General features: G+C 43.1%; 3 protein-coding genes across 4 annotated transcripts; 2 read left to right on the top strand and 1 right to left on the bottom strand.

Annotated features, from left to right (window-relative positions):
- The first annotated feature begins 22,440 nt into the window (after nt 1-22,440).
- On the top strand, nt 22,441-24,748 carry LOC145806805 (uncharacterized). Its single transcript, XM_082904622.1, has 2 exons — nt 22,441-22,903; nt 24,693-24,748. The coding sequence occupies exons 1-2, from the start codon at nt 22,441-22,443 to the stop codon at nt 24,746-24,748; spliced, it is 519 nt and encodes a 172-aa protein (XP_082760748.1).
- A 24,576-nt stretch (nt 24,749-49,324) lies between these two features.
- Nucleotides 49,325-51,968, top strand: LOC145807756 (uncharacterized). Its single transcript, XM_082906547.1, has 2 exons — nt 49,325-49,616; nt 51,211-51,968. Exons 1-2 carry the CDS (start codon nt 49,538-49,540, stop codon nt 51,849-51,851), a joined length of 720 nt encoding a protein of 239 aa, XP_082762673.1. The 5' UTR covers nt 49,325-49,537; the 3' UTR covers nt 51,852-51,968.
- Nucleotides 51,969-52,493: 525 nt separating this feature from the next.
- Nucleotides 52,494-59,064, bottom strand: LOC114314611 (5-methyltetrahydropteroyltriglutamate--homocysteine methyltransferase 1). 2 transcript variants are annotated; one of them, XM_028261085.2, is made up of 12 exons: nt 58,811-59,064; nt 57,151-57,504; nt 56,964-57,051; nt 56,357-56,484; nt 55,862-56,253; nt 55,496-55,659; nt 54,836-54,916; nt 54,583-54,749; nt 54,375-54,480; nt 54,015-54,265; nt 53,718-53,919; nt 52,494-53,220 (listed from the first exon to the last, which is right to left on the bottom strand). In XM_028261085.2, exons 1-12 carry the CDS (start codon nt 58,957-58,959, stop codon nt 52,852-52,854), a joined length of 2,451 nt encoding a protein of 816 aa, XP_028116886.2. In that variant the 5' UTR covers nt 58,960-59,064; the 3' UTR covers nt 52,494-52,851. The 2 variants fall into 2 exon arrangements, with proteins under 2 accessions (XP_028116886.2, XP_082762672.1); XM_082906546.1 differs by having other exon boundaries at nt 58,789-58,957.
- Nucleotides 59,065-60,948: the final 1,884 nt, after the last annotated feature.

The raw sequence follows: 60,948 nt of genomic DNA, 5'->3' as shown, positions 1-60,948 counted from the left end.
TAAGAACACATAGCGTTTTCAAAATCGGATATCACGGTTAGTAGAGGCCGGTCTTCGGACCGGGCGAAAGGGGGTGCTCATAGCTGACCTTCCCCGATCGTACCCAAGCTCCCGAGCCGAGACAACTCCGGTGATGACGGACATGTGGCCTTCGGCACCGAGTCAGGGTTTCCTAAATTTCCCCATTTGAAAATATTTAGGTGGCGACTCTGTATCTGTCAAAGCAGTCCATGTTTGGCACTACTTTTTCAAAAATTTGTTTCTCAAAACGATTTGCCAGATTTGGACTCTTTGGTTCAGATTAAGAACCGTGACACAAATCGAGAGTCCGAACTGTAGCGAGGTCCCCCCCCGCGGGCTTGTTACACTCCTTTCCTCCTCCTTCTTCGCTTTCCTCTGCACCTCTAACTCCTCCCTTTCTGGACCCCCTCCCAATGGCTGCGGTCCCAAGTTTAAGGCAAACAGAACCGACGGTAGGACAAGCTCGTCCCACCTTACTCCTTTCTCCTCCCTCCAATCCCTCACCCTCTTCACTCGGTCCTCAGTCGCCTTGTCCAGCTTGGGCTCGACCGATTTGGTGGGCACCTTCCAAGTTGTACGAACTCCCGCCCTGCCGTTTGCCGTCACAAAGAACCACCTTGGCCTCCAGCCTTTTACCGAAGATGGCAGACCTGCCACCAGACCTCGTCCAGCCACCGCCTGCAGTGTAACCCAAGTGTCCTGCTGGCCGGAGGCCTTGTAGCACAAGAAGAACTCATCTACCGTCAAGGCCAACCCTCCCGTTGCTTGTAGCCAGGAACTCGCGCACGCCATCAAGTTTACTCAACACATCAACCACAACTCGAGGCAGCGGTAGCCTCACACCTCCCCGCAATGCCTCCTCCTACAAGCTAAATTCCCCCGGCCGTACATCCGATGCCCTCTCGGTAGATGTCGGCAGCCTCAACCCTATTTCCAAAGGAACCTGGTACTTCCCCTTTATTCCCTCCAACTCCGCCGATGTAAGAGTGGACCTCTCTGCCTTTGTATGCCAGTGATTTGGTTCTGCCTGGCTGATTGTCCTTGGAGCTGCTATCATAGTGGAACCATGGGATCGTACCACCAACTCCCCCACCCTCTCCGTCCTGTACTGCTGCGCTAACTCCACTACATCATCATCACCAAGTGGATCCACCCTGACATTCCCAGCTTCTTCTTGGGCCATTTCTATGGTATGTCTACGAATCGCTTCCGATGCAGGTGCAAGGAAATTGAAAAAGTGTTGCAGAGGCGTATCGCGAGCAACAAAGGAATTCACACTTGGGATATTTTGATTTTTCGTAAACAAGTAGGTGAATCGAATAATGCCAAAAGCACATGGTTTGCCCGTATTCCAAGAATCCCAATTAATTTTCGCCAGTTTGAAAACTTTTCAAATCATCCGCCAAAACTATCTTTTCAACACCCATAATGACCTATCGTTTCACTTCTGATCTAACGCCTAATCTCTCCCCCCGGGATGTTGCTATGTGTACGACCATGATCCACTGTCTCCTCCCCTTACCCTGTCTTTTCCACTTCAAATCACCACGTGACACGCCTCATCTCGAGCCCCACGCCCCTCCACCTCACCCTTCGCGGTCAACCCTCCTCGTGGTCGACCCTCCCACTCGGTCACCCTTCGTGGTCGACCCTCCTCGCGGACGGCCCTCCTCGTGGTCAGCCCTTCCACTCGGTCACCCTGCACGGTCGGACCACCTCCCAGTCGGTTCACCCTCTCGGTCACCCCTGCCGGTCGACCTCCATCCTGCCAATCCCTAACACCCTCATCTTCTTCATTTGTATTCCCTTCATTGGACTAAAGCTGCACTCGGGAATGGGGGACTACTGACGTGTATAAACCCATAAAGGTTATGAATCACTATGAACAACCCAAGCCCATCACTTGGAGCCTAATACATAACCCAGCTGGTGAGGTCCAGGACAGCTGGAATCCAACATGGCATAAAGAGCCAATGACATTCAGACACATAACAGGTGAAGGACGAGCCACATCAGCAGACAAAGATCTACAAAGTTATTGCCACTGCGCATCACTATTAATGCAGCCCATCACAGCATTTATTACGACAACACCTCTCCGTTGGAACAGGACCCCCTTACCCTGAACAAGGTAAGCTACAACATAGACTTTCGGCGAGGAGGTCAGGTCGGAAGGGACAGCGAAATGATTACCAAAGGATATAAGCAAACGTTGAAGACAAGAAGAATGTTAAGCTTTTCTATCTCTAATCTCTCCCTCTAAACTCTACTTCTCTTCCTGACTTGCTCGTCAGAGGGTTCACTGGGGGACTACCCCGTTCCCCGTTAAATTTGTTTGCAGGTTATCAGGTGGGCTTGATCATTTGGACGTGGGTTTGAGGAGCTTGGATCAGTCCGATCCATTCACTGGAACAGACTGTATCAACATTAATCTATCTTCAATAATTTATCATCTTATAATTTTCTAAATTCAAATTCATTTATTGGAAATCTACTCATACAAAATATGTCTCTCGTGGAAACAAATGCCACTGCATAGCAAACAGTTGACGAGTTATATGTTTTATGTAATGATTTAAATTTAAGTTTTTGATACATCAAAAATGGGTATGGCTTTTTTTATTTTTATATAATTTTATATTTTTCTTCTTACTCTCCTATCCTTGAGGATGAGACGATGTGACTTTCTTAGCCAATTTTTCATCCTCTACTCTCTTCCCACATGCTTGGAACCTACTCCATTCACTCGCACACAAATTATCAAGACAAATAACTCCAAATTAGGCTAGGAAACCTGAAAATTTTCTTGTTTATAGGTATTTTTATTAAGGGTGAATTATACTAACGGTCTCTATAATTTAAGATTTATATTATTTTGGTCATTGACTTTTCAATTGTGACACATTTGACTCTGAATTTTAAATCTTATTTCAAATAAGGACAATTGAATAGATCATTGGATTTTTCAAGGGCAAAATTATCAATTTAATAAAATATAAATTAATTTGACAAAAATAAATGTCAAAAAAATATTTTTGAATTTAAAAAAATTATTTCTACTCACTAAAGATAAAATTATGTAAAATTGGTAAATTTTTTAGACATTAATTAATTAATTTATTTTATCAAATTAATTTTTATTATGTGTTTGGATGTTAATCATGTAATGGGTGGTTGTTTTTGTTTTTATTAAATTAGTTTATACTTTTTTTCAAAAGTCAAATATGACAACAATTTTGATATCATGATTAAACCAATCCATTAAATCAAAAAATTCAAAACTTAAAACATTTCATATGTTAAATGTATCGATTACACATTAAAAGCTTAATAACTATCCATTCCATGATCACCATCTAAACATATAATAAAAATTAATTTGGTAAAATAAATAAATGCCTAAAAGATTTATTAATTTTACATAATTTTATCTTTGGAGGGTAGAAATACTTTTTAAAAATTAAAAAATATTTTTTTGACATTTATTTTTGTTAAATTAGTTTATATTTTATCAAATTGACGATTTTACCCTTGAAATTAAGGAATGGTATATTCAATTGTCCTTATTTGAAACAAGATTCAAAATTCAGTATCAAATATGTCACAATTAAAAAGTTAAGAATCAAAGTAACATGTGTCCCAAACTATAGAGACTATTAATGTAATTCACACTTTTATTAAAATGTTAAAACACAATTTGTCAAGCTTGCCTCGAGAGAGAAATATATTAAATATATTATAATTTAAACGGCACAATATCACAATATAGATTCATCATCTACCAACTATGTTAATAAATAAAGTGAGATTAATTTATTGATAAATTAATGTGTAATTATTTAATAGTCCTCAACTACCGTAAGGTGTTGTCCACACAATGATCACGACTAATGACATAACAAAAAATTTGCATAGATGAGATGATATTACTCTATCAGTGCTGTTATATACACTAATTAGTATATCAATTAGTGTATTAATATATATTATGATATTATTATTGACTCCATCAATTATATAAATTATAAATATTTATAATTTTTAAAATTATATCATATCATCTGTTAGTATATATTAATATATCAATTCGTCCACACACACTTAATTTATTTTTGTTAGACAATTGAGAAACAATGAATGCTCACGTAATTGAAGCATAAGTTCAATGGAACTTACTGAGCATTTGGTGGTAGTGGTTTAAGGAGAAGGGTGGTGGTGTGTAAAGTGTTTTTTTTTTTTTTTGGCTTTGAAATAAATTTTGTCTTTCTATGTAATTTTGTTAAAGAGCATAATAGAAATATAAAAGAAAAAAGAAATGTCACAATTTAATGGGTCTAAAGAGTTTAAAATGTAGTGTAAATAAAAGCTCTTAGAAAATAAACTTTGTAATTTTTTAGACAAATTTGCCCTTTCTTCACTTTCTACATTTTCTTCTCCAACTTTCTCTTTTACATCTCATCCACCACCATAGAGAATAGTTGCAATAGGTTAGAAGAAGGGTGTGATTGCACTGCAGGAAATTACACTTTTGACGACTAAATTTTTAGTCGTTAAAAGTTATTTTTTAATCATTAAAAGTCAATAACGACTAAAGTTCTTTGTCGCCTGTTGGTCACCAAAGCCTTATCGGCAATAGTCAATGGCGACTAAATTGATGTTGGTCGCTAATTATCTTATCTTCGACTATTAAAACAGACTTAGTGGTTGTTTGGCATGTGCTAGCACATTATCCTATTTAGGTTACAATCATTTTATTTAAGTCACATCACCTCTCTACCGCATCACTTCAAACCCAACCCATATTTCACATTTTTTCGTAAAAATTCAAAAAGTATACTAATCTAGCACTTCCCAAACAACCCTTTAGTTGCCAAACATAACGTTTTGCCAATGAAATATTTAGTCTCCAAAAGTAATCAAATCAAAATGAAATTCTTTCAGCTATTAAAATATTTAGTCGCTAATAATAATACATTTACTGATTAAAAATTTTAGTCACTAATAATAATACATTTAGCGACCAAATAGTTTAGTCGTTATTAGTTTTCACGACTAAACATTTTAGTCGCCAAAAGATTGGATATTTTCATTTCATGGTATTTTACGATCAAACATTTCAGTTGCCGAAGGATGCCATGTTCTTTCGTGACTAAAATATTTAGTTGGCAATAGTTTCTTCCCTCATCTTGATTTATTTTGGCTACTAATTATTTGGTTGTCGTGAAAAACCTTTGCTTGCATTTTTTGCTACAAAAATATTTAGTCACCAAAAATTTTATAATTTTTTTTAATTAATTTCTCGACCACCTGTATTTATTTCATTATTATGTACCCTGTATATAAATAAAATAATACATATACTAATGAAATTAGTAACCATTCCACAACGTGCACACATTTCACTTTCAACCATTCAAGAAATTCACATTTAACGTCAAATTATAAATGTAATAGAAATTTCATACAAACCAAATATAATCCAACCTCAAAAATATAATTCTATACATAACAGATGATTAAACAAAATAAATATCCAAAAGTTAATCTGTACCATCAAAAACTAATTTGTACCACACAAAAGGTAATTTCTATCATGCCAAAAAAGTAATTTGTACCACGTCAAAAGGTAATTTGTACGACCAATACTAATCCGTAGACCATAAATAATGTTTTTCGTACTTGTCAAAAAAAGTTGTATCCACAATTTCATGCCAAAAACCATCTGTACAAATAAAATTAATCATTAGTATTGATCAAATATGGGCATATTTAAAATTATAAATATATATATATATATATATATAAAACTCGAATATATTTAATAGTTTCAAATAAATCATTAGTTTTGCATACTCGAATTTATATAAAAGAAAAATATGTAAAACTTGAATACATATATCAGGCAACTAGTAATATTTTACAAGTAATCATTGTACATAATTAATAATTATTTTGCATTTTTGGGCCCCGAACGCCGTTTTCGACTAAGTTAAAGGTGTTTCGCCTTTAACTCCCAGCCTACGTATCCAATTTGCATATCGTCTGTTCCTACATGTCATATTTGGCACGGGAAAGCTGGCTGTTACATCCCAACAGTGGTTGGGGGGCTATTTTGCATTTTTGCCCCCGAACGCCTTATTTCGACTAAGTTTAAAGCATTTTTAACTCTAACTCCCAACCTACGTGTCCTATTTACGTACCATCTATCACTACAGGTCATATTTGGCATAGGGAAGCTGCTGGTTACATCATAACATTGGTTGGGGGGCTGTTTTACATTTTTGCCCTCTGAACACCTTTTTCGACTAAGTTTAAGGCATTTTTGACTCTAACTCCCAACCTACGTGTTCTATTTACGTACTGTCACAACCCAAACCCGTCCCAGTAGGTTTAGTGTCATAATCGGCTAGTAATCCGTGATTACTAAAGGCCTGCATAACAGTAATACAGTTAATGGGGCTGGCAAAAGCCAATAAAGAATATAATATAGCGATTCTGGTATTCCCTATTGTTGTTTAACTGTAATCCGGACTCGGTTCCGTAGATTTGCTGTTGTCTTATCCTCATTTCTATCCCTTACTCTTTGTTTTAGAGTTTTGGGTTGTGTTGGGCAAGTTGGGAATAAGTTGGTTGTGTTTTAAAACTTAGAATTTTGCCCAGGTTTTGGTCTCTCCGCTCGAGCGGCTCTTTGACGCTCGAGCGGGCATTTGTTGTTGCCTCTCCGCTTGAGCGGTAGTTTGGACGCTCGAGCGTGAATTTCCTTCTCTCAGCATTTTGGTCGTCTGCAGAAAATTCTAGAAGGGTGCATCTGGCGCTCGAGCGGATCTTTGGACGCTCGAGCGTGAACCTGTGTCTGACGCTCGAGCGGGGTGTTGTACGCTCGAGCGGACATGTTTTATATCAGTCCGTGAAATCACGTTTTGAATCACTTTTCATTTTTCTTTTCTCTCTCTTACTTTCTTGAAACCAATTTTTGAGAGCTCCTCACTCTAAAACCTAACTTCTCTCTAGGGTTTGATCTAGTAGGAGTATTTTCCTCACCTTGGGCCTTTGTAAAAAGTGTGTTGATCGTCGAGGGCTTCGTTTTGATCCAAGAAATGTAGGATTTGGAGCACTTCTGAGTTTTGCTCTTCTTCTCCTTGGGGTCTACATTTGAGGTAGGGATTTCCTTGTTCTTTTTCAATACTTCGTCTATAGATAGACATGTGGTAGTTTTGTATTGCATGAAAACCATATCCACGTTGGATTTGTTTGAAATCATGAGAAGGAACCTAGGGTTGGTGGTTTGAAAATGGTTATTTTATCATTGATGGTTGTTTTGGGCTAATTGGAGTGTAAATTAACATGTTATAGTTGAAAGAAGAAAAAACCCTAAATTATATTTTGATTTGGTAAATTAAAATGGAGGGTAGTTAACCTATGTTGTAAATCTCTATTGTTAATGTGAGTTATGGCTTTATTATCACCGGAATTGGTTTTGTGGAAACAAAAGGGATGGAGTTGGTTTTGTGAAAACAAAAGGAAATGGAATTTGTTTTGTGAAATGAGAAAAGTATCTTTGATATAAGTATGAAAATTGGATTGTTGTTTCTTGAGTGTTAAATACACACACGTGGGGGTTGTATCTTTAACTATCGTGTTAGTGTTGTTGTTGGGTTTGTGGTCTCATAGTAATTGAGTCTTTAATAGATGTACTAAATACTTGCATCTAGAGGTTTTGTCCTTGGTCATCGGTGGAGGATGACAGGGTTGTGTTGAATTGTCGTGTATGCATTATACCATTGTTGATTGAACATTGTATGTGAGGAAGTACTGAGATACATTATATATGTATACTTGCTCGGGGGGACTTAATTATGTGTTCATATACTTTAACACATTGCTTGTATCTTGATGGTTTATGTATATGTGCTATGCATGTTAGTTATGCCCTGTCGTATTTTGGTTGGTGGTGTTATACCTTGCACTAAAAATCAGAGGTACCGTGACCTTCCAGCTAGCGCCTGGACAACTGACTGTGCTGAAAATCTAAGGTACTACACCCTTCCAGCTAGCGCCTGGTAAACTGGTATGTTGTTGTGAGAGGTGTATCTTTGGCTTACTACGCACATAGCTAGTAGAGCAAAATTTTGTTGTTGTTGTTCCATTGTATCTGAGGATATCATGAATTTGGTTGGTTACAGTTTCGGAGGGCCAAGTTACCTCATTGGTTGATTATATACATGTTAGTGAGTTGTTATCTCCCTTTTTATAAAGGTATGCATGTATAGTTATGATTATATTGGGAACGAACCAAAATGTCAATTTGTCATTTGGAAAATGGAAGCGAGTAATGGGCTTAGTGAGATTATTTCCTAAGTAATTGTTAATGTTATGAAGGATTGGAGTTAATGAAAGAAAAAGGAAAGATGAATCGCTTATAGCGTTGAATGAAATGGCTGTTTTCGAGAAAGTTCATACTTATGTATATTTTGTATAAACTGTCACATTACTATTCTAGTATGAGATTGGGCATTCATGATCATAGTTATCTGTAAGTTGTTATTGTTAAGGGCCATGTTGAGATCCTTACTGGACTATATGTTCATCCCACGTTGTTGAATCTTTTTCAGGTGTTGAGCTGAATGTACTGCAAGATTTGGATCTTCTTATTTGTTGGCCACGGGGCCTCTCTTGTATTGGCGGAATGCCATATGTGAAAAAAGGTTGCACCCTTCTTCTTGATTTGTTAATGATGTAAGCCCAAGGGCAATTTATTTATTATACTCATGTTGTATTTACTTGCATACGAATGAGAGCAATGTTATTCACTTCTACGAGTTGAATATACGAGTTTATTTCCGCATGCTATCTCTGAAATGGAATTAAGTAAATGAAATTGGTAATACTTCGAGTAATAAAAAGTGGGGCGTGACATATAATGTATCGTCCAATGAGCTGGGAGGACTTAAATGAACAAAATAAACCCTGATATTAAGTCCATTACAAAACATATGTACAAAACATGCCACAACTTAGGGGATTAAATCCCATTATCAAAAGTCATAAAAATAAAAACTTCATAGCATTAGTATACATATACAGATGGGAGAATTTGAACCACCCAAAAGCCTTAATACATAATAGTTTGGAACCTCGCAGTGAGGCACAATAATTGGCTTGAAAAATGGGGTTCACGTCGACGCTGATAAGACTGATCCGGTGCTTGATCACCTACATACATATAATAAACAACGAACTAGAGCGCAGTGAATAACAATTATGTAAAGGGGTTCTGAATGATGTCCTTACAGTAATTGAAACAGTCAATTTCATCAGTAAATCATTATCTCAATCAGTATTTCATAACATATTAGTCATTCTAAATCATAGCAGTTATACGCGGTACATCCAATAACAGAACAATACAGTAGGTCTTAATGACCGAAACAATCATGCATGATGGCTATCAATTCAGTAAATAGTAGTGCCAAGGATTGGAACTGATAAAGATCTTTGTAACATTAGTAGTAGTAGTAACAGTAACAATAACAGTAACCATAACAGTAACAGTAACAATAACAGATGTTATAGATGCCACGAGTACAGTTCATATAATAAGACAATCATTCATTCAGTAAACCGTATCATTTTAGAAAACAGTGCGATTTATCGATCAGAAAATAATTATAAATTGAATATAGCTTTACAATGTTGTTACTCATAGTGGGCTACCTGAATTACGTGCTTAAGATGCGAAGTCCGACCTAAACAAACAAATTCAAGCACAACTCAGTTACATTCATGTCATTCAATCATTTCTATTCAATTCGGTGCTTATACTTATTCGATTTCTTCATTACTTGTTTGTTCAGTTATTCATATTCATTTTTTCTTTTATTCTCTTCTCCATGAAATGCAAATGCATATGAAAAACATTTGAAAACCTTGCAAACGGAGGCCCGGAAGTCAGAAAAATAGAAGGAAAATAAAATCGAGCCTGCACTGTTAGCCGCATGTGTGGTGGCCTGGCCGCACTAGCGAGCAGAATGCATGTTGCAAAGGAGGGCTGGCTGCTCCTGCGGTGGCCCAGGCCGTTCAAGCGGTCTGGCTGAAATGCAGTCTGAAATATTCTGCTATGTTTTGAGCTCAAGTTTTGTAACTTAATCTTCAATCTCATACATTACAAGAACAAAAACGTGTCAAAAACATGTTGAATGAACAATTTCTCAATTCAATTAAAAACCATGACTTCAATTCAAACTCAATTTTCCATGTAAAAGTTTCTATTCTTGAATTGACTTGTAAATTTATAAAACTTGTATTCTTGAGTTTCAAGTCCTCAAATCCCATAGAATTTCCCTTTAATTTTGAAAACTCATGCAAGAAATGATGTGTATGAACAAGAATAAAACCATGCTTGTCCATAATTTAAGCTAATTCTTCAAATTTAGTTGATCAAAGACTCCAAAGAAAGTATAAAAGCATGAACCATGTGTTTAAAAATTCCAATTCCAAAGTTTATGAGAAAATTCCTTCAAAACTTTAGAATTATGAAGATTATACAAGAAAATATATGTATAAACAAGGATGTCATGAATTCATGCGATGCATATTGAATTTGAGACCAAATTCCTTCAATTCTTTTCTAAACTAGCTTGCATGTTCTAACTTGTCAATTACAATAACATAACTCCCAATTAACCATGAATTCATCATAATTAACCTTATATCTTAGAAGATGATGAGTGTAGGAGTTTTAATTTCAAGAAATTTGAATGAAAGTCTTACCTTAAATTGATGAATTGTATAGAGCTAAATTTTCTTTCAACTTCTTCGTTTCCTAGAGCTCTCTAGGTTTTCACTCTTCCCCTCAAATCTTTGACTCTAACAACATGCACTACTTCTCTCTCTTGCTCCTCTCTTTCTTTTGTTCAAGTTGATAAGTAGGAAATGTAATTAACTACTAATTACTCTTAGGCCTTTACTAAAGTGGAAATTGAAATTAAATTATATCAAATTCACTTAACTTAAATTAATTCTCGTCATAATCTAATTAAACTAGACTAAACTTAATTATACCTATACGGATTAGGCTCTAATTCCCTATCCAATTATTTAATTCTAACTTGTAGAAATTACTGAAGTAGACAGGTTCATTTCACATCTATCCATATCTGTTCACAATAACACAATGCATATAACACGTGGCACATAATCAACACATAACCTCATAATCAACATAATTCATATAAGTAGCTTAATTAATTAAGGAGGTGGTTGTCACACGTATCGTCTGTCCCCACAGGTCATATTTGTCACGGGGAAGCTACTGATTACATCACAACATTGGTTGAGGGTCTGTTTTGCATTTTCGCCCCCCGAACACCTTTTTTCGACTAAGTTTAAGGCATTTTTTACTCTAACTCCCAACCTATGTGTCCTATTTTGGCACGGGGAATGTGCCTGTTATATCACAACATTGGTTGGGGGGTTGTTTCATATTTTCACCCCCCGAACGCCTTTTTTTGACTAAGTTTAAGGCATTTTTAACTCTAATTCCCATCCTACGTGTCCTATTTACATACCATCTGTCTCCATAGGTCATATTTGGCACGGGCAAGCCGCCGGTTACATCACAACATTGGTTGGGGGTCTGTTTCGCATTTTAGCCCCCCCAAACGCCTTTTTTTGACTAAGTTTAAGATATTTTTGACTCTAACTCCCAACCTACGTGTCCTATGTACGTACCGTTTGTCCTTATAGGTCATATTTGGTACAGGGAATGTGCCTATTACATCACAACATTGGTTGGGGGGCTGTTTCGCATTTCGCCTCTGAATGCCTTCTTTCGACTAAGTTTAAGGCATTTTCGACTCTAACTCCCAACCTGCGTATCCTATTTACATATCCTCTATCCCTATAGGTCATATTTGGCACGGGGAAGCTACCAGTTATATCACAACATTGGTTGGAGGGCTATTTCGCATTTTTAGCCTCCAAACACATTTTTTTGACTAAGTTGAAGGCATTTTCGATTCTAACCCCCAACCTACGTGTCCTATTTGTGTACCATCTATCCCTACAGGTCATATTTAGCATGGGGAAGCTTCCGGTTACATCACAACGTTGGTTGGGGGTCTGTTTCACATTTTCGCCCTCCGAATGCATTTTTTCGACTAAGTTTAAGGCATTTTCGACTCTAATTCCCAACCTACGTGTCCTATTTACGTATCGTCTATCCCTACATGTCATATGTGGCATAGGAAAGCTAGCCGTTACATCCCAACAATGGTTGGGGGCCTGTTTTGCATTTTTGTCCCCTAACTCCTTTTTTCGACTAAGTTTAAGGCATTTTTAACTTTAACTCCCAACTTACATGTCCTATTTACGTACCGTCTGTCCCTACTGGTCATATTTAGCACGGGAAAGCTACCCATTATATCACAACATTAGTTGGGGGGCTGTTTTGCATTTTCGCCCCCTGAACGTCATATTTGGCACTCTAATTTTTACCGTCCAATTTTTTAGTCGCCAAAGATAAAAAGTAAAAATTATACTATTTAAGTGGCAACTAAATTTTTTTAGTAGGCAAAAATTACTATACCATGACTAAAAGTATTTTAGTCACCAAAAATGAATATTTGCTGATCAAAATTTTCGTCGCCCAAAATTTTCATCGCAAAAGGTTCATAACAAACATTATGCTAGTTATTTGGCTACTAAATTTATTTTAGTCGGCAAAAATTAGTATACCACGACTAAAATAAATTTTAGTAGCCTAAAACCTAAATCAATGCCGACCGATTTTTTTTTAGTCGCCTATTGTGGCATATTTAGCGGCCAAGTTTCTTTTTAGTCACCAATAATTAATATATAGTTACTAAAAAAGATTAGTAGCCAAAACCTTAAACAATGCCAACCAATGTAATTTTTAGTCGCTTATTGTACAACTTTTGGCGACTAAATTCTTTTTAGTTGCCAAATTTGGTTGCCAAAAGTGTAATTTCCTGTAGTGGTCGTTACTGCCCTACCGCCACCACTACCACCACCACGTCTACACTGCTTCGCGACCCCCCAATTAATACAGCTATTAATACATTAGTTTCAAAGACACAAACAAACATAAGAAAAAAATATTTTCTGATTTTTTTTTTTGTATAATTTATTTTATGCCAAAACAATAAGGGCTATCAATTCGCTTGGTCCAACAAAAGAGGTGAGGGTGATTTTATATCTTCAAAACTTGATAGAGTTTTGATTAATGAGAAGTGGCTTGAGGCTCATCCTAATTCTTTTACTAACTTCTTGCCCCCTGGAGTGTCTGATCAGTCCCTAGCTTTTGTTAATCTTGACCCTAATTTACCCAGTTCCAAAAAGCCTTCAATTTTTTTGACTTTTGGGCAGATCATAAGGATTTTCTCCCAATTGTTAACGGGGTTTGGTGTAAAAATGTTAAGGGTTCCCCTATGTTTAGGGTCTGTCAGAAACTAAAAATGTTGAAACCCATCTTGAGAGGTCAAAATAAAAAAGATTTCAGCAAGATATCCACTAGAGTCAATCATGCTAAGTCTCACTTGGAGAGCTCCCAAATCAAACTGGATAGCGATCCTTTAAACTTTGGTCTTCAGGAAGAGGAGAGAATTGCCTATGCTAGGCATGTGGAACTTAGCAAAGTGGAGGAGAGTTTGACCCATCAGAAGTCTAGAATCTAATGGCTTGGGTTGGGTGATAGGAACTCTAAATTCTTTTTTAGGGCCATAAAGGATAATATCAATAAGGGGAGAATCAGCAGTGTGGTGCTTTGTAATGGGGACAAGGTTACCAAGAGTGAGGATGTGTACAATACCTTTGTTGACTCTTTTACCAATCTCTTTGGCAAACCTTTTTCTGACTGCTACAATGGCTATGAGAGAATTAATGATCTTGTTTCTCAAAGGGTTACCTCTGACCAATATAATGACCTAGTTAAAGAAGTTACTGATAAGCAAATCCAGGATGCTTTTTGGTCGTTAAAAGCTAATAAAGCTCCTGGCCCTGATAGTTATTCTTCTGGTTTTTTCAAAAAATCTTGGGGGGTTGTGGGTAAAGAGGTTGTTGCTACTATTAAATCTTTTTTCAAATCTGGTAAGCTCCTTCAAGAGCTTAATAGCACCACTATTGCTCTTATTCTTGAGATTCCAAATGCTAAGAGAGTTGGTGAGTATAGGCCCATTTCTTGTTGTAATACACTGCATAAGTGCATTTCCAAGATTATTGCTGATAGAATCAAAGTTGTTTTGCCTAACTTGGTCGACCCTGTGCAGCCAGCTTTTGTCCATGGTAGGAGAATCTCTAACAATATCTTCTTGTCACAAGAGATTATGAGAGGTTATCACAAAAGTTCACCTACTCCTAGATGTACTATGAAAGTGGATATCATGAAAGCATATGATAATGTGAGATGGGATTTTGTTCTTGATGTTCTGAGAGCTATGGGGTTTTCCCCCAATCTTGTCCAATGGGTTAAGGCTTGTATGACTAGTCCATCCTTTTCAATTTGTATCAACGGGAGCCTTCATGGGTACTTTAAAGGGGCTAAAGGGCTTAGGCAAGGTGACCCCATGTCACCCTACCTTTTGTGCTTGTTATGGAGATTTTGGCAAGAATTTTGGCTACAAAATCTACTCACCCAGACTTTAAATTCCACTAGAGATATGAGAAAACAAAGATTACCCAGACTTTAAATTCCACTAGAGATGTGAGAAAACAAAGATTGTCAATCTTTGTTTTATAGATGACCTGATGATCTTTTGTAGAGGTGATACTTTCACTGTTGGGGTTATTAAGGAGAGCCTTGATGAATTCCAGTCTCTATCTGGGCTGTCTCCTAGCCCTAGTAAAAGCCACATTTTCTTTTCTGGTTGTGAGAAAAAGCTTAGGGATAAGATTACTCAAATTGTTAACTCCAAGGAGAGATTCTTACCTGCTAGATATTTGGGGGCTCCTTTGATTTCCATTAAGTTGAAGGCTAATGACTGTAACCAGCTTGTTGAAAGAATCACTAAGAGAATTAAGAGCTGGACCAATAAATGTCTCACATATGTTGGCAGAGCTCAATTAATACAATTTGTCCTGTTCTCTATGCAAGTATACTAGTCATCTTTATTCATTCTTCCCAAGAAGATTATTAGAGCCATTGAAACCCTTCTTAGGTCTTTCTTTTGGTCTGGTTGTGAGCTTAGAACTCGTGGGGCTAAGGTTTCTTGGGAGAATATTTGTTACTCTAAAAATAAGTGGGGTTTGGGGTTTAAATATTTAGAAATCTGGAATAAAGCTGTCATTGCCAAGTGACACGGGCAGGCCCACGAGGCACACGGCCCACGGCAAACCACCCCGAACCCATTGCTTAGGACCAATAGCATAACCCGATTGGCAAAGCCCAGGACAGCTGGAGACCATCTAGACATGGGGGGCCAATGGCATTTGGACACATGGCAGGTGGGACACGGGCCACATCAGCAGACAAAGATCTGCAGAGTTATCACCACAACACATCACCATTAATGCATCTCATCACAGCATTTATTACGACAACACCTCCCCGTCGGAACAGAGCCCCCTCACCCTGAACAAGGTAAGCTACGGCACAGGCTTTCGGCGGAAGGGGGGCACGTCACAAGGGGCAGTGAAATAATTACCAAAGGATATAAGCAAGGATAGAAAGACAAGAAGAAGGTTAAGCTTTTTATCTCCCCATCTCTTTCTCTACATTTTCTGCTTCCTCTACTAATTCTCACGCCGGAGGGTTCACTGGGGGACTACCCAGTTCCCCTTTGGACTTGCATGCAGGTCATTTGACGGAATCATCACCCTAGACCGGAACCTGAAGAGCCTGGACCAGCCCGACCCATCCACCCGGGACGGACAGCATCATCAGTTGGCGCCGTCTGTGGGAAGCTTGTGGTTTATCCGTGCGCTAGTTGTGTTCGCTATCGGCGGAGCCCTCCTTTCTCACTATTACCTTTTTTCCTCTCACCCGTCCAGGTGTATGGTCACGACTAGGTCCATGGCCTCCCACCACAATACCACCGATCATCAAACAGACCCTTCCCATCCAAATAACCCACCACAGTACATCATCGAACTTACCAACAGTATTAACCGCATGGCCGAGCAAAACCAGGCCCTGATCAATGCTTTGCTCCAAAGAAACCTCCCTGCCCCACCCCCAGACATTCCACCCAACCAAGAAAGAACCCCGGACCACATTGCTCCACCACCCTTTCCCCCCAACCCAGAAGGTTTACAACCCCTTCCTCCTCCACATATGAGCCTACCACCTCCGTCTCCACGCCCGCCAATCATGCCATCAGCCCGTGAGGGGGAAGCCAGCAGTGTCCAGCCCCCATTGACCGACCATGGCGACAACATTCCCCTCTGGGACGCGGAAATCCGAGCTATGAAACTCCAACTACAAGGGGTCATGCAGAACATCCAATACAAGCCCTCGGCCACCGCCAACTCGCCTTTTGTTGCCTCCATCCGCGACAAACCGTTGCCCGCCAAGTTCAAAATGCCTACCATTGACTCCTTCGATGGCACGACAGACCCAGTCGACCATCTGGAAACCTACCGCACCCTCATGATCCTCCATGCTTTCCCTGACGAGATCATGTGTCGAGCCTTTCCAGTGACACTAAAGGGATCAGCTCGATTGTGGTTTAGCCAGTTACCGGCGGACTCCGTCTCCACCTTCCAACACCTTAGTGACTCTTTCCTGAGCCACTTCATCGGGGCCCAGCGTCAGAGGCGCCCGACCACCCAACTCCTAAACATTCGTCAGACCGAGGGGGAGTCGCTCCGCAGCTTCGTCACCCGCTTCAACACCGAGGCTCTTCAAGTAGCGGAGAATGACGACAAGGTCATCCTCACCGCCTTCATGGCCGGCCTGTGTCACGACCCAAACCCGGCCCTATGGGTTTAGCACCGTAATCGGCCAGTAATCCGAGATTACCGAAGGCCTGCAGAACAGTAGCACAGTAAAACAGAGTACAGGGCCTGGCGGAAGCCAATACAGTAAATGAATAATGTCCATTGAGCTGTGTCAGTCTGTATGCCAAAAAGATTTTTCATGCATTCACATATACCAACAGTACAGTCTATACAAAATTTACAGTCACACAGTACAGGGACCTAATCCCTTGATAACAGTACGGTTAGCAGTTAACAGTCTATACAGTAATCCAAACAGTATGGAGACAGACGGGGGAAAAACAAGACACCCCAAAGCCATAGCATGGCAACTCGGAACCTCTCAGTGAGGCACAAAGGCTGGCTTGACAAAACTGGAGTCTAACCCACGCTCCTAGCTCCGGTCTGGCGGCTGAGCACCTGCATATATATATAAACAGTGAGCTAAAGCCCAGTGAATAACATAATGCGTAAAGGGGTTATGAATGAAATGTCCTTACAGTAATGAAATCAGTTCATTAAACAATACTTCAGTCTTTCAGTCAGAACAGTTATTCAGTCATATGTGGTACATCCATTAGCATAGCAGTAAACAGTAGGTCTTAAAGACCGAACAGTAATGATGGCCATCAATCAGTAAACAGTAGTGGTCCCACGAGGGAACCGACAGAGATCTCTGTAACAGTAACAGTAAACAGTAGGTGCCAAGGATGCCACAATACAGTTCAGAAGATAGGACATACATTCATTCAGTAAACAATATCAGTTCAGTAAACAGTTCAGTTCAGTATTCAGAAGATAATCATTTGAACATATCTTTACACAATTGTTACTCACAGAGTTTGGGCTACAGTATGCTAGAGCGTGTCTCCCCAGTCGCCAGCCCTACACAGTTCACAGGTTGAACACACACTAAGCTACAGAGTTGGGAAAGATAACAACTTAATCCCTAATTTGCCTCGGTGTGTTCTACATCTATACCCTCAATAAGATGCCTTAAACTAGGTCTAAAAATGCCTAGAATGGGATGAGGATGCGAAGATGTGATCAGAAAACAGTCTCGAAATTTTCAGAAAAACAGATTCCCGTTCGAGCGCAAGTTTCCCCGCTCGAGCGGACATGCAACAAAGGTACACGCTCGAGCGTAAACTTTCCCGCTCGAGCGTACTGTAAAAGTACTGGATGGGTGAAATCTCCGCTCGACGCCCGCTCGAGCTTGAGACATGAATCCGCTCGAGCGCCCAATCCTCCGCTCGAGCGGACTGTAAAACAGTGCAGAGAGATGCTGGATGCTCGGATTTCACGCTCGAGCGTTACTTTCCCCGCTCGAGCGGAAGTGCAAAATCTGGAAAACCCAGATTGCACCTCCAAGCCAAAACCAAGTTTAAATGCATCAAAACCAATCCTCTTGGGCCCATTTTCTGGAAAACATTTATAAACACATAGAATAACATGGTTCAAAGCTCAATTTGAGAAATCAAAGCCCAAGGGTGTTTAATTCACACTCAATTTCAAACCAATAACATAAACATGGAGGACATGCAATCATGCATGAATTCAAATCATTTTGAAGCTCCAATTTGATGCTCTAAGGAGCCAATTCTTTTCAAAACATGGTGAAATCATGGACTTAAACATAATTATGAACATGCATGTAACCTTTTGCCATGAAAACAACTCAAACATCTACAATTCAAACATGCATGCATGAATTATGCTCTATATCAACATGTATGAACTAAAACATGACTTAGCTCTACAATTTAACATGGACCATGCAAGAATTAGTTCAAACACAAGAATGAGAAGATGAAATCCTTACCTAGGTTCCTTGAATGCAAGTCTAGAGGTCCAATTTAGCAATCTACACTTCAATTACCAAGCAATTCTTCAAGTTTCCGAGCAATTCAAGGTGAAAAACCAATTTCTCTCCCTCTCTACTCTCTAGGTCGGCAAGGCTCAAGAAAGGGCTGAGGAAATGTTTGTTTCAAGTGTATACAAGGCTCACATGTTATATTAAGTGGGCCACTAAGGGTGGCAATTTGGTAATTACGGCAAACTTCGCAATTAACTCGTTTTAATCTAATTTAATCATACCTAATCAGCTTTCAGATAAATACACTATAAAATCACATTAATTATGAGGATCATAAAACACCAATCAATTCCCGATTCGGCCGCCGATAAGGCCTTCAATTAGCAGTTTAAACACAAAACACAAACAGATCAAATGATCAATCAACAGATAAAAATGCAATTCAAACAGATGTACTCATTCAATCCAGTTCCAGTTTTCAGTTAGTCAGTTCAGTACTTTAATCAGTTCAATTATCAGTCACAATCAGTTCAGTTTAACGGTAATCAATGTTTAACGGTAAACAGTGGTGAGGGTTATTACAGACTGCGGCCGTCGGACTTCCTCTTCTCCCTCTCCAAAAACCCTCAAACCACCATGGCAGCCCTACTATCCAAAGCCCAGAAGTACATGAATGCTGAAGATTCCCTGGCCGCTCGACAAGAGCCCACCCCTAAAAATCAGATCCCTAGAGACAAGAGGAAAGACTCCGAACCCAGAGCCGCCCAGTATAATAGCCAAACACCCCACTATAATGACCGACCCCCCCGTGCCGACCGGTCGACTCCAACCAGACCGCCCGGTCGGTTTGAGCGTTACACACCTCTCAACTCCCCTATGGAGCACGTCCTCAATCAGATCCAACGGAACTACCTCCTCAAGTGGCCCCTACCTTCACGAAACCCTTCCACTCGGAAAGATCAGTCCAAATACTGCCGTTTCCACCAAGACCATGGTCATACCACCGACGAGTGTATCAACCTCAAAGATCAGATCGAGACCTTCATACGCCAGGGCCGGCTCAGCCGATTCACAGACACCCGCCCTCCACAGACGCAAAGAACCGACCTCACCAGGAACAATCGCCGACAAACACCACCCCGCAATCAAGCCCCACCTAACCAAGGTCACGATCACCCACCACCACAGCCTTGGCCTCCTGGCAATCCCCCTCCACCAGTCGGAGAGATCCAAGTTATTTCAGGCGGTCTTGCTTGCGGGGGACCATCCCGCTCGGCTCAGAAGGCGGAACTCAGAAAAATCAGGCAGGGCTCAGACAAAGCCGTGGCAACGGTGGACCAACCTCCCAAACAGTCAAAACAATGGATCGAACCCATCACCTTCACCGACACTGACTGTGCAGGAGTCCGCTACCCACATGATGACCCCCTTGTCATTTCCGCCATCCTCTCCAACTACAAAGTCAGACGAGTCCTCATAGACAACGGCAGCTCTTCAGACATTATCTTCCTCAATTGCTTCCGCTCGCTCAAGATTGGGGAAGAAAGCTTGTCTCCTCTACAAACCCCTCTGGTCGGCTTCACCGGCGACCGTGTGACCTCCATCGGCTCCATCGATCTCCCTATCACCATTGGCGAGCACCCGCGGCAGACCACTAAGTTGCTCAACTTTCTTGTGGTCGACTGCCCCTCTGCTTACAACATCATCCTTGGCCGCACAGCCCTCAACGCCTTCCAAGCCATCACATCTACATATTATCTTGCCATCAAATTTCCTACCGATCTTGGTGTCGGAGCTGTCAAAGGAGAACAGACCGTGGCCAGGGAGTGCTATGTCGCCTCACTCAAAGAAGTCAAGCTAAAAGAGGCCATGATCATTGAAGGGCTTGACGTCCGAGACGAGGACGAGCTCGTCAGAGGTGAACCTGTAGAGGAACTTGTTGAAGTTAACATTGATCCCACCGACCCAATCAAAACCGCCAAGATTGGCAGCCAATTACCTTCCCAAGCCAAGGCCAACCTTACTGCTCTCCTGACCGAGCACAGAGATGTATTCGCCTGGACCCATTCTGACATGCCAGGCATCGACCCCTCCTTCATAACCCATCGCCTCAGCATCAAACCCCACTTTCGACCCCATCGCCAGAAGCAACGCATTTTCCATCCAGAGCGCAACACCCTTATAGCCGCCGAAGTTGACAAACTCCTCGAGGCCCAATTCATCAAAAATGTGGACTATCCTAGGTGGTTGTCCAACGTGGTCCTCGTCCGCAAACACAATGGCAAATGGCGGCTCTGTGTCGACTACTCTGACCTGAACCGAGCTTGCCCCAAAGATAGCTACCCCCTTCCCCGCATAGATCTGCTGGTCGACGCCACGGTCGGTCATCAAATGCTCAGCTTCATGGATGCCTTCTCTGGGTACAACCAAATCCTGATGCACACATCTGATCGGGAGCACACATCATTTATTACCGACCGAGGTACCTACCACTACTGTGTAATGCCATTCGGATTGAAGAATGCTGGGGCCACTTATCAGCGGCTGGTTAACGCCGTTTTCCATCACCAAATAGGTCGGAATATGGAAGTCTACGTCGACGACATGCTAGTCAAAAGCAAATACTCCTCCGATCACCTTACTGACTTACGTGAGACCTTCGCCACCTTGCGCAAGTACCAGATGAAGCTCAACCCAGAAAAGTGCGCCTTCGGCGTAGGGTCTGGAAAATTTTTGGGCTTTATGGTAAGTCAGTGAGGCATCGAAGCTAACCCTGAGAAGATCAAGGCCTTGGTTGATATGCAGTCGCCTAGGACGGTCAAAGAGGTTCAGCGACTCACGGGCCGAGTGGCAGCACTCAACCGCTTCATCTGCCGTGCGACAGATAAGTGCTTGCCCTTCTTCAAAGTTCTTCGGCAGACTTTTGAATGGACAGCTGAATCCGAAGAGGCCTTCCAACAGTTAAAACAATGCATGGCCAACCCCCCCTTCTCTCTCAAGCAATCACGGGCGAACCCCTCTTCCTCTACCTAGCAGTATCGGAAACCGCAGTCAATGTAGCTCTCCTCAGAGAAGATGGCTCAATCCAACGGCCGGTCTATTACATCAGTCGGGCTCTCAGGGGCGCGGAGCAAAACTACCCCTTGCTGGAAAAACTGTCCCTGGCCTTGGTCATTGCCTCCAGACGACTCCGCCCATACTTCCAAGCCCACTCCATAGTAGTCCTCACCGACCAGCCCCTGAAGAAGGTCATGCAGCAACCAGAACTCTCAGGTAGACTGATGCAATGGTCCGTAGAACTCAGCCAGTTCGACATCTCTTACCGCCCTCGGACAGCAATCAAGGGGCAGGCTGTAGCTGACTTCATCATGGAGTTCACCAAGCCGACCCCGACCACTATACTTCCGCCCCAACCAACTCCAGCAGAGCCAGAAGATCCTCATTCTTGGACTCTTAATGTCGACGGTTCGTCCCGAAGAGAAGGAAGTGGTGCCGGCTTCATCCTCACTTCCCCTGAGGGCGGCTACTTCAAATGTGCCCTCCGTTTCTTGTTTGAAGCAAGCAACAATGAAGCCGAGTACGAGGCATTAATAGCAGGACTCCAGCTTGCCAAGGACATAGGGGTCAGCCACCTTCGAGTATTCAGCGACTCCCAACTCGTCGTCGGTCAGATGACGGGGGACTTTGATGCCAAGGAAGACACGATGCGAGCTTACAAGGACCTGGCACTCCCCCTTGCTTGCCTCTTCAATACCTTTCACATCAGGCACATTCCTCGGGCGGAAAACTCCAAAGCAGATGAGATGGCTCAGTTGGCCTCTGCTGACCATCCTACTCTCAGCCATGATGCCCGCGTCGAATATCTACACCACCCAGCCATTTCACCCGATCTGCAAGCCGTACAATACATCCAAAACGACCCCATCCCTTGGGCATCCGACATTCTCCTATTCTTGACCACAGGAGCACTCCCAGATGACCAGCAGCAGGCTGCCAAAGTCCGATCCCGAGCGTCCAATTACGTCATTGTCGACGGTATACTGTACAAGCGCGGTTTCTCCCGGCCGTATCTACGGTGCCTCAATCCAGCGCAAGCAACTTATGTAATACAGGAGATCCATGATGGAATTTGTGGTAATCACTCAGGTGGCAGGTCCCTTGCCCAGAAGATACTCCGTACTGGGTATTTTTGGCCAACTCTTAATCAGGATGCGATCGACTTCGTGCTCAAATGCGATAAATGTCAACATTTTGCCAACATCCCTCATGCTCCTCCTACAGAGTTAGTCACACTCTGCAGCCCTTATCCGTTTGCCAAGTGGGGGATCGACCTGGTTGGTCCACTTCCCACCGGTCGGGGCCAGACCCAGTTCGCGATTGTTGCCATTAATTACTTCACCAAGTGGGTCGAGGCTGAACCCCTTGCCACAATCACCGAGCGGAACACCACCAGGTTTATCTGGCAATCGATCATTTGCCGGTTTGGCATCCCTCAAGCCATCATCTCTGACAATGGCAAACAGTTCGATAACGCGAAGTACAGAAAATTTTGTGCAGATCTCCAGATTCAACCATGTTTTTCCTCCCCCGGTCACCCCCAAGCAAACGGCCAAGTTGAGGTCACCAACCGTTCCCTCCTGAAAATCATCAAAACCAAGCTCGAAGCTGCTAAAGGCCTCTAGGCTGAGGAACTACCAAATGTACTCTGGGCTTACCGAACCACTGCTTGCACTCCCATTGGTGAAACCCCTTTTCGCTTAACATATGGCGCTGAGGCGGTCATTCCGGTTGAAGTCGGTTTGCCCACTCCCAGGGTTCTACATCCGGATCTGGCCGCAGCCGAAGAACTCCATCGAACAGACTTGGACCTCGTCGAAGAGCTCAGAGAGACCGCTGCTGTCAGATTGGCTTCGTACCAACAGAAAATGAGAACGCACTACAACCGCCGAGTTCGACCGTGAAAGTTCTCCGTAGGGGACCTTGTCTTACGAGAAGTGACTCTTGCCACAAAGAATCCAACCGAGGGCAAACTGGCAGCCAAATGGGAGGGGCCCTACGTTGTGAAAGCCCGACCGCGACCAGGCACTTACCGACTTCAAGACATGGAAGGCCCAGACCTTCCCCATCCCTGGAATGCCGAACATTTGAAGCGTTACTATCAATAAGTTCATACTTTTGTATTGTCAATATTGTTGTATTTCCCCTTTTTTGATACATAATGCAAACTCCAACTGGTGACCTCGGCTTTCATAATTCAACTGTCTTTATGTCGCTCCCATAACTTTTTCACTTGCAGCATTTCAAAGCCTCGGTCAGACCGAGCACTTTAAATCCTCAGCCAGACAGAGCACCTCAAAAGCCTCGGCCAGACCGAGCACTTCAAAAGCCTCAGCCAGACTGAGCACTCAAAAGCCTCGGCCAGACCGAGCACTTCAAAAGCCTCAGCCAGACTGAGCACTCAAAAGCCTCGGCCAGACTGAGCACTTCAAAAGCCTCGGCCAGACCGAGCACTTCAAAAGCCTCGGCCAGACCGAGCACTTCAAAAGCCTCAGCCAGACTGAGCACTCAAAAGCCTCAGCCAGACCGAGCACTTCAAAAACCTCAGCCAGACTGAGCACTCAAAAGCCTCGGCCAGACCGAGCACTTCAAAAGCCTCAGCCAGCCTGAGCACTTCAAAGCCTCGGCCAGACCGAGCACTTCAAAAGCCTCAGCCAGCCTGAGCACCTCAAAGCCTCAGCCAGACTGAGCACTTCAAAGCCTCGACCAGGCTGAGCACTTCAAAGCCAAGCAGAACCACATTTTTAACACTTAGTCACATTTTGAAGCTTCTTCACAGTTCCAAGACCACGTTTTTACCTAGTTAAATTCCCAACACACTCTCACGTTTTTCATTCACTAATCAGATTATTTGCCAACTGTTTAGTTACAATTTGCAACCTGCCTCTTGCCCTCATTCGCGGATTCTTCATCCGTGCTTAATATTATGTTCTAACAATTTCTTACCCAGTTTTTCAATTATCCTTTCGATTTTTCAATCACACACTATTATCCTTTCGATTTTCATACAACTCCAATTGCACTCCGTGGGGAGGAACTTTTAACTCTCACTTTACACGATATTTTTATTGACCCAATCTTTATGACCAATCTTTATAGCCACACTTCATTCATTTCGGCAACATAAACAAAATAAACAAAATTCAACTGGCAGCGTAAACACAGTAAACTTTGTACACAAATTCATTACAATTAAATTCTTCATACATTCATCCATTCACTCATTCCTTTACAATGTGTTCACAAGTTCATTACAAAAAAAAAAAAAAAAAAGAAACAAGGGGTCTGGGCCTCCTTGGCTACTCCTCCTCGCTAGACGCCAGATCTTCTTCTTCAATGCCTTCGTCCAGGGGGGTCTGAGCCATATCGTCTTCACCTATCGTCACACTACTAAGGTCCAAGTGTGGGAACATCTCTTCAGCTCTGCGCTTGAACATCTTCCAACCGCTGTCCCAGAACTCGGCCATTTCGTGCTTGTAGAAGTCTGACTGCTGGAAGCTTTCAATCACCTCTGCCTCTGTCCTACCTCCAGCAGTCTTCCTTGACGGGCCCACCCCCCCAGACTCTTGCCCAGCCAGACTCCTGGCGATAGCGACGTCTACCACCATCTGAAATTCGGGGGACCCTTTATATTGCTCCACTGCTGCGACGCACAGATCAGGGTAGGCCACCTTTTCAGACGCCACCTTCGCCCTCTCCTCGTCCAGCTCTCTTTGCAGGGCCCCCCTTTCAGCAGCCGCCGTCGCCTTCTCCTCTTCCACCCCCTTCTTCAGACTCTCCAGCTCTGCCACCGCCTTCGCCTTCTCTACCTCCCACTCCCTCAGAAGCCTCCCCTTCTCCTCCTCTGCTCTGGCGCGTTCCTCCCCCAACTCCTTCAACAGATCTCCAATTCTGGAGTCTGCTTCATCCTTTTGCCTGACCAGCTCTTCATTGCTGGTCATGGCCTCCTCATGCCGCTCGACTGCCACGGCGCAGGCCCTCTCAGACTCTTCCAACTTTTTCTGTTCACCAGCCAATTGGAACTCGAGCGACACGACCCTACGACGCGTGTCCTCCAGCTCCAACTTGACTGCTGGCAGCTCGTCATTGGCAGTTTTCCAGTCGGCACTGTCCTTCTTCAATTTGGCCAACTAGGCCCTGGCCTCTTCAGCCTTCAACTTGGCAGCCCCTGCCTTCCTAAGGAGGGCCCCTGCCAAGGTAGTTACCTCCATTTGGGCGGAGCATAACCCCCTCAGCAGGTCAGCCTCATTATACCCTGATGCCGCGCGCAGAGCCGTCTCCTCCACGATCTTCACCAGCCGGTCTGCCCCCGCCCTGGCTGGGCCTTCTTCTCCCTCCAACCTTCCAGCTACCGCGTGCGCATGATAGATCGCCGTAGCTAGACGAACCCCTCCTTCCTGGGGGTCAGGCCTCTTCTGGACCTGTTCCTTTCCGCTCGGCAGTGCCTCAGTCGGCCCAGCCTCCACTTGCACTGATGGAGCAATCTCCACAACCTCCACCGTTGGGATGATCTCCACCACCTCTGGGGCGTCCTTGGCCACAGGGACCTCCACCTCAGTTGGGGCCACCTTAGCCCTCTTGGCTCCAGACTCATCTGCGGCTTCCTCTGGGGCACTCCTCTTCTTCTTCTTCTTTTTCAGAGCCCCCCCCCTTTCTGGCCCTTTCTTTTACAGGGTCTACAGGCGGCGGCCGCGGCTCAAAACTACTTAAGTCTTTTTCCCCCAACGGCCTTGGGCGCGGTCGGATCCTCTCCCGCGCGATCGGTTGAGGCGGTCGGTCCCTTTGCGCCTCCGCGAACTTCGCGGCCTTGGCCAGAACGGCCCGATCCTCTATCTTCTGAGCTTTTCTCCTCGCCTCCAATTCCGCCCGGCCGAGGTCTCTGCCTTTCGGCTGCGGTCCCAGCCCCGCCTCAAACAACGCAGACGGTTGGACAAGCTCGTCCCATCTGGCCTTTTCCCTCTCTCTCCACTCCTTCACTCTCTTCACCATCTCTTCCGCCATCGCCCCCAGTCTCGACTCCATCGACCTGGTTGGCACCTTCCAGATAGTGCGCACCCCCATCCCCCCATTAACAGACACGTAGAACCACCGTGGCCGCCACCCCTTGATCGACGTAGGCAGCTGTAGACACCCCATTTTTGACCGTCCTCAAGACTTGGACGTCACCGTTTGAACACACGGTGATCCTCCATGTTTGTGTTCGTTTGGAGTTCCCGGCGGTCTCGGCTCTCGCGCCTTGCCTCAGGATCCCCGAACTCGACCGTTTAGTGTCTGGTTTTGCACCAAACACTTGCATCTTGCCTTTGAGAGGCAGGGTGGGGCTTGTAGACCATCCCCACCCATCACCGGCAGTGGCTAGATGCCACCGGCTGGTTTTTGCTGCCACCGGCAATATAGTTTGCCGGCCGGCACTATTTGTTGCCGGTCAGCACTTTTTGTTGCCGACCGGCACTCTTTTTGGCCAAGATGGCATTTTTTGCCGGCCGATTGCTGTTCATCTGCTTTTGCAGATATTTTTAGACAGCTGTATTGCTTTTGCTCCCCTCCATACACGTGTATGGAGGGATCTCCCTCTTGCAAGGCTTGTCCTGTAAGCTTTACAAGAGGGATATAGAGGGAGGCTCTCTCTAAGGCAAAAAGAGAGCTTTTAGACATTTTTGAGGGAGGAAAATACAGAGAGAAGCTCTGGTTTTCTAGGGTTAGGATTAGATACACACATCTATCTCTCTTTCCCTCTCATTTTGTTCACTAGGTGTTTTGTGCCTTACTATTGCACACAAACACCTAGTGTTTCACCTTCCTCTTGGAGCTGAGGTTCTAAAGAGTGTGTTTTGAAGTTTTGGTGTTGGATTCAAGCTCAAGGAGGCCATTGGAGCACCATTGTTGAAGAGGACTACAAGGGTGAGAAACTAGTCCCTTTTTCCCCCATTTTTGCATTGATTTTCTACTAGTCTTAGAGCTGTTTTTGTGATTATTGTATAACATAAAAAAGTTCTGTTTTTAAGCCCTCTTTGTTGTTTATTAAGAGTGTTTTGTTGTTTGAGGGTTGTTGACCACCCTTAGGCCTCAAAAGGCCTCATTTTGAGCCATTTTGTGCTAGCTCCGGGATTTTGGTGTTGAGGTCTCTTCGCCACTGAAATCTTGAGGGATTTCAGTGGTGAAGATGATGCTTTGAAGTCCTAAGAAGGAGAGGGCCACCCCCTCTCCTTGTTGTCCTTGAAAAGGACATATTTTGGCCTCTTAAGGAAGCCTATGCTTGAGTGTGTGTTGAGCATATTTGGTTTGTTTTTCATGCTTATATATCCATGATATAACATGATTTCAAGTTGGTTTTGGAACTTCATGCATGTTTAGCATAGTTGCCATGTAATGCCTTATTTGTGCCTTAACATGTTCTAGGTTGTTAGCCTTTGTTGGAGCATGTTTTAGGCTTGCATTTGTGAAGATTATGTGCTTATTTTGCCATGTTTTAGCTCTGTCCATAATCGTTTGGGTTGATCATTGCATGCATTATATAGCTCCTTTGTATTTAGGCTTGTTGGCCTTGAATATGTGCATGTGTAGCATGCAATCTTTGCATTGTTTTGATGATTTGGAATCATCCTACATGCCATTTCAGTCCCATTCCCATGCTCGTTGGATTGCCTCGCATGTCTCTTTAATGCTTTGAAAGCATGTGTTGCAATGCTCCATGTTTTGGCCATGGTGTACGTCTTTGTATTTGGGCCATTTAGATGCCATCTAAAGAGTCCTTTAGCCTTGTTTTAACATGCTAAACCTCTGATTTTGGTCCTTCTTTGCATGCCTTGTTTGGTCTTGTTAAGTGTAGTTCAATGCCTCATTGATTTGCTTTGAACACTTAGGCCATTTGGTGCATGCTTGGCTTGATTTGTTGCTTGGTTTGGCACCATGTATTAGCATGATTTTAGAGCTTATAATGCATGCTAATTGCTCTTGTTCATCCCTTTCAAGTGTGCTTGATTGTTGCTTGATTTGTGCCCAAGTGTAGGCCTTCCATCATGTGTATATGTGTACATGTGTTTTGGCTTCTTGTTTTGGTCATTATGGCCACTGTTTTAGGCCTTATTAGAGCTGCCTAATTCATGTATAAGTCCATCTTTCCATTTATTTGCATTGCCATATGTATGCTTGTATGCTTGCATAAGTGCCTTGCCATGCCATGTTGCATTCCTAGCTTGTATGCCTAGGTTGCATTGCATCTTGCATGCATTCCTTGTCCCTTGACTTGGGTGATAGGGATTGGGAGTTTTGTTTGATTGGTTTGCATTGCATTTGAGACCAAAGTTGCATACTCGGTTCTTTGGGCCATCATGCATGGAAATGCGTGATTGGTGGTCCGAGAACCGAGGCACATGTCCCTTTGAGTCATTACAATGATAAGAGACATGGTTGGTGCATACATGCTTTGAATTGTGCTGCCATGCCTTGTTTTGCCCTCTGTTGCTGTGAGTTGCAGGTCCAGCAGACTTTCTTTGCCGACCGGCAGTGTAATGTGCCGACCGGCACCATTTTCTCTGCCGACAGCTTCAATTTTGTGCCGATGGCCAGACCACACTGCCGGTGGAAATCTCAATCAGCCGGTGGTGATCCTCTCTGTCCAAGGGATTAGTCCTGAGGCTTTGACAGTCTCCAGAGGAGGAAAGGAAGGAAAACAGAGGCAGCTTGCGCATGGCGGCACGCTTCTCGAGGCGTTTTCCTGCTTTAATTAATTTATTTAATTTGTTAATTAAATTAGTTAATTTGTAATATTAATTAGCTTGCGTAGTTAATTAATTTGTAATATTTATTCAGTCCCTCCGAGCGAGGGCAAACCTGTAATAAGTGTGCGTGAGTGTGTGTATGTCTTCCAACCTCACGTCTTTCTTCCCTTTTATTTACCGCTTATGATGGTAGATTAGGACACGTTTAATTTAGCATACCTTATGCTATGCATGCGTGCATCCATGCATTCGTATTACATGCATTAGGCTCGGTACATCACGCTAACTGCATCAGTACTTCAATTCCGAACTGAATACGTGATAATTGTGCATTTTCACATGACATGTTTAGGATAGCCAAGCCTATTCTAGCAATACTTTGTATGCGATGCATTAGGCACTTAACATGGACTTGGATCATGCATGTTTGCTAACAAGTTCTTTGTTTTGGCACGGAGTACTATGTAAGTATTTCCGCTTCAGCATATCACATGAGTGTGAATGTTACCATGACAGCATGCTTAACATGTGGCTAGATGCTTATGTGTTATAATTGCTTGAATGCCTGTGGGTGAAGGCTGGATTGTTTGAGCTAGAAAAACTCGTTGAAATCCGCATTTTAGCCTACTTGCGAGTAGCAAATTCCAAAGCATTTTCAAACCGAACGGATATGCAATGTTTATTTCCAAATTAGGCAATCTAGTCTATACTTGTTTGCTGTGCGCATAACATAGTAATTCTAGGCTGATAATCGGAATAAGAACACGTAAAGTTTTCAAAAACGGATATCACGGTTAGTAGAGGCCGGTCTTCGGACCGGGCGAAAGGGGGTGCTCATAGCTGACCTTCCCCGATCGTACCCAAGCTCCCGAGCCGAGACAACTCCGGTGATGACGGACACGTGGCCTTCGGCACCGAGTCAGGGTTTCCTAAATTCTCCCGTTTTAAAATATTTAGGTGGCGACTCTGTATCTGGCAAAGCAGTCCATGTTTGGCACTACTTTTTCAAAAATCTGTTTCTCAAAACGATTTGCCAGATTTGGACTCTTTGGTTCAGATTAAGAACCGTGACACAAATCGAGTCCGAACTGTAGCACGAGGCCCACGCGGGCGCTGTCTACAGTTTCTGGCGACTCTGCTGGGGATTTTTAGAGAGTTTGACTCGAACTCGTGATATCCTGTTTTGATCTCATTTATGTGTTTCTTTGCATTGCATGTGCATTGGTGCGCCTAGGAACACAGTGTTTGCCATCTGCCATTCCTGAACGGTTTGCCGGAGGCTTGTCTTGTCAAGGCATGTCCATAAGGCTGACCGGCTATGGGCTCTGACAGTGTGGGAACACAAACCCCGGTTTACCGGGGCACCCTTTTTTACCATTCGACCTAGTTCATATTCGGATCCATAGTGACCATTCCAAATTAGGACAGGTTGCTCACCCGATGTTAGGTTGTTTGAAACCGCTGTGTGCGTAGTGAAACCCTAGCTCCTGACAAAATAGGACAGGGAAACCCTACCCCAACATAGGGGTGTTTTGTTCTCTTTACTTGCTATGTGCTTTTAGAGTGTATCTCTACAGGAACGCATATACCAGTTTACGAGTTTGAGTATCGGGCCCGAAGGCGCCAGAATCAGTATTGTTGAGAATCAGTTATCAGGAATCAGTTATCCGCGGGTATCAGATTCAGTATTTTGGGAACAGAAATCTGGGAACAGTGATCAGCAGTAGGGTACAATTGTTTGGCTACACCCGTGTTTGATCAGTTTGGGCTGAAATGCTGTCTGTTTTTCTTTCAGTTTAGAGAGTTGCAGAGTTGATACAGAACAGCCAGTGTCTCCCCTTTGCTGAGGCAGGATTTATGGCGGCACAAAGTTCAGAAGAAATTGTGGTTATGGCAGCTGTATCGGAGCAGGGAACCACTCCGCAGAATGAGGCCAGCATCAGTATGTCATATCCGCCCAGGTTGCCCGTTGTGCACCCGATCTGGGCTCCCCAGTTATACCAGGCTCGTGAGCCCACCACCTTCGAATTGATGGGGATGATAGGCGATCTCCAAAGGTCTGTGGCAGACCTCGCCTATGGAATGTCGGCTTCACCGCCAGCGGCGCCGTATGCCGGGAATTTTGTACCACAGGAGCCCCCGCTACTGGGGCGGATTGTGATAGAGCTCAGCCAGCCAGAGGTGGCTTCCGGCTATAGCCACGACACGCCAGTATCAACCCCGACCCTTGATCAGGTTGAGGCCAAAGGAAAAGACAAGGCAAAGGTAGACGCCGACCCTATTGAACAACTGCTGTGGGCAGTCGAGGCTTTGAAGGCCAGAGGGATGAACAAACAACAAACGTCTGCAATAGTGACCAAAGCTGTGGATGATGCTTTCCCCACTCCGATCAAAGGCAGTTCAAGCCAGACAGAAAACCGGGATGGGCCCTGTCATGCCCAGACAGTTCCTGTAGTTCCCAACCCTGCACCGGGGAAAGTTCAAAAGGCCAAGGCAGCGCCAGCTGATCCTTTCGCCAGCGCATCTGGCAAGAATCCTCAAACTGCAAAGTACCTGCCCCGAGGGCGCAGGGTCTTTCACGACCTCCACATGCCTTTGTCTAGGGCATTGCTAATATTGGCGAAGAATGGGCATCTTAAGCCTTTGGAGCCCCGGCCACTCCCGAAGAATCTCCCCACCACCCATGATGCTACTTTGTACTGCGCGTACCATCAACAGTCCGGTCACAGCACCGATGGATGTTCCCGCATTCATCATGAAGTGCAGGATTTGATTGATAACAAGGTTATCCTACCACCCACCTCAGGCAAGCCCGTCACCACTCAGTTGTTGGATTTCGAGGGCTCAGATACTGCGAGTATGTAAAGTGAACCGCCTGCGGGCAACATTTGGTGTATTTTTGAAGCGTCTGGCACGCATTTTTGAGCACCAGTGAAACCGAGTTTTGTAAATCTTGGCTTGGATGTCGAGTCAGTCTTTTATTTTGAGTCTGTCTCTTTGTCTGGAGTCAGTCTTTTTTTGCTTAAGGGTCTGTCTGATTGTATCGAGTCAGTCCCTGTTGTATATAATACCCGGTGATTCAGGGGTTGTTGTCCCGAACACCGTCTTGTTTTGTAATTATCTGTTTTTGTTTTGAGTCTGTTCCTGCCGAGGGGCCAGTTGCACCAACAGAGTCGATTGAAACAGCTGTTGCTATCTCAACTTCATGCTTGCTTTCAGCATAAGGACCAGAGAATTTGATTGGGCTGACAGTACATCTCGCCTGCTCTCCTGCGCGCCAAACTCATTGCATTAACCTAAGTTTTTCAAAAAAAAAAACAACCTTTTGAACACTGCGGTGATAAAAACGAAGAGGAAGGAATTCCTCGGGTTTTGTAAAATTTTGATCATTTTGAGAGAAAGAAAGGCGTGCTAAGCCTTTTTATGAATGAAATCATGCTTATCGGCGTGAGTACTGAGAAGGACGCTGGCCTGATCCAGATTGGTTCCACACTATCTTCGGCACGAGCGATTCGTCGCTTCCTTAAAAACTTTCAAAAGCAAATGTTTTACGCGGCCCTGCGAAGACCTGTGTGGAATCGCTCTTGAGATTGCGCAGCCTAGGATCGCTCTCAGCCTCAAGATTCAACCTATTTGTTTTCCGAGTTTGAACCCGTTCAGAATGTTCAGAAAGTTCAACGGACAAAACGCCGTGAAAGGCCCGTGTGGCCAGTTTTGAAACAGCCCTCGAGCAGGAGGCACCAAAGCCGAATCAGAAGGAGTAGATCTCGTCGGAAGAAGCTCGTAGAGCAACCGGGATGGATTCTCCGCAAATCAGTGCAACAGCCGTTCTCCTAGACACAGAGAGGCTTCAATTTAAAAAAAAAAAACATTTGGCATGGACTTGCTACACTTTTACCCTTTGAGAGGCTCGCTGGGCCGAAAACCCGGAAGGGCGGCCCAGGCAAAAGTTAGAGCAAGAAAAGAAAGAAAAAGAAAAAAGAAAAAAAAAGAAAAAAAAAGCAAGAAAAGAAAGAAAAAGAAAAAAGAAAAAAAAAGAAAAAAAAAGCAAGAAAAGAAAAAAAAAAGAAAAAAAAAAAAGAAAATGAAAAGAAGCTCGCAAGGTCGAAAACCCGCATTGGGCGCCTTGGCAAAAGTGAGAGCCAAACAAAGTGAAGGTTAAAATACCCGAGTGGACCTTAACCGGAACTACGTAAGGCTTGATTCCCATGTTTGGGATACGTAGGCAACTTCATCATGAAGTCCAGCCCCCAACGCTTTCATAAGCATCTCAGTCCATGCAATGGTTTCGATTTCATCTCAAAGTCTAGTCGCCAACGCTCCCAAGGTGATTGTGTCCATATATGTGTTGTGACCGTCTTCGTCATCGCTGTGTCCAAGAGCTCGACCACCGCCAATGAAGACTGTCCGCGGATTGCTGCGGCACCATCCCAAACAAGGGGCAACTTTCCGTTGCCACAAGCCGTCGTGAGACGCCATTCAGACTAGGGGCAACTTTCCGTTGCCTCACACCCCCCTTCAAACCAGGGGAAATTTTTCATTGCCTCCGATCCGAGGTTGCGCGTCTCGAAGGGTAAGCTCCATGCTTGTTAAGCATCAGCTGTTTGAAAAATAGTTTTTGAAAATTTTTACTGAAGTTGACTATTTTCTCGAAAACTATTCTATTTTCCAAAACTGGACCATTGTCTTGGACCCAAAAAGGAAAATTTTCAGTGCTTGCTGCCTGACTTGCACGGTTTTCAAATCAAAAATCGAACAAGTACGTTAATCCGACTCTCGTTTTGATCAAAACCGTTTTAGTAGAAAGCAAGAATGAAAGAATGGTTAAAATGATGAACTAGGGGCACAGTTGAGCCAGGCGTTCTGTCTTTCCCCGTCACCGACGTACTTGCCAGAAGAGCGCTCTACCCGTCGGAAGAAATAGCTGTGAGCTAACGGCATTGGGCTTGAACCCACACCTTGCTATTTATCCATCAATCACCCCGGGGAGGGATGAAAAATGAGAGATTGAAGAATAGAGAGGTGTAAGTTGAGAGAAAAGTGAGGAAAAGGGTCTTGAGAGAAAATCCGAGCTTGACAGTCGAGTGATGTGAGGATCACAAATCAGAAAGGGTGGGAAACAATACCCAGATTGAACTGGCTCCTTGTGGTCCGAGGTCTCCCATCTTCGTTTACGCGTCTGTGTGTCGTGTCTCTTTCATTTGACGGTCTCGTCTTTTGTTTTGAGTCTCTCCCGAGCATGTCTCGTTGTGTTTAGGTCGTGTACCTCTTTGTTTGAGTCCTCCCCGCTGTGTTCAGTTGTAGGCTCGACATCCCGGTTTGAAAAACCCTTATTCAATTTCAAAAATCATCTATGCTCAGAATGCTGTGCCATTCTCTACATTTGAACGTGTCTCGGCTCCAACCAGTTCCATCTTTGAGCTCTATCTTGTCAGATTGGGCCGTTTGTTTGAGAATTTGCCTTGTGCAGAATGAATCGAATGCTGTGTTATGGGCTGTATGCAGATTAATCCCCAACAGAGTAAGGGCCGTGTGTCCAGAATCAGGCAGTGGGTTGCTTGGGTTATTTTGGCTGTTGGCTGTCTAGTTATCTGATTATTACAGTGCAAGTGTTCAATTTTCAGACAACCAATCAATTCCATTTACATTGAGGTGTAACATGATGAGATGCGATGCAATGCATGAAATGTGTAAATGTAAACACTTTTTCAGATAAAAAGTCTGTTTCATTTACTTAGCTTTTCAAACGTACAAGTTTTGGAAACAAAAATCTGCCTGCGGCAGTACAAGGTAATCTATCTACCAATAAAAAGAAAAGTACAAAGAAAGAAAGAAAAGATAGCAAAAATCTGCATCTATGTCCAGCGACTCCAAGGGCTGTCAGTCCGTCCTGGTCCTCTTCCTGGACGAAGGTCCAGGAGCATCGTCAGCGTCGTCGTCAGAGCCCGAGCTAGAACCGTCTCCGGTCTCCTCCTCCGATGACCCTACCTTCGCCTCTGACTCCTCGTCGTCGTCGTCGTCGTCGTCGTCCGGGACTGGAGCTCGCGAGCTACTCCCGACGTGAGTACGCCCTCCCCTGGTACGGGGAAATATCCGGCCCTCCTCATCTCTCCCCCGAGCAGGGACAGCAGGTCTAGCTGGAGCACCTCCCGCCATGGGAATCTGAAAAGGAGGCTGAAAAGTTCACAAAAAGCGAAATGCATCAGTGTACTGTAGACAGTTTATCAGTGCAGAATGCAACGTCGAGTACAGTGTATGAATGCCGTGAGCAGTTTATCAGTGCAGAATGCAGTGTGTGAGGACAGTGCATGAATGCCGTGAGCAGTTTATCAGTGCAGAATGCAGTGTATGCAGTGTTCAGATACTGTGAGATCAGTGTATCAGGTGTTGTGCCGTGCATCAGATTATGTAAAGCAGTGTATGAATGGTTTCAGGCCAGTGTCAGAAGGACATACCGGTATGCTGTAGACGGCTAGGAGGTCAAATGTCCGCTGGAGCATCCCCATCATCGAGGCATTCATCGCCAACGACTGACGGGTGTACTCAGAAGAAGCCTGCAAAGGTATCAGATGCATTAGTATTCTGTGGAATATCAAGTAAACTGAAATGAAATAACTATACAAAAGTGCAGTAGTACATACCGGAGGTAAGTCGGGGACGTCAACGAACTCGTGCCCAGCCGGTGGAGGGGCGAAGGGGATCTGATAGGTCGACCCACCCTGCCCCTGGAAAGTCAGTACAGCGGGCAGGGCAGGCCAGCCAGCTCCTCGTCCTCCCCGCACTCTGCCCCTGCCACGGACCCGGGCCCTCCTCGAAGATCCAGCCCCTACTCCTGCTCCAGCCCCAGCCGCCGATGCTACAGGCCTGGCCCCCCCTGCTCGACGACCGCTCAAGGGACGCATCAGGTACGTCCGCACGTACTCTTGATAGTCGTCGGTGCCTCGGAAGCCGGCCTCCTCCCAGCCGATGGAGTAATCATCCAGCTGCTCAGGGGTCAGCCCCTCGGTCTCCCTCATCTCTGCAGGAGGGTGAACCGGGACTATCTGCTCAGGTAACCCGCGGGTCTGGCGTAGAAAACGCTCCCCCAGGTACCAAGCCCGACAGACCGGGCCCTCAAGCAAAATCCAGAAACGCGAGGTCTCCTCAGCACCAGGGAACCGACCCCGCATCGCCGACGGCAGCGAAGCCCATGGCCGCCATGTGATCTGAAAGTAACAGACAGTTTGTTATCTACTGTTATTGAAACATGCAGTGGGAAAGCGAAGCTAAACGAACTGAAAGTAAAGTATACCTCTGTGGGGGTGATGGTGTCGAAATATCGGCGGAAGAAGCCGAATGTCTCCCGTGGTCGCCGGGTGCATCTCCCGTCAAAGCGACTCGAGAACGGGACAGCCGGAGGAGGCTCCGCGACTGGCACGGGTGCAAGCCTAGGAAAGTAGGCGTAAACCCACAACTGTAAAACAGATGTCAGTATGACCATCAGATAAAACAGGATATACAGAATAAAGCAGAAATGGCAGAGCCGTGTGTTGAGCCGTGTATTGTGTGCACAGTGTGAGCAGTGTACAGTAAGTGTAAAGCAGAATGTATGTGTGTGCCGTGTGTACAGTATACAGTGAGTGTAAAGCAGACCGCAGTGTGTGCAGTGTACAGAGTACAGAGAATATCGGACAGAAATGAAAAGCGGAGAAGGAATGTACCTCCCAAGCCCGCCAGTAACCTCCAAGCAGCTGGCTGCTGCCGCGAGAAGCCGAGCTCATATATCCGTACAGGGTGGCCAGAGCAGCGCCGCCCCAGTCATAGTGCAAGATATCTCGGACGTCCACCAGTGCGCTGAGAAGGCAGAGAGGCACGGTGTTCGCCCGGTCGGCGAAGATAGTAGTCCCGAACAGGAACATGAGGAAGCCACGAGCATACCTCTCCTCGTCCTCCGGGGTCATCTGCACCTCCTCCCCCAATGCGGGCTGGACCCGAAACTGTGTCTCGAACCAGGAGTACCGGACGAAGCCTGGACGAGCTAGTGGTGGGGCCTCCCCCAGTAAATGGACCTGAGCGGCGGTCCACTCATCCATATCGGTGTCGAAAGGGATCGGATCCCCCCTACCCCGATGCCTGTGAGCATCGAGAAGTCATAAGGGGTCATCGTCATGTCCCCTGCAGCAGAAAAATGGAAAGAATCCGTGGTGTCCCACCACCTCTCCGCCAGAGCGGCAAGGAGAGGTCTGCATGTGGAGAGCCTGGAGAGCCCTCGGCAGAAGGTACCGAAGCCCGCTCGGTCCACGATGCGCTGGACCGCATCAGGGAGCTCATCATACCACTCTCGTGCACCAGTATTCCCATACCCGCGAATGGTATGGGAATCCTCCTGCAAACAAAAAACAACAATTGCAAGACAATATTCAACATGCAGTTTTGAAAGGACAGATATGGCATGTATGCAAGTTTGTCAGATTCAGGCAAATACCGGGTGCCGGTGTGCTTACAGTGAAATACGTGTGCTGTGTCAGCGTGTTTAGGTGTTTCAGAACAGATGTGGCATGTATGCAAGGTTGACAGATTCAGACAAATACTGGGTGCCAGTGTGTATGCAGTGAAATACAGTGGGTGCCGTGTGCTTGAGTGATTCAGGGCTAGTGCAGTGTGTGTGCATGTGTCAGTCTCAAGCAGATATCAGTTGTATGTATGTTTACAGTCAACTACGGTCTACGGCATATCAGATTTCAGCAATTAGAGAATACAGCTAACTATGGCAGTTTTGTATCCTACATTGCAGAAAGTAAAGCAGAAGATGAAGAGTTACCTCGGAAGTGCCGAATGAAAGGTGGGAGGTAGGCTCGCGTAGTAGTAGCTCAGGCACCGCGTACCTCTCAAAGCTCCGGAACTGACGCAGGCCGTCCGGGGGCAGAACGTGGATCGCCGGCCGGTAGGTCACCGGATCGAACGGGCGCTCGCTCAGTGGTAGGAGCTCGACCCCGGGATCCATCTCATGGTCCGGGGGAGTCCCGCCACGTGGAATGTCGTCCGCCATGAAGAGAGTGGTGTGAAAATGGCCGGAAAAGGGAAAACCGAGCCGGAATGCGAAGAGTCAACTGAAAAGTCAACTCCCGAGAGGGTCGGAAATGGCCGGGAAGGCCGGAATGTGAAGAGGCACGGAAATGAAGAGGAAAGTGAGGGGAACAAACCCCGAAAAGGCGAGAACGCCGAACGAGGCACCGAAACAAGAATGTGATCGGTGGAAAATGTCCGAAACGCGAAGAGGATCGCGAATCCGACGATGAAACGAGCGTAGAACGCGAAGAAACGGGCGAAAAATGAGAGAGAAGCACTCTAGAGAGAGAGAGCAAGGGTTTTCGGCGTGAGAAGAATGAGAAAATAGGGCATGAAGCCCTATTTTATAACACCCAAGGTGAAAAGACAAAACTGCCCCGCACCAGCAACTGTTTGCCGGTCGGCAATGTTTTGTGCCGGCCGGCAATTTTTTGTGCCGATGGAATTGTTTTTGTGCCGATGGCCAGCCGGTGGCCTCATCTTTCGGCCGGTGGGGTTCCCACAGCTTTGTTTAGGCCATTTGAGTTGTTTTGGGTCTTCATAGCTGAAGAAAGTGCAAGAAAGTGCATCTCCGACATTCAACCGGCCTCCGTTTTGACTTCGGGCCGTGTCTCCAGTGCGTGGCACTCGAATTCGTGCAAGGTGTATCCTTTTTGTATCCTTTTTGAATTCAAAAGTTGCCCCAAGTGTGTTGCACGAGTTCATCACACTACTTCGGTGCATTACATTGCGCTGTCATGCGCCACACATTTGCATTGTTATGCACGTGTTACATGCGTTGCAACACGCACCCCTTTGCATTATCGTGCACATTTCTCATGCATCATCATTGCATTTCCATTCCATGCATTGTCATGCATTCTGGAATACGTGCGTTGTTGCGCATTCAAGCCCACTTACACTCCGTGTGGCATGCATGTCGCACTTAGCATCGCACTGTTTTGTGCATTTCAAACCGTTGCACTGTTTTGTGCATTTCAAAATTGTTCGCGCTGTGTTGCGCGTCGCACTGTTTTGTGCATTTCAAACCTCGCGCTGTTCTGCGCATCGCACTGTTTTGTGCATTTCAAAATTGTTCGCGCTGTTCTGCGCATCGCACTGTTTTGTGCATTTCAATTTCGCGCTGTTTTGCGCATCTCATTGCATTTTGCATGCATTCCATCGCACTGTCCTGTGCACTCGCGTTGCCTAACACATTGCGCTATTTTGCGCATCATACCGTCGTGCAATACGCTGGTCTGGCGAGACCTTAAACACGCATGGTCTGGCGAGACCTTAAACACGCACGGTCTAGGAGACCTTAAATCCTTGGAAGGTGTAAGACCTTTAGTGTTCGCATTGTCGTGCGTCTCGAAAGCCGCGTGTTGTCGCGCATTTCATGCAACATGTATTTCATACAACATTTGCATCTCAAACACAAAAAAACAAACAAAACATGCATTGTCATGCATACCATTTTGCATCCCGGTCTAGGAGACCTTAAATCCTCTAAAGGTGCAATTCCTTTGGTGTTTGTCGTGCCCGAACGACTTTCGGTGGTCTGGTAAAGCCACCTGCCTATGTTTGCGATGAGTTCCTAGAAGACCAACTGGGACGGTGGAAACTAGAGTTCGAACGGCTTATGCCCAGAACGCAAAGGTTCGGGAGTTCCGAGACTAAAGTCTGGTTTAAATACCCAGGGGTTTACCCTCGGCTTGAAATCTGTATGGAAGCCCCATAGGTTAAGGCAGCTTGTTTGCGCCTCAGTTCTGGATACCGAACCAACCTAGTATATCACCCTGTTGGTAAGATAGGGAAAGTTGCAATCATAGTCATTGCATCATAGTGCATTGTCATGCATTTCCATTGTAGCTTGCATGCATCCATTGCATTTTCCCCAGTAGGTCGCATTGCACTGCATTGTCATGGATATTTGTAAATATCCACTCCATTGCATATTTGTAGATATTGCATTGTAGTTTGCATGCATTCATTGCATCACCTTCCGCCTTTGGCTTGCACCTTTCCAGGTTGAGCTTGGTCCGGTATGTGCCCTTACTTTTCATGTTAAAACACAGTTCTGCATGTGTATCGCGCCGATTCCACACTGATATGTTGGTTGAGGGTTGCGGCACCTTTTCTGTGTTACACATGACCCGTATGTGTACATACCTTTCCTAGGCAAAATTTGGTTTGGCTTGTATGCCATATTCATTGTATCCATATCCACTCCATTGCGTATTTGTAGATATTGCATTGTAGATTGCATGCATTCATTGCATCGCCTTCCATCTATGGCTTGCGCCTTTCCAGGTTGAGCTTGGTCTGGTATGTGTCCTTACTTTTCATGTTAAAACACAGTTCTACTGTGTATCGTGCCGATTCCACGCTGATATGTTGGTTGAGGGTTGCGGCACCTTTTCTGTGTTACACATGGCTTGTATGTGTACATGCCTTTCCTAGGCAAGATTTGGTTTGGCCTGCGTGCCATATCCATCCGTTACATTGTAGTGCAATTTTTGCATCCGGCATTAGGATCATAGTCCTTTCTCCAGCTGGTCGTTTCCCCACTTATGTCAATTCCACCCAATACTTGTTCTTGCGTCTGTCTACAATACTCATAGTTCAGTTGACCGTTCTATGGTAGACAGACTTGTTACCTCCATCAATCTATTTGACATAGGTGTGGTTTCGAACCGTTCGTGATTGGATCACGATTCAAATGCTTTGCATGTAGCTTGCATTGTTTCAATTACATTGCATCTTCATTTGCATTGTTTATACATTGTTTTGTATATATTGCATTTCGTTTTGCATCCACATTTGCATTGTCATGCATGTTGCTAACAATATTGTACCTGTCAAGTTTGTTTTCTTTGCAGGCACGATATTGTATGTACGGTTCATTTGAAGCTGGTGCAACCAGACGAGCCGCACAGGTATTGTATCTCCCGAGTGAGACGTATTGAGAATTCCATAATTCTCTTACATCCTTTCTGCATTGTAGTGTAGTTTGGTATGCTAGCTTAAAATTGTTGCATGTTTGCTTCATTACAGCTTTCTTTGCATGATCATAAGTTATGCTCGGCTCCGTGCATTGTCTTGCATTTTGCCCCTGCCTTCGGGCGCATATCTTATTTGTCTTGCATGTTTGTCTAAGTCTTCGGCCTTGTCAAAAATGGGTCGTCTCTGGGCTTTGACATTCACTCCCGTCATTGTTATGACTTTCGAGCTCTGTCAAAGAGGGGCAACTGTAGACACCCCATTTTTGACCGTCCTCAAGACTTGGACGTCACCGTTTGAACACACGGTGATCCTCCATGTTTGTGTTCGTTTGGAGTTCCCGGAGGTCTCGGCTCTCGCGCCTTGCCTCAGGATCCCCGAACTCGACCGTTTAGTGTCTGGTTTTGCACCAAACACTTGCATCTTGCCTTTGAGAGGCAGGGTGGGGCTTGTAGACCATCCCCACCCATCACCGGCAGTGGCTAGATGCCACCGGCTGGTTTTTGCTGCCACCGGCAATATAGTTTGCCGGCCGGCACTATTTGTTGCCGGTCAGCACTTTTTGTTGCCGACCGGCACTCTTTTTGGCCAAGATGGCATTTTTTGCCGGCCGATTGCTGTTCATCTGCTTTTGCAGATATTTTTAGACAGCTGTATTGCTTTTGCTCCCCTCCATACACGTGTATGGAGGGATCTCCCTCTTGCAAGGCTTGTCCTGTAAGCTTTACAAGAGGGATATAGAGGGAGGCTCTCTCTAAGGCAAAAAGAGAGCTTTTAGACATTTTTGAGGGAGGAAAATACAGAGAGAAGCTCTGGTTTTCTAGGGTTAGGATTAGATACACACATCTATCTCTCTTTCCCTCTCATTTTGTTCACTAGGTGTTTTGTGCCTTACTATTGCACACAAACACCTAGTGTTTCACCTTCCTCTTGGAGCTGAGGTTCTAAAGAGTGTGTTTTGAAGTTTTGGTGTTGGATTCAAGCTCAAGGAGGCCATTGGAGCACCATTGTTGAAGAGGACTACAAGGGTGAGAAACTAGTCCCTTTTTCCCCCATTTTTGCATTGATTTTCTACTAGTCTTAGAGCTGTTTTTGTGATTATTGTATAACATAAAAAAGTTCTGTTTTTAAGCCCTCTTTGTTGTTTATTAAGAGTGTTTTGTTGTTTGAGGGTTGTTGACCACCCTTAGGCCTCAAAAGGCCTCATTTTGAGCCATTTTGTGCTAGCTCCGGGATTTTGGTGTTGAGGTCTCTTCGCCACTGAAATCTTGAGGGATTTCAGTGGTGAAGATGATGCTTTGAAGTCCTAAGAAGGAGAGGGCCACCCCCTCTCCTTGTTGTCCTTGAAAAGGACATATTTTGGCCTCTTAAGGAAGCCTATGCTTGAGTGTGTGTTGAGCATATTTGGTTTGTTTTTCATGCTTATATATCCATGATATAACATGATTTCAAGTTGGTTTTGGAACTTCATGCATGTTTAGCATAGTTGCCATGTAATGCCTTATTTGTGCCTTAACATGTTCTAGGTTGTTAGCCTTTGTTGGAGCATGTTTTAGGCTTGCATTTGTGAAGATTATGTGCTTATTTTGCCATGTTTTAGCTCTGTCCATAATCGTTTGGGTTGATCATTGCATGCATTATATAGCTCCTTTGTATTTAGGCTTGTTGGCCTTGAATATGTGCATGTGTAGCATGCAATCTTTGCATTGTTTTGATGATTTGGAATCATCCTACATGCCATTTCAGTCCCATTCCCATGCTCGTTGGATTGCCTCGCATGTCTCTTTAATGCTTTGAAAGCATGTGTTGCAATGCTCCATGTTTTGGCCATGGTGTACGTCTTTGTATTTGGGCCATTTAGATGCCATCTAAAGAGTCCTTTAGCCTTGTTTTAACATGCTAAACCTCTGATTTTGGTCCTTCTTTGCATGCCTTGTTTGGTCTTGTTAAGTGTAGTTCAATGCCTCATTGATTTGCTTTGAACACTTAGGCCATTTGGTGCATGCTTGGCTTGATTTGTTGCTTGGTTTGGCACCATGTATTAGCATGATTTTAGAGCTTATAATGCATGCTAATTGCTCTTGTTCATCCCTTTCAAGTGTGCTTGATTGTTGCTTGATTTGTGCCCAAGTGTAGGCCTTCCATCATGTGTATATGTGTACATGTGTTTTGGCTTCTTGTTTTGGTCATTATGGCCACTGTTTTAGGCCTTATTAGAGCTGCCTAATTCATGTATAAGTCCATCTTTCCATTTATTTGCATTGCCATATGTATGCTTGTATGCTTGCATAAGTGCCTTGCCATGCCATGTTGCATTCCTAGCTTGTATGCCTAGGTTGCATTGCATCTTGCATGCATTCCTTGTCCCTTGACTTGGGTGATAGGGATTGGGAGTTTTGTTTGATTGGTTTGCATTGCATTTGAGACCAAAGTTGCATACTCGGTTCTTTGGGCCATCATGCATGGAAATGCGTGATTGGTGGTCCGAGAACCGAGGCACATGTCCCTTTGAGTCATTACAATGATAAGAGACATGGTTGGTGCATACATGCTTTGAATTGTGCTGCCATGCCTTGTTTTGCCCTCTGTTGCTGTGAGTTGCAGGTCCAGCAGACTTTCTTTGCCGACCGGCAGTGTAATGTGCCGACCGGCACCATTTTCTCTGCCGACAGCTTCAATTTTGTGCCGATGGCCAGACCACACTGCCGGTGGAAATCTCAATCAGCCGGTGGTGATCCTCTCTGTCCAAGGGATTAGTCCTGAGGCTTTGACAGTCTCCAGAGGAGGAAAGGAAGGAAAACAGAGGCAGCTTGCGCATGGCGGCACGCTTCTCGAGGCGTTTTCCTGCTTTAATTAATTTATTTAATTTGTTAATTAAATTAGTTAATTTGTAATATTAATTAGCTTGCGTAGTTAATTAATTTGTAATATTTATTCAGTCCCTCCGAGCGAGGGCAAACCTGTAATAAGTGTGCGTGAGTGTGTGTATGTCTTCCAACCTCACGTCTTTCTTCCCTTTTATTTACCGCTTATGATGGTAGATTAGGGCACGTTTAATTTAGCATACCTTATGCTATGCATGCGTGCATCCATGCATTCGTATTACATGCATTAGGCTCGGTACATCACGCTAACTGCATCAGTACTTCAATTCCGAACTGAATACGTGATAATTGTGCATTTTCACATGACATGTTTAGGATAGCCGAGCCTATTCTAGCAATACTTTGTATGCGATGCATTAGGCACTTAACATGGACTTGGATCATGCATGTTTGCTAACAAGTTCTTTGTTTTGGCACGGAGTACTATGTAAGTATTTCCGCTTCAGCATATCACATGAGTGTGAATGTTACCATGACAGCATGCTTAACATGTGGCTAGATGCTTATGTGTTATAATTGCTTGAATGCCTGTGGGTGAAGGCTGGATTGTTTGAGTTGGAAAAACTCGTTGAAATCCGCATTTTAGCCTACTTGCGAGTAGCAAATTCCAAAGCATTTTCAAACCGAACGGATATGCAATGGTTATTTCCAAATTATGCATAACATAGTAATTCTAGGCTGATAATCGGAATAAGAACACGTAAAGTTTTCAAAAACGGATATCACGGTTAGTAGAGGCCGGTCTTCGGACCGGGCGAAAGGGGGTGCTCATAGCTGACCTTCCCCGATCGTACCCAAGCTCCCGAGCCGAGACAACTCCGGTGATGACGGACACGTGGCCTTTGGCACCGAGTCAGGGTTTCCTAAATTCTCCCGTTTTAAAATATTTAGGTGGCGACTCTGTATCTGGCAAAGCAGTCCATGTTTGGCACTACTTTTTCAAAAATTTGTTTCTCAAAACGATTTGCCAGATTTGGACTCTTTGGTTCAGATTAAGAACCGTGACACAAATCGAGTCCGAACTGTAGCACGAGGCCCACGCGGGCGCTGTCTACAGCAGCCCCGCCACCAATCCCCTCCCCATCACCGCCTGTAGGGTGACCCAAGTTTCTTGCTGCCCTGACGCCTTGTAACACGAAAAGAACTCGTCTATCGTCATGGCCTTCCCCCCATTCGCCTTAGGCCACGCACTCGCGCAGGCCAGCAGAATCTTCCATGCATTGGGCATCAATTGCCCCGGCGCTACCTCCAGGCGATTCAGCACGTCAACCACCACTTGAGGCAGTGGCAACCTCAGCCCCCCTTTTAGCGCCTCCTCGTACAGGGAAAACTCCCCTGGCCTCGCAGTAGACGGCCTTTCCCTTGATATTGGCAGCAATAACTCTACCTCCGCCGGAATCTGGTACCGTTCCCTAATCACCTCCAAATCCGCCGCCGTGAGTGTGGATTTGTCCGCCTTAGTGTGCCACTGCTCTGGCTCCACCTGGTTTAGTGTCTTTGGGGCCAATATCAGGGCCGATGCCTGCGATTCTCCCACCGTTTCCCCCACTCCCGCCCCCACCATCTGTGCCTCTGTCCTGTATCGCGCTGCTAACTCCTCCGCATCATCATCCCCTAGTGGGTCCACCCTCACATCGACTACTTCTTCTTGTGCCATTGCTAGGGTTTGCTTACAAATCACTTCTGGCGCAGGAGCAAGGAAGTTGAGAGAATGCTACACAGGTGCGTCGTACGCAGTGAAGAAATTAACACTTGAATATTTTGAGTTTCTGAAAAACGGTAGGTGAAACGCATTATACCTAACACCCACGGTTTACCCGTATTCCATGGATCTACATTAATTTTCACCCGTTTCAAAACCTTTCAAATCAACCTCCTAAGCCGCCTTTTCAAAACCCCACTCGTGACCTATCGTTTCATTTCTGCTCCAACACTTCACTTCCCCCACGATATTACCATGTGTATGGCCACGATGCACTGTCCCCTCCCCTTCCCTTGTCATTTCCCTTTCAAATCATCACAGGGCCCCACTCTACCCCCTCTCCCTCTTTTTTGAGCCCCGCGCCGTCCTGGTCAGCACGCCTCTCGGTCGACTGCTCCCGCTCGACCACCCTCGCGGTCGACGTACCTCTCGGTCGACCCCTCCCACTCGGCTTCCCTCGCGGTCGGCACCCCACTCAGCCACCCTCGCGGTCGGCGCGCCTCTCGGTCGACTCCTCCCGCTCGACCACCCTCGCGGTCGACGTACCTCTCGGTCGACCCCTCCCACTCGGCTACCCTCGCGGTCGGCACCCCACTCAGCCACCCTCGCGGTCGGCACACCTCTCGGTCGACCCCTCCCGCTCGGCCACCTTCGCGGTCGGTACGCCTCTCGGTCGACACCTCCCACTCAGCCACCCTCGCGGTCGGCACGCCTCTCGGTCGACCCCTCCCGCTCGGCCACCTTCGCAGTCGGCACGCCTTTCGGTCGACACCTCCCGCTCGGCCACCCTCGCGGTCGGCACGCCTCTCGGTCGACCCCTCCCGCTCGGTCCCCCTGGCGATCGTCACGGCTTCCCGTCGACCTCTCCACTCGGTTCGAACTTCCCTTTCTTATTACTATTCCCTTCGTTGGACTAAAGCTGCACTCGGAAATGGGGGACTACTGACACGGGCAGGCCCACGAGGCACACGGCCCACAGCAAACCACCCCGAACCCATTGCTTAGGACCAATAGCATAACCCGGTTGGCAAAGCCCAGGACAGCTGGAGACCATCTAGACATGGGGGGCCAATGGCATTTGGACACATGGCATGTGGGACACGGGCCACATCAGCAGACAAAGATCTGCAGAGTTATCACCACAACACATCACCATTAATGCATCCCATCACAGCATTTATTACGACAACACCTCCCCGTCGGAACAGAGCTCCCTCACCCTGAACAAGGTAAGCTACGGCACAGGCTTTCGGCGGAAGGGGGGCACGTCACAAGGGGCAGTGAAATAATTACCAAAGGATATAAGCAAGGATAGAAAGACAAGAAGAAGGTTAAGCTTTTTATCTCCCCATCTCTTTCTCTACATTTTCTGCTTCCTCTACTAATTCTCACGCCGGAGGGTTCACTGGGGGACTACCCAGTTCCCCTTTGGACTTGCATGCAGGTCATTTGACGGAATCATCACCCTAGACCGGAACCTGAAGAGCCTGAACCAGCCCGACCCATCCACCCGGGACGGACAACATCATCACCAAGTATATTTGGTTTCTCTTTTATGGGGGTGAATAATCCATGTGGTGTCAATGGGTCGAATCTTACTTGCTTAAAGGCAAGAGCTTTTGGAGGGTAAAAATGCCTAGTGCTCCATCTTGGGTTTGAAGGAAAATTCTTTCTCTTAGACCTATCATTTACCCTCTGATTAAGTACTGTGTTGGGGATGGGGATAAGATTTTCTTGTGGTTTGATAACTAGCATCCCCTTGGGTCTCTGTGGGCTAAGTTTGGGGATCGTGTTATTTATGACTTTGCCCTTGGAATGGAGTTTAAGTTTAAAGATATTGTTGATAATACTAGTTGGAGATGGCCTGATGCTTCTTCTTGGGAATTAAAGGAATTGATTGAGAGCACTCCTTCTACTCTCCATCCCAATAATGGCCCAGATTCTGTCAGATAGCTTCTATCCTTTGATGGGAAATTTTCTATCACTTCAACTTGAAATTATTTGAGAAAGTATGGAGATAGAATGTCTTGGGCTGAAATGATTATGGGTTTGATGTGACATTTTGTTTTATTAGCTATTTTATCCTATTTTGTCTTTTTGTGGATTTTAGCCTAAATTGGGCTAAAATCCCACTTCCCAAATAGCCTAAATATCCCTAAGGCTAGTTTTGTAACTTGGATGGCAATCCTTGGTAGATTGAATATTGGGAATAGATTGAGATTGTTTGACATTTCTCAATCTGCTGAATGTGTATTTTGTAAGGACTCGTGTGAAAATCACAATCATCTGTTTTTTGATTGCCTTTTCTCTTCTAGAATCTGGACTTGTATTCAATTTAAGTTGAATGTCTTTTGGCCTGTTGTTCAATGGCCTGGTATTACTCAGCATGTGGCACAATCTGTTAAAGGTAAATCTATTAGAGTTATTATTGTTAAACTGGTTGTTCTTGCAATGTGCATGCACCTGTCTATTTTTTGGCATGCTATTTTTAGACTAGTTGTTTTTGCTTGTATAGTTGGGGTTAGGGCCTGGGGCATGCACATTGTATTTGTGTATATTTTCTATTTTTAATTTATGACAAAAAAAATATTATGAAAAAAATAATTTTATTCAAAAAATACAAGATTTTATGTGTTTAACTCATGACCTTATATCATAATAATATACTCTTCAGCCATCATAATAAAAGTCGTGAATACAAATCTAATATAAAATGTTAGGATGATCCCTTTCCCTTTTTTCTTAAATCTAAATTATTATAAATTCTAATGAGTGGCAAAAATATATATGTGCACGCGCGCGCAAACACGTTTGTTTTGTATTAGTTTTCTCGTGGGTGATTTTTTAAAAGGTTTCCACATAAGAAAAGAATAAAGGGAAGGAAAAATGCTTGGGAGCACTAATTAGTGCTCCCATTAATTAGGTGGTAGTGGGTTCCGCCATTAATGATGTGATGTTTTGATTTTGGAGTTGTGTTTTTTTTTTATTTTTTTATTTTTTTAATGCATTAGTGTTATTAATGATGATATTTTTAGTGGGATGAATCATTGTTGTAAAGGGAAGTAAGCAAAATGGAAACAAACAAAGAACATTCCATTTGCCCATGCATGAAGTGACCTACTCTACGTGCCTACCCCAAAAACAGTCATAGAGTTTATCCCTTGAAAAGGTGGAAAGAGAATGTTTGAATCTCTTAAACAACCACAATGCCCAAAACCAAAGAGAAAGATTGGAAAGAAAATAAAGGAATGTCCCACTTGAAAGAAAAGCAGAGATAAGAAGCCTAAAGCAAACCCATCAATCCTCAATATATACATAAGCCAACTAGAAATTACCAAACCAACAACAAAGAAATTAAAGGCTTAGAAGAGAGATGGATTTCGAGTACGAAGAGCCACAAACAGAGACGGTACAAGAAGGAGATTGCGACACACTTCTTGTCTATCTACCTGGTTCGTTCCTCCCTTCCCTTTCTGTCCCCTTTGTTGTTAGTTTTGTGGTTTCTAAGGGGTTTAATCGGTTAAGTTCGGTGGTGATTGAATAAAGTTTTATATCAATTGGACATGTTCGGTGCAATTTATGTGAATTATTCATTTATTTATTTTTATTACGAGAGAGTAAACTGTTTAATTTAAATAAATTGAAAAACAAAAATTGATTATCTAAAAATTTAGAAATATGTGTTTTTGGCTTACGTTTATTGAGTTTGAAGAAAAATTTAATATTGATTGAACATGTTTGACGCAATTTATTTGAGTTGTTTATAATTTTCTTATTCAGCTTATTAGACATAAATAGTTTAAATAAGTTGAAAAAATTATTAATTATCGAAAGGTTAAGAAAAGTATTTTTGGTTTCTGTTTTCTGAAGTTGTATCAAACAAGCCACTAGATTTTGTTTATTTAATTAAAATTGATTATGAAATTTCTGGATCATACTGTAATGAGAATAGTAAAATTGAAATAAAAAAAAATTGAATTTTTTTAGAATAATTTATAATAAAAAAATTGTACTCAGTTGTCTATATTTAAAACTTGATAGACTCAATAATAATTTTCAAAATAAAATAAAACTTATTGATAATTTTCACTAAAATTTATGAAATGAATTTAGCTTCTCTCCATTCTATCGGATTGAAGAGTTACTGTTGGGCCTATTTTTGGGGCCCGTTTTTATAATCTAAATCGTCACATTTTAGGGTTTGTCGAATATATTATTCCTAGAAAAAAATCAAGTTAATTGGATAAATGTAACCACGTGTTTGGAATAGTTTTGTATGGAAAAAAATAAACAGTAAGAAAATAAATGATTTATACAAAAATGATTCGAACACGTGGTTTTTGTTATTCAATTGATTTTATTTTTTGCAAGGATGATATACTTGACAAATTCTAAAATGTAAATGGTTCAAATTATCAAAATGAGTCCCAAAAATAGGCCTACTAAGCCCAACAGTATTTCTCTAGTTCGATAGAGGATTAGAGAGAAGCCAGATTTTTATGAAATTTAGACATCATCATTCAATATACTCATCTAATTAATGACAAATGTTATGTATACATAAAATTCATATAAAAACCATCACAATAATAGTGTGGAAATGCTATTTTGATTTAAAAGAATATATCTTTGTCCATGTTTGTCCATGTTTTAAAATTCATCTTTGTCCATGTTTTGTTTTAAAATGAAAAGAAAATTAAACATCAATGGAGAGACAAAAAAAATATTTACAAAAATATTTATAATTTTGATTATTAATATTTATAATGTTTATCACTTTTTTATAAATATGTTTTTATCTTCCCATATTTATATGTAATTCTCTAAAAATGAATGATTTACACTAAGCTAGATATGTGTGTGTATGTGTGAAGTAAGGATAGAACTTAAAACCGAAATTATGAATTTGTTGAGCAACACATAATATGGGTATATTTCTTGTTATCATTATTTATATTAAGATATTTTTTTGAATTGTATACGTATCGCATATGCGAATTGCTACACAAAAATATGAGGTATATTAATATGTAGTAATTCAAACAGGTTTTGAAAAGCGGCAACTAAAGCTTCATCTTACCAAAACTCGAACATTTTTGGTGACGGGAGAACGCGTGCGGGACAAGAAAGGGATTCATGTGAAGAAGGAGTATCCAATTGCAACAAACACTGACACCAATCGAATCACTGCAGCCTTCAACAATGGCATTCTCTACATTCGCCAACCCAAGCTCATTACTTCCTCCTCTGAACACCAATCTCAAACCACTCCCACTCCCACTCCCACTCCTCCGCCTCCGCTACAACCTCAAAAGAGCGACGTGAAAACTCCGAAGAAGTCGGTGGAGTCACCGCCGTCACAGCCTCAGAAGAGCGATATTCGAGGCAGCGATGAGTCAAAGCAGATGGAAGGGAAGGAGAAGAGCTTTGAATCAATGGATGCGAAAAATGAGATTTCAGTGAGGAAGAAGGCAGTGGCGGAGGAGAAAGGCACTGATGTGGTGGCCGGAGATGGAAAGAGAAGAAGTGATGAACGTGTAAATGGAGATTCTGGTGGTGGTTTCATGGCGGGGGTGGCGAAGAAGTTGGGGGTTTCGATGAACTGGGGTGTGGTGGTTCTGTTGGCTGTTATAATTGTGCTTTATGTTAAAGATTGGATTCAGTCTGGGAAGAAACACGAGAACTAAAATCTTGTAATGTACTTTGCAGACACTATATAAATATATAATCATCAATCATATAGGCATTGCTTTGTATACACTTGATTTCTCATGCAGTGAATAAAAGCACTAACTAGAAATCCATCTTTCGGCTGGAATGGCTTGGCATGTAACATCATCTCCAATGCAGGGTGCGTATTATATGACAAACAAATGATACAAATTCGAACCATTTTAGGTGTTAAGCCAAAATGTAGTATGTATTATATGAGATACAAATGATAAAAATATTAACCATTTTATATGTTAAGCTAATAGAAATGTTAAATGATATGTATGGCAATTCTAATTTATCAATTGACAAACTCATCAATTGCTCTCAAGTGTATTAGAGATGCTGTAGGCTCTAAACATACCCACATCTACAAGAACATCAAAAAGTCCCAAGGTTTACAATGCATATAATATGTAAAATATACATATACAAGCACCCATTATTTTGGTTAGGGTTATTAATTTGTTCCAAAAATTAGTTTTATTGCAGAATTTGAACGGCACAAAGCAAGAGGACCTTAATAAATACACATTTTCTAGTACAAAATCCTAGTAGTGATAATAGGGAACGAAACCATAGATAAGAACTATAGTGGGTAAGACAAATTATCCATCTTCATCGCAAAACAAAAGCTTGGTAATTGCCCTTTATTCCTCATTTTCCAGTTTATTTCACATAGATAGCCCCTTTCAAGGAACATGGATATGGCTTGACATAAGCAGGATTACAAAAGCAAATACCAATTAAACAAAAAAACAAAAAACGAAACAAGATATCAAAGGCCATAAAACCAGTGATTTGAGCTCATTTAGCAAAGCTTAGTACCCCCTATAATCATCTTCTCCGCAACGATAAAAATGCTCGTATTCTCAAGAGAACAGAGCATCGATGAGTTATTAGTAGAGCCATAAATGGGAATTCCCTTCTCAGATATATATAAGCAAATCACAGTTACGGTCGTCCTTTCTGAACTCACTTGGCACTAGCAAACTGGGTGCGGAGAAGTTTGGCGGCAGCAACCATGTTACTGAGAGCAGGCTTGACTTCCGGGTACTTTCTCGTCTTGAGGCCACAGTCAGGGTTGACCCAGAGGATGTTGCACTCGAGGACAGCAAGCATTTTGTTGATCCGGTCAGCAATCTCTTCTGTAGAGGGGATTCTTGGGGAGTGGATGTCATACACACCGGGGCCAATGCCAGCACCGTACTTCACTCCCTCGCGGAAGACAGAAAGAAGCTTCTCGTCTGATCTTGAGTTCTCGATTGTGATCACATCAGCATCCATGTCGATAATTGAGTGGATGATGTCATTGAAGTTTGAGTAGCACATGTGGGTGTGGATCTGTCCAATAACATCAACACAAAGATGTTCAGAGTCAGAGCATGTCTACAATTATCGCACAGAAAATGTCTCATTTATTTACATTACAAATTTGCTTTTTATTTTCCCACGGTTGAAAGGACCTGAACTATCCACTAGGGGCCGTTTGGTGCAGCTTATTAGGCTGTTTATTGTTTTTTTTATTATTATTATTATTTTTTAAAAAAATTGTGTCATGAGCATTTGCTGGAGTTTCTGCTTAACAACTTTTGAAACAGAATTGCCTTAAATAAGTTTAAAAAGTTGATTATTAGAAAGAAAGGGGAATGACTACTTTTACTTTGTGATTATCCGCTTTCAGTTTGCGAAAAGTTGCACAAAATAGACCCTAGATGGTGGTGCCTTTTGTGAAATGACCCATCAATTAAAGCCGCACAGACAAATTTTCCAAATACGTGCCAATTACCAACTCTGAATACTTCGAGTAACAAGTTATGACTAGAAGAGCAAAGATCAACCTGGCAAGTGTCTTTGACACCACAGTTGGTGATTCTGAAGGAGTGAACAGCCCAGTCCAAGTAGAAAGCATGCTCAGACTTCCTAAGAGGCAAACCTTCTCTTAAAGCAGCCTCGTCAATTTGAATAACATTAATTCCAGCTTTCTCTAGATCTTCAACCTCATCCTTGATGGCCAAAGCAATCTGATAGCAGGTCTCGAATCTAAGAAGATGCAAAATGTTGAATGTTAAAAAGCATTACAATAGGCAGCAAAATGGACTAAGCAAGCTAGATTCACAGTTGGGTTGTTTCCAAACCTGGGTTGGTCGTTTCTAACAAAAGACCAGTTCAGAATCGTAACAGGGCCGGTAAGCATTCCCTTCATTGGGCGACTAGTCATGCTCTGAGCCAACGAGGACCAGAAGACAGTCATTGCTTTGGGCCGGCTCACATCACCATAAATGATTGGTGGCTTGACACAGCGAGACCCATAAGATTGAACCCACCCATTAGCAGTAAAGGCAAAACCGGACAATTGCTCTCCGAAGTACTCAACCATGTCATTCCTCTGCATTGGTCAAAGATGTGGCAAATAATGATAACTATGCAGCTCCATTTTCATAAGAAAATATGGCCTAGTTGAAATCTATAGCCAATTTATTTAATATAATGCCCACCTCTGGCTCTCCATGTACCAGAACATCAATGTCGAGTTCTTCCTGGAGCTTGACAACTTTGTTGATTTCCTCCTTCATAGCCTTGACATACTCCTCCTCAGAGACCCTATAAATGTAATAAAGAAGTTACTACCTATGGTATAAAAGTTGAAAAGAAATAACGAATTATACAGAAAACAATGTAATCATAGAGGGAAAGAAAAAACACTTTTTAGCCTTGTATTCACGGCGAACTTTTCTAAGCTCCATAGTTTGAGGGAAAGATCCAATAGTTGTAGTTGGAAGAATAGGAAGGTTTAGCTTCTTCTGCTGGGCATCCAACCTGGCACTCACATTTGTGGCTCGGCGGTGGTCAGATCCCCTCAAAGCAGCAGCCTAAGCAAGAAAATAGTAGTCTAAGGTTAGAACATCCACTGCCTGAATATATGGAGGATGGAAATAAACCTGTATAAAATACTTACAGCCTTTTGAACAGCCTCGTTTGTGACCCTTGGAGAGGATTTTCTTGAAGCAAGCGCTGCCGCATTGGCAGAGAAGAACGCCTGGAAGAGAGAGAAAACAGCTGAGAAGCTAAAATTATTCTTTTCGAGTCCCTCTCTTTCCATTTCCCTTGATGATTTGATATTTGATTTATCTTCAAAATTTTCAAATCCCTTTTCATTTTTTGTAGTTAAACATGTGAAATAGATAAAACCCTAAGAAAATTTGAAAAATCAAGCTAGGCGATCGTATTATACTCCCCATGCAAGCCCATAAGTGAAAACCTCAACAAAGGCAAGATGTCTACGTTTCATAAATTTGAAGAATTTGTTATCTACACAATGTCACACTATCTAAAATTGAAGTCAAACTCATGCCTCAGGCCAAAGGCTCATATTGAACACTTGTCCAAATAAATGATAAATACAAGGATGGTTAATCTTTTATCTGATTTAATCCAGTATCAAAATTGTTAAGTTTCAAACGTTTAGAACATTGTTGAAATTGTTTATTAATTTTGTCAGCCTCACAAAAATAGCATAACACTTGACTTTATAATTGTGTGCAGCCCAACTCCTCTATTTCAAGCAAGAAAAATTAAATAAAGGAAAACAACAATAGAAAGAAGTAAAATGAAGTACCTCATCTTTGTGACCAGACAATGCCTTTGCCAATGCATTGACTTCAACTACTTTCTGTGCAGCAAATGCAAGCCAGGATTTTATCTCTTTGTCCAACTTAGTCTCATTCACTAAATCAACCGCAGTGTGAAGAAGAGAACAGGAGGTTGAGACCACAAGCTTGTCTGTTGAAGATTATGAGGAGGAGGAAAAAAAAAAAAAAAAAGCACAGTCAGCCTTCGTCAAAAGATACCTTCTCTTAAATGCTAATAGAAATCAAAATTTTGGTAATCTGAATTCTTTGGTAAAAGAAACTTGATTAGTAGTAACATCAACTATTATTATGATTAAAAAGAAACATAAAAAAGCATTCACAAATAAAAATACCTTTTCCCACAATGCCCTCAAGAGCCAGCAGGATACTGAGGGAAGCAGCAAGATCATTGGCCCAAATGTTCCTTCCATCAACTACTCCAGCAAAGAGGTATTTGCCTGAAGGGAATCCGCCCTTGATTAAATCAAGGGTCTTTGTTCCACGAACCAAATCAAATCCAAAGCCAGTAACACCCTTCAACGAAGTCAATGTTTTGAAAGCCTCAGCGGGAACATCTGCAAAGTATGTCTCGATGATAACATTCAAACCAGAGAGTGTTGACTCCAGCTCTGAGTAGGCATGAGAAAATGCCTGCAATTTGTGAGGCTCAAGATCCATGACAAGGGTAGGCTCATCAAACTGAATCCAGGTGGCTCCAGCTGCCTTAAGTTCGGTCACAACCTCCCTGGTGGCAAATAGATCACAAAAGACATTTTAGAGGAAGAGACAAAAGTAATATACAATCTCAAAGAAATATGCCATGAGTGGAGAATGGCCCAAGTCCTTACTTGTAGATGGGAAGGATTTTGTCGATCAGAGAGAGAAGAGAAAATGACTTCTCAACACCCTTAGCTGGTTTTGATAGCAACAAGTAGGACACAGGGCCTACAAGAACTGGGATGGTTTGAATTCCAAGCTGCATTGTGAAACATATAAGAGCATAAATAAACCAAACAATTCCAGTAAACTTGATTAATTAAAAAATAAATCCATCAATGCGTTTAGCACACACGGACTAGGAAACCTATTCAAGATATTGTGACCATAAAAAGTGACATGTCTGCCCCCAAAACCCTTAGCCATAAAAAATGAAGAAGCTCATATTTGAACGTACACATAATTTTCTAGCCTAGCACATGGATAGGAGACAAAATCTCATTTTCCCCTAATCCTATTTCATTTCAAATTCCCAAGAACAATCCTAAGATTTATGGTTTAGGGAGGTCAGACACATGATATTCATACACGAGTCAAACATAGTTTTGGAGTGGCAGAGATGACAACATGAAGTGAAGCAGCTTCTGTAAAGCATCCTAATGATGCCGCCATAATAATCTTTGATGTGTAAAAATACTAAAATATTAGCAACAAGACAAGGAGATCTGGCAAACTTACAGCTTTGGCTTCCTTGAATTCATTCACTGCCTTGTGAGATGCATAAGAGAACTTAACATCTGGTCCCAATTCCGGGACAATGAAATGGCTGCATTGATTACCATATATGTTATTCAAAGTACAAAAACAACATAATTGCTAAATTCTTTAAAATGGACAAACTGTGATAAGCATATTCATCACTTACTAGTTAGTGTCAAACCACTTGGTCATTTCCATGGCGGGAACAGAAGCATTTCCCCTAGCCATGGAAAAGTAGACATCGAACCCAATCTCACCTCCATTCCAACTGTATCTAGGGGGAACAGCACCGAGCATTGATGTGGTGTCTAACACTTGATCATAGCACGAGAAAGTATTGCTTGGGATATACTTGATCCCAGCCTCAGCCATCTGCTTCCAGATCGATGATCTGAGATCAGCTGACACTTTCTGCAAATCCTCGGCAGTACTCTTCCCATCCCAGAAAGATTCCAAAGCAAACTTTAGCTCTCTCTTGGGCCCCATACGAGGATATCCAACAATGTGCGATGCCATTGTTCTGTTTTGCAAAATGCAACAATCAATTACTTATAAATACATGACTTCAAACAAGTGAACCCGAGCAAATCACAAAGGAAGAGAGATAATTATACGGACACATAAGAATACATAATACTTGTATGTGTGTTTTAAATATTTGTGAACTATACTTCGTGTGATTTAAACAATGCAGACCATATCTGCATTGAGAACATCCTTTGAATTCTTCCAAGCAATAATAAGGACCAACGGGTGCTAGACATGGCAGCACATAAAATTTGGGTCTTAGTGTTTCACTAAATGGTATCAAACCCACACTCTGATTGCACTGAGCAGCAAGGAAATAGATGATAATTAAAAAAGTCCATAACAGTCATTAGCTGACTCACTCAATTTGCATTGGATTTATGATTAACACAGAATTAGTTATACTCGATCAAATCGGTAAGCAAGCAACAAGAATCGACTCAATTAAATGCAAAATTTATGTTTTACACTTATGATTTCAGAGATAAAAGAGTCCCAAGAGGTGACAAAATTGGAATAACGGTCTGTTTGGAAAGTGGCTTTTTCAGTGCTTTTTACTAAAATATGAGGTGAAAAAATACAAATATATTCGGAAACGACTTTTTGCTTTTTACAGAAAAAAAAAGAGAAAAAAGAAATGTGAATGGAAAGGAATCTTTGGTTTAGTAGAGTAAATAAACGCAAGGAATACTTTTTTGTTTGAGTTGAAACCTTTTTTGATTTTTTTTTGCTAAAATAGGCCCTTGCCAAATGGAGGCTAAAGCATGAAAAAACAAAAGGTCCAAGATCTAAAGTCAATCTATGTTCAACACAACACCATAAATGCTCCAAAAAAAAAAAAAATTTAAAAGCTCGTTTGAATTGAGCGATTCGATGAAATGAAAAATGATGAGAAAGAGATCTCTCTAAAAAAGAATTAGAAATGGAGAAAATGAAAACTCTCTTATTATATCATATCTTCATTTCTCATCAAAAGTAGTGGTGTGATTTGATAATATCAAAATTAACTATAAAAATTAAAAATTAAAAATCAAAACAAAATCTCCCTCATATTCCAATATCACATACTTTGATTTCTTAAGATCAAGCATGACAATCATTTCTTTTCTCACTCACTCATGAAAACTAACTGTAAATCTAAACCATCAAGCATGAAAAAGAAGCATCAAGCTGAAACAAATGATTAGATATATGCTTGAAACCAGATCTGCAACGACTTTCAAACTAAATTCAGATTCAAAAATAAATAAAGAAGCAGATGAATTGAAACAATTACCAGATCTGTATGTATTTATTACCTTATGCGAAGGAAGATGGAACGGTGGTTCGAAATGGGAGTTGAGAAGAGAGAGAAAGAAGAGAGAGAAAAGCGAAAGGAGGAGATAAGAGTGAGAGAAGAAGAAGAAGAAGAAGGCGTAAGTGAAGGAACCACCAAAATGTGTCTCATTTATAGACTCACTGCCTAAAACGCCAAACTATTCCCTTTAATCTATCTATCAATCATTTCTTTTATGAGTGTTGCTGTTAACACTTACTAAAATTTTTTTGGACCACTCATTTTTTTAATCCCAATTCTAAATTTTAAATTTTAATAATATTTTTTTGACACTTCACTTATTATAAAATCTATCCAAATTCATAATATTTTCATAATGAAATGCACACCCACTTAATTTTTCATTCTTCTCCTTCCCTAACTCATTCAATCTTCAGAGTTTGGAGTTTTGGTCCAGTACAGTTCCTCCGACCTCCCCATTGCGTAAGGATGGTAATTCACTCTCATACCCTTCTTCACTACTGTCTTATCTGGCAACACATCGTTCTTTAAAGCTTGCTTTCCGTCAATGGGGATGGGTGGGTAGAGTCTCATGGTTTCGCTCAGCAAAGCGTGTGTGTAAACCATGTCTTTCACTTCTTTGTAAATCGAAGTTTCAGATTTCTCATTGATTTCTTTGAGAATCTCAGTTTTTACATCTGGGTTTTTGGAGACAAGCCAGAAGAACCAGATTAAAGCTTTCATCTAAATGCCTTGAATTCAAGAATCTCGATAGGAGATCAGCAAATTCGAGTGATGATTTTGAATTTGTTCACCACTGTATAGCCGAAAAAATGTATTTTGTTCAGAACTGTTTTGTCAAACAATAATGATCATGTTAGCACTGTATGTCCGAACAAAATTTGTTTATCACTGTGTAACTTGAATCCCTTCCAATTCACAACTTAAAATAACATGAATTAAACCCATTTAAAATACATAACTTAAATCCATTCCAATTCACTCTTTTCCATTCTAAGTTAGTTTAACAAAGAAAATTACATAACTGACTATCTGCATTAATGTTCGGAACCTATGTATTGAACGAAAGGATTATGTTCAGTACTGTATTACCGAACATAATTCTAACAGTCAGCAAACCAATACCGAACAGCTCGAATATAGCAATCCCGGTTTTCCCTTTCGTGCTTAACTGTAATCCGGATTCGGTTTCGTAAGGGTGCTATTGTCTTATCCTCTTTTTATCCCTTTCTCTTTGTGTTCGAGCTTTGGGTTGTGTTGGGCAAGTTGGGAATAAGTTGGTTGTGTTTTAAAACGTAAAATCTTTGCCCAGTTTTTGGTCTCTCCGCTCGAGCGGCGCTTTTAACGCTCGAGCGGGACTCTGTTGTTGCTTGTCCGCTCGAGCGGGGGTTTTGGCGCTTGAGCGGGGAAATCACCCATCCAATTTTTCGTCTGCAGTGGTAGACGCTCGAGCGGGGGATTGGCCGCTCGAGCGGGAGTTTGTGTCTGACGCTTGAGCGGAGAGTTTAATGCTCGAGCGGGCACCATGTCTGTAAAAGTTCTGGGAGCGTGAATCCGCTGCTCGAGCGGGGATCTGTGAGTGACGCTCGAGCGGGGCTTTGACCGCTCGAGCGGGGCGACTTTTATATAAAGCCGAGATCCGACCTTTTTGTTCATTTTTCAACATCCTTTCTCTCTCTTACTTTTCCAAAAAGCTATTTTGAGAGTTCCTCTCACTAAAACCCTAACTTCTCTCTTAGGATTGATCTAGTAGGAGTTGTTTTCTCACCTTGGGCCTTTACAAAAGTTGTGTTGATCGTCGAGGGCTATCTTTTAATTTGAAAATTTCAGGATTTGGAGCATTTTCGTTTCTTCATCTCCTTCGTTGAGTCCCATCATTCAAGGTAGGGATAACCTACTCCATCTTATGAGCTTTGTCTTTGAATTTTAGCATTTTGATATGTTGGGGGTTGTTGGGAAATTTTGAGAAAGTTTGGGCCTTTGTGTAATTTTACAAAAGTTAGGGTTTTAAATATATAAACCTATATGCATGTCAGGTATAGAGAAATGAGATTGATGTTGGGACATTGATGGAAATGGAACCTTAGGGTTGTTTTGTGAATTATGGTAATTTATCCTAATTGGTTTAATTAATTAATG

The sequence above is a fragment of the Camellia sinensis genome, chromosome 14 (assembly GCF_055761805.1).
Source record: "Camellia sinensis isolate YWXY chromosome 14, ASM5576180v1, whole genome shotgun sequence".
Classification (NCBI taxonomy): domain Eukaryota; kingdom Viridiplantae; phylum Streptophyta; class Magnoliopsida; order Ericales; family Theaceae; genus Camellia; species Camellia sinensis.
The sequence above is the reverse complement of the archived record's forward strand: the minus strand, read 5'-3'. Positions and strand labels throughout refer to the sequence as shown.

Coding starts and splice junctions, on each gene's coding strand:
- LOC145806805 (XM_082904622.1), top strand. CDS start 22,441: ATGACGGGGGACTTTGATGCCAAGGAAGACACGATGCGAGCTTACAAG. Junction 22,904..24,692: donor GATCCATGATGGAATTTGTG/GTAATCACTCAG, acceptor CCAACTGTTTAG/TTACAATTTGCAACCTGCCT.
- LOC145807756 (XM_082906547.1), top strand. CDS start 49,538: ATGGATTTCGAGTACGAAGAGCCACAAACAGAGACGGTACAAGAAGGA. Junction 49,617..51,210: donor ACTTCTTGTCTATCTACCTG/GTTCGTTCCTCC, acceptor TAATTCAAACAG/GTTTTGAAAAGCGGCAACTA.
- LOC114314611 (XM_028261085.2), bottom strand. CDS start 58,959: ATGAGACACATTTTGGTGGTTCCTTCACTTACGCCTTCTTCTTCTTCT. Junction 56,485..56,963: donor AATTCAAGGAAGCCAAAGCT/GTAAGTTTGCCA, acceptor TTCACAATGCAG/CTTGGAATTCAAACCATCCC. Junction 55,660..55,861: donor TGAGGGCATTGTGGGAAAAG/GTATTTTTATTT, acceptor AATCTTCAACAG/ACAAGCTTGTGGTCTCAACC.